This window comes from Pithys albifrons, chromosome 2 (genome assembly GCF_047495875.1).
Source record: "Pithys albifrons albifrons isolate INPA30051 chromosome 2, PitAlb_v1, whole genome shotgun sequence".
NCBI classification, from domain to species: Eukaryota; Metazoa; Chordata; class Aves; order Passeriformes; family Thamnophilidae; genus Pithys; species Pithys albifrons.
The window spans coordinates 92943408-93015496 of NC_092459.1; the positions used below are offsets into that span (position 1 = coordinate 92943408).

A 72089-nucleotide genomic window follows, 5' to 3' on the forward strand; every position below is an offset into this window, starting at 1 on the left:
TCAGCTGGCAACAAGGCCCACTTGTCTTCAGGCTTTGTCTCATGGCAATGAATGCTCACGGTGATATCACTAATTTCACAACAAATTTCTCCTAGATGTGATGTGAGTTGTAACCACCAGTTCCTGAAGTGGAATAAATGAGACCACAGCTTTCCACTTAAAAAGATGCACTGAAGTTAGGGAGAAAGCTTTAAAAAATGACCTGAGATAAAACAGTAGGCTGAAAAAAATAGAGAAAAATAGAGGGACACATTTCTATTTTGGTCTATGCAAAGACCAAAGCTTGCAGCATATGTCCCCTACATCACTCAGGATGTCCAGCCAGAGGTGATGTTGGTCAGTGCCTGGAGTGGCGGGACTTGACCAAACCAACAGAGACCGTGGGCAGCTCTTGCAGGTGCTCTGAGCCACAGACAGGCCAAGGCAATGTGGCACTGGACTGCACCAAACACTCAGCACAGCCCCTCACAGCACTCACTGCCTCACACAGCTCTCACTTCTCCAGATGAACTCAACATCCTGTTTAGCACTTCATTTTGTGCACAGCCAGTTGGTTTTTCACTGAGGAAATAAGCTCTCCCTGCTCAGTGTAACACGTACATAAATACGTATACACATACACACACGTGCACATGCGCACGTGATGCAGATATCAGTCATTCAAAGCCCTGTGGGTGTCTTCTTTCATATTTCTACCCTGTGGCTTGAGAAAGCCAGGAAATGTAAAAAACAGTCAAAAATTTAGGGGGAAAACCAGACATAAACACCTTTTCCACAGAAAACACGAAGCAGGTCCCAGGCTGACTGGCCTAGACTTGCCAACTTACTTTGTGTCTTGCTTCCTACTCCTACTCCTCCTCTGTGGCTTCTCAGAGGTTCCCATGCCATGGGTGCCAATCAGGCACTTCACTGAATCAGACCTACTGCTGCCAACGTCACTTTCTCCACATACAGAATTTTACCAGTGCTTATTACAGCTGTTAAATTCCCTTATTGTAGTATCACACCTCTCCTACTAAGATTTTAATAATTTCCACTGGAAAGCCTTACTCTCAGAATTATAAACCTGTCCGTATAAAGTTGATTACCACTGCAATTTAGAATCCAGCCTCTTGGCTCACAGCTATGTTTCTTTCTTGCTTACTGTTTTGCAAAAGCCGATGTAAATTGGTTTGGCAACTTTTTTAATTGTATGGATAATAAACAATTCCTAACTTGAGGCATTTTTTCTAGTGTGCAAAAAGTGATGGAGTGAAACTCTTTGAAGTTACCTGACTACAACATTAAAGAATTGTCCTGGACACTTTCTTTTTCTTTTAAAGGTTGGGGATTTTATGTAGGAATGCAACTAAACAATTTAAGTGTTCACATTGTTTTTAAATCCTGAGCATTTTCGGAAAAGTACAGTTCTTAATGGGAAGGAAATCACAGGAGGTTAAAGACTTTCAAAATACACACCAGCACCTCAGTGCCAACAACCCATATCACCTCAATGAACTGCGCAGTATGTGTTGGCATGATTTATGTAGCAATTTTAAAGGAATCTGTAGTGTTTGTTTATTACCACAGTATGATTGATGGGTTCCTAAGTGCATGGCGACACAATCAGCTGAGCTATTACAGCTGGGAGTTTGATAATTTGTGAGGTACAGCCATTACAACATGTCATTTCAGTCAATTGCCAGGAGCCATTAGGGTATCAGTGACCTCAGAGGAACTGTGGTGAGACAAGACTCGCTGCTGATGGTGTCACTGTCAGAACATCTCTCCTGCACAGTCACACTGGTGCCTGGTTTCCCTGGCTCTGCTACTCTCCTTCCCTGACCCTCCTGGGTAAAGAAAATACACCATTTAGCCCAGCAAGCATTTCCATCAGGTTCTGCTCTCATCACTGCCACTTCTAAATACTAAAAGACTGGTACTAGCAGAGTGCAAAGCAGAGTAGGAAAGGCTGCTCGACTGTTGTCTTCTAACTATTACTCATTTTGTGACAGGCAACCACGTAGACAAAGCCACCAAGTACCCCAAAAACAGACCCTTCACTGGGAGCCACCGGAACAACCTCTGTTCTTGCTAGAAAAAATATCCCAGGTCTCAGTTTACATACAATACATTATGTACAAGTCTTCACTAGATTTAGGCATTTATTTGAAACACACACAAAAAATCAAGAATAAAAGAAATTTTATTTATCTTTTACTTTTTTTTTTTACAAAAATAAACCATTTGAAAAACAAAAGCACATTTTTTCCTGACTGTACAAACTACAAAACAGTATGACATTGGTCACTTTAGCATTTACTTTATTGCTTTCACTGAAAGCAAATTCTCTAGACACACCATGCCTGTAAGACGCTTTTTATATATAATTAAGGCTAGCGTTGATTTGACATCATTAAGGTCATTTACTTCATTCACTCTAAGAATTAGCAAGCGATGCCTTAGAAAACCAAGGACCTGATGATAAAAAGTACGAATAACTGCAAGATAGTAATTCAATTAGTACTGTTCCACCAGCTGGACTACTTTGCCAGTCTGTCAAAGATGTGGCTTCCTGAACAATTCAAACTTGATTCAACAACAGTCTTAAGCACGGGCTTAATTGTAAGCATATGCTTAGGCCCATCCTGTAAAGCACTTGGGTAAGTCCCTACCCTTTCAGTGGGGACTATTCATATGCTTATGTGATTTGCTAGATCTACAAAATGGCTCTTTCAAATTAAAAATGAAACTTTATGATAACATTGGAACCAAAATGAAAATTAGTTTCAGTCTCACAAATCTAAACACAGCCAATTCCTTTCTTTTGACAAATATGCCGGCACTGCATATACGACAGGTTTAAACATAAATGCTGATTGTCCTCAGTAATGTTTGCTATCCAGCATACAAACTGACACGCTTCAGTTACTCTGTTGTGATTGTATGTGCCCAAATAAATATCAGCGTGGAGGATACAGACTATAGAAATTATCAACTTTCATCCCTGTACACACACGTATATTTCAGAAATGTTATGGTAACCTTGGTTGGAAAAGCCAGAGCTGCCAGGTGATTTAAAACCAAAATTATACTCTAACAGTGTATCATATCTTGTATTTTGCTTTTCCTTTTTCTCTTTTTTTTCTTTAATCACATGTTCAAAATGTTTTTTTATTGCACATTCATCCTGGTCATGCAGGTTTTATCTTTAAAGTTTCCTTTAGCACTCTATAGATTAGAATGAGTAGTAGTGCAATTATTTCTCCGGCCACAGCCATCTTCTACCTAACAGCTGCCTATATTTATACACAAACAGCTCTTATCACTCACATGTCAGACTGAGCCACTTTCGGTGTCAGTCTGTCACCTTCACATATGTTATCTTGTCAGGATCAGGCACAATATGATTTGAGGCCATCTTGAAGAAGACAAGCTGCCGACCTGCATTGAATAGGAAAGGGGTGAAAAGGAAAAAATACATAAAAGTGAGCAAAAGGTTGCCTGTGTCAAAATACTAACATTTTCAAATCCTACATCAATCCATGCACTCTTCAGGCATTGCAAGACTGAACTCTCTCTTAACTTCAGCTGCTATAAACCTAAAATACTTTTGTCTAAAATGACACCAAATTACCCCTGTTTTCAACATGTTTACTCTTACCTAATTATGGTCCAGATACAGCTGTGCACAGCTAACACAGTAAATGAAGGAAAGGTTTGAACACTTTAACATAAATTTCAATAATAAAAAAAAAGTATTTTAAGACTCTCCCACCATTAAAAGCAGGCTTGAGTTCAGGACTTAAATGAAGGACATTCATTTGATTGTACAAAAGCAGAATGGTATTTGCACACTTGAGTATTTACAAAACTGATTGGTGCAATCGATATTCAACATGATCTTCTCCAAAATAGCTCTTGCTGATTACTTTGTAGCTCGGGGCTTTAAACAACCTGGAACAAGGTTTCTGCTTCTCACACAAAAAGCAGCAGCAAGCGGTAACAGCTTGGGAAGTGTGAGGCACCTACCACACATACATCCACGGCTAGTGGAAACTAAACTTTTCTATTTGTGTGAGCCACAGCATTGTTTTTGTATCTCCCCACACTTACCAACCTAGCACCTTATTCACATCCCTGCCTCCCAATGAGCTCCTGCTGCCCCTCAGACCTGCATCATCATTGCCTTTCCCTGCAGCAAAGACTACAGAGGTACTTTACACATCTGTTCTATCTCTGCCTTCCCTCTATCTAAACTTCAGAAAAGCAAATGTTATTTGCTCCTAGCCTGTCCCTCTAGGGGACTCTCATAATGCTATTTTCTTTAAAAGTATCACATGGCACATGGGATGCCTCAATCACTGAGCAAATTTCTGAGCTGTAGGTTTCAGGGACTTAAAAGTGCTTATGCATTATGATCCATATGCCAAAGGGTAAGTAAGATTAGAAATATTGCTACCAAGTCCCATTTAATACTGTAACCTGAGACAGGAGCTTCTCTAAACTTCCTATGAATTTCCCTGTACCAGAATAATTACTTTTTTATTGTATTAATTAACCTTAATATTCTGACTACAGATAGTCTGACACAATGACCTAGTCGTCACTGGTTAGCCACAGCCAGGGTTAATATAAATCAGTTTTTTCCAAGTTCCACAGAAGTCTCTGTTCACACCTCTCAGAAACACAAAAAAATGCAAAAAACATAGCAGTAGGCTGCCTGAAACACTCTGAAAAGGATGAATTGTTCAAAGTTTCTACTCGCTGGTGACGCTTTCAGAGCCAGGGACCTGCTAGGCCTGGATGTAAGCCCAGCTGTAGTATTTCTGCTGCTCAACTAAGCACTAACTAAAGCAGCCAACTACACACAGGGTAGACCTTGACACTTGGAGGTTCAGACATGTTGTGATCGCAGATGCACAGACACAAAACTGTGTCTCAAGCCTAAATGACTTGCCACACTAAAGTCGGGCAGAGAAAGGACTTCAATCAGTTTTTCTAAGGCTGAGCCAGCATCAGCCACCCTTCCTCTCAAAGGCAGGGACATAGAAGCTGACCTGACCCCAGCAGAAAACAGCAATTGCAGGCAGGGAACAGCCATGTGTGTGTGTGTAGACAGCACAGCACAGTCAATAGGATGGTAACAGACCTCGTGTCCACAACTAGCCACTACAGGAGAAAAAACTCACACTGATTTCAGTGCAGGTTTTATCTTGGGAGATTATGAAAGAGCATGGATCTGGTCCTCTGTATTTCATAGGCAGAAAAATGTCTTTTTCGTCTACCTTTGTGGGCTTCAGGGCTGTGCAACTCTTGTGGGCACGCAGTGGAACCCTCAGCCACTCTGGAGCTGCAGCTACTGGAGATTTTTAGCAGAGACTTATAACATTTTTGTTTCTCAGATTGCTCTGGAGTTGCTTGAATAGGCATAGGCCTGATGCAGAAGACATGAGCCAGGGCCAATTTTAAGTTTGATGTCAACTGGTACCGACCACCTGCCTGCCTTCAGGGGAACCACACTGGGACTGCCAGGCCCACAGACCTTTTGGAAAATGTATTCCTCTCTTCAATAAGTGTATTCTGTTAGACAAGAAAATGAGTTCTGGTTGCAAATGGGATTTTCCACTGTAAGGTCTACTTCCACTTCCACTTGCACACTTACTTCTACTTTTTCTACTTCTATTTCCTCTTCTATTTTCTCTTCCACCTTGTTTTTTAAACACTTCTTTCTCACTGTCCCCTAGGTAAAGCTCTACTACTAGAAGCAGTGTTCCTACCAGCACCAAGGCATCTCTGACACAGCTGGGAAGTCCCACCTAGATGTACAGAACCTGTTTGGTTTTGTGTAACACTGCAACAACCATATGGATTAGAAAGATTTCTTGAAATCCGGATGTTAGACCATATCCTGCACATTTAACTTGGAAACAGGTCACAGGTTTTTTACTGCAGCTGTGTTTTAAAATAAAATTTCAGATCCTGTGGTTTGGTAACTTATGGACCATGGTCCTCATGCTGTAGCCCTCTAGTGCCAGCTCCCGTGAGCCTGTCTGTAGGTTTCTGCTCCTCTAACAGCTGGCAAAGGAAAACCTCACCAAAAATGAAACTGCCTCAGCTAAAGCTCCAGAAATGACCCTACCTTTAGATGCTGCCTGTGACTCCCACAGTCCAGCACAACACACTCCAAACTCTATTAAAAACACTTAAAGCAGACAGAATAGGTGACTCAGTTGTTGCTTTCTGCTCCACAGCATCCATGATTTACCTGTCCAAGTTGTTTGGTTAGTTAGGACAAAAGCTTTGCACTGGGAGTAGCTGTCACAGATCTCAATGGCTTCATTGACGTCAAACACGGAGAGGAGGCAGCCCTTATGATGGTAAGATGGCCAGCATCTGTAGTTCTCATCAGGAATAAAAGCTTCAGGCACCCGTCTGTACTCTGCAAATAACCAGAGCAAAGTTTTGAAAACTCCAGCAAACAACTTGGTTTTAATAGACAAGGTTTACTGTAACAACTTAGGAGCAGGATATATGATGCAAAAGCTGATGGGTTACACTGTACCAGCCCTGTTTTACTACCAAACATGTTTATAACTCTGCACCTTACTTTCCTTTTCCTTTCCTCCTTTCTCCTTCTCATCTTTTTCTCCAGAAAGTGTCTGTAAATAAACAGTCTGCACACAAAACCCTTTCTCCTTCGCAACAGAGTAGGCGAAGCTTCGGTTTTATTAGGAGTTTTACAGGAAGAATGTCCCATTGAATAAACAGCATCCACTTGAATGAACTGACTCACTGTCCTACTTCTCAACAGTGAGTGGGATTGTCGGGGTGAGACCTGCCCAGGCGTTCCCAGCCCTCCCTCTCCCTCAGAAGAGCATGCTATTTTTCTTCAGCTCCTTTAGAGTAGGAAGAAAAGACAGGCTTTTAATTAAGCAAACTTTTTTTGCTTGCTCAGATTAGGACAAAAGAGGAGTCGCTTGATGGGCCTCTGAAGAGAAGGGGAGGAAAAAAGTAGCAGGAGCATGTCAGCGCGGTCCTCGCCCAGCGCCTCCACGCTGCCCCGCCGACTGCTCCTCTCCCTTGGCTGCCGTTCAGTCTCACTTGCCTTTATGAGCTGCCTCTTGTTCTCTGTTCACAGCCCCTCTCACTTTCCCAGCCACTGATGGGGAATTCTCTAATGAATGCATCAGCAAATACAACTAATCATTCATAAACATTTCTACTTAGCATCCAGATGCACAAATTAATGGTTCCCTCCTGTCTCTCCCCTCCATGTCCTATCAAAACAAACTAAATACATTATATATTTCTTCTAGTTTTAGCTATTAAGGAAACCAGAGTCATGTACCCTGACTCACAGCCTATTCTTAAGTTACTTTGGTTCAGGCATTTTCTGCCTGACTTTGCTGATTCAGCCTGCTAATATTTCATGCAGCACATTGTACAAACAACACCAAGTCAAAAGTGAGTGTGTCTACTACTCCAAACTGTCAGTATTTCAACTGGGAAAAGAAGTACACATCCGCAAGTGCTCATTCACACCACACAGGCTGAACAGTGGGAAACAAATGTAGTAAATGCATTCTATTTTAAGCCTTGGCTCATTAGAAGTACCACAAGAAACATTCCTAACAAGACGGAAAATCGGAGCTGATCGTGTCCCAGTTAAATCAAAAGTTAAAAAACTTTCTTAATTCACAAAATGCAGATTCATGCACAAGAAGAGAAAAAAGATATCAAAATGTAGTTCCACATTACAAATGGTCAGTACTCCATCAAAAATATATATGCATTTCTTCTGAAGAAAAATCAGAGCATAAATCAAACTGCTATAGGTTGGATGGGTAAAGTCCCTTTTTTTCAAATTTCTGTATCAACTGCAAAGTAACAACAGTCAAATGTAACAGAATAATATTCTCTTATCTCCATATAGCAACTGCTGAGTGTTGATTCGTACCTCACAGTCAAGGTCAGTAAAATTATGTGCACACATTAAAAGCAGAAAAATCAATTCACTGTATTTAGCACTATATGTAACCATTTGTATTAGCATACATGCCATGTTGACCGGATATAAAATGTGATTTTTCACAACTCCTCTTTGCGCACAACATAAGTGTCACCTAACATTGCACTGCTCCAAGCCCTATACCACTGAGGACATTCACAGAATGATCATCCTTGCTGTGGCAGCAGAAGATGAGGCATTAGCCTGATTCTCTGCACTAGCAGAGAACATGTTTAGCCCTACCTGACAGCATTTTCAGAGTCTGACAGGCTCTGCTCTGGGGATGGGAAGGAGCTGCAGCATCCCTTAGCATGCCACCATGTCAATAAGCAGAGCCACCTCATGTCACATGAGGTATTTTTCTCCACCCAAGGGAGAAGCCCATCTGCAAGATCCTTATTTTGAATTATCATCTGACCTTAAATTCTTCTGAGTACAAATAATGTTCTTAATAGACCTACAGCACTTTCTTCTCACCACTGCTTCTGATACAGCTGTCAAGGGTTAGGCTCTTGGCTGATGCAAACAGACTTCAAAAGAGCAGCAATAATTTACATGACTTGAGGCTCTGTCAGAGGTAGGAGATAAAGTTCTCCCTTTCCATTGACTTTTCAAGGTGACCAGGCTGGTAAATCATCTGGGGAGCTTGGACATATTAACCAACAGAGTTGGGCCAGCAATAATGACAACAGTGATGGCAGGACCCTGGTTTGCAGGTGCAAGAGAGGATGGAAACAGCCATGCCAGTACTGAGGATGGTCTCACCACGCAGCAGAGTCCCTACTCTCCTTACTCCTCCCTGCCAGTCTGTATGTGAGGGAAAGCCACAACCATCTCCAACAACTCATGGGAACAGGGTAGCAGAACAGGTACACAGCAGCATGACCCACAGTGCACAGAGCATTTTCCTTTGGCTGTGAGATCATCAAGCAGCAGTCAGGTGAAAATGCAGCCACTGGAGTCCAAGTGAAAGCACTCAGTCCTATGGGCTCCACCAAGGCAGCTTTTAGCAGGCCCTCAAACTAGCACAGACCACTGAATGCCTACAGACTGGGGTTCTGAGTCTCCTGCCTATACTGCCTGCAGGGAGGCAAGCAGGATGCAGTGAAGGGGAAAGGCAGGAAGGCAGCTCCTCTCCTCACTTCCATGGCAGACAGCAGCGAGCATCCCGATGGGAAAGTAGTCACAAGGAGCAGAGAGCAGGACAAATGATGGCCATGCACCCTGGTTCATGCTCCCAAACCAGCCAGGCACTCCCAATGCCCTCGAAAGCCAATACAGGATCTCCTATTAATCTATTACAGTCAGAACTGATCAGAAAATTCATTGCAACACCAGCCAAGGGCTGGTCTGTGAAAACTGCATTTCTCTTCAAAACGCACTCTTTCTCAAAGAGAGCAAGGTAGCTGCCTTGCCCATTTACACAGTGGACCTCTGAAATCTCTTGCTTGCACAGTGACAATTTAGGAAGCTGAACCTTTAGCTCTTATGTGTATGAGTTATAAAGAAAGTCACTTGTCTCACATGAAGTAGAAGTACCCTCCTGAAGGATGCTCCTCCCTTGAGATGTGCCCCAGCAATAACATTAGCTCGAGCCCTCCGGAGAGCTGGGCTTCCCCTACACCTTTAAATTATCATCCTGGACACTGTAGTGCAGTTACCTGAGCGATGAAGCAATACTCCAATGGTTTAAAGACAGCTCCAGCTCAGGTTTTTGTCCTGTCAAGACCCGAAACTTGCTTAAATAGAGTCCTTGGAATTTGAAGGCTCACGGCAGTAAATCACATCATAAAAAGGTCAAAGTTCTGGTCGATTTCCAGACTAATGGTGTTTAAAACCAATAAATGCTTGTCTAATACTATAAATGCAGCCATAAATTTACACTCTTGCATACATACACATAGATTGACACAGACTACATAAAGTCTATCAAGGTAATAGCAAGGAATAGATCAGAGAAATGCAAGGTGTTCCTACTTGTATCACAACAGAAGAAGAATCCTTTCCTCCATCTACTAATTTTGTGAGGATTGAAGCAAACAAATGCAATGCAGTAAGCTTGATGTCTCTTACAATGGATATACTCCAGCTTAACATATGGGAACTAATACAGAAGCTCACAGATACACAAATAAATCCTACTGCAAAACATTTTTCTAACCTGTAAACATTTTTAACCTTTAAAATATCTTGCTATGCTGAATCTGAGCAATCCTCAAAAGTTTTGTTTTGTGATATTTTTCATAGTTTTAAAATATTTTTAAAAATTTGTTGTGATCAATCAAAACACTGCTATAATCAGGCCAAAATCTTCTTAGATGGCCACAGTGATACTCAAACCAAGCTCACTTCTTGTGACAAGTAAGAGAGGCATCTTTAAAAGCAATTTGCAGCATCACTAACCAGTGCAACAGCAGTAAAAGAAAGCCAATGCTTTAAATTCTGATTCTAAATATTTTCCCAAGAAAAATTACCTGCATTGTTCCAAAGCCGACTACAATCTATAAACACACTCGTTTTCACTGTACTAGACTGAATCACATAAAGATCTCCGCAAGTATATAATAAACTATGTGAAACCGCCTGTGGTTTCCCCCTTTTAGCCTGTCTGAATCACCCTAAATCTGACTTTAATCAGTCCTAATGACCGTTTATTTCAGCCACAGCAGCCAGATTGCATTTTTACTACCAACTACAGCTACTTGTTGGAGATTTGCCCAGTTTTCTTTTCTAGTTATCACCTGCCAATACACTGTGGGTCAGTGATATAGACATAGCAATGTTCATCCTTGAGAGAGAAATCACATTACTCCTTTTTCTCCCTCCTTTTTTCCTCTACTCTCAAAACTCTGGCAGTTGACTTTGGAATTGCCTTTAATTGCTTTGCTTACATGTAAGCAGAAAGATCTTGCCAATATCAGCAAAAAGGTACTGAGCAATGTTTTGCTCCACAAACAGTCCTCTCCGATTCTCAGGGAGCTTATGGAGAACAGAATCACATCCTAAACAGACAATAATATACTCATGTTTTCAGTAGGCTTCATTTTATGCTGAAATTTTCCTCATGTTTTAAAACCTCAGTTTTAAACTTGCTTCTGAACACAAGCTGTACAAAGCCCCATGCACAGTTTGCTATGGAAAGCTATTTTTTGGTATGTCTGAGAAAACGAGATGGTAGGCGTATCCCATGTGTCTCTGCTTTCAATCATTTCTGACGCATCCCAACTGTTTGGAAAGACAGGCTGGGCAGCCAGGACATGGGTTTACTGTCAGACTGGGAGATAGCCCTGTTTCTCTGGTGAGTATTTCCATCCTTTGGCTGTTTCCCGCATGCAAGCTGGAAGCGAAGTGAGGCTTGTCTGTTTTTAAGCATTTCTATTGTGCTTACAGTAGAGCCATATTTAAATCAGTATGCAGGCTGTCACTGAAACACAAATAAATAAGGAGAAGAACTACATGTTCTCCTACATTTTATTCCTGTTAACATGACACAGCTGGAGCACTTTTTCTGCTTCATGCCCCACATCCCAGGGCCGCTCACGGGGCTGAGGAGCTGCTCTGTACTTACAGCCACCTCTGTGGCACACACTGATTTACTGAATGCAGGTAGCCCAAAATGGTCCTACCAATGCTTATATGCTGTATCTGGCCCAACTAGTCAAAAAATGATGCTTGATGGTAGACAAGCCTAAAGTTGTCTACGGTCATGTGTGCATGGTAATTAAGCTCAAAAGCAGATGCCTAAGGGATTTATAAAAGATAGTCAGCCTTTAGAGTTCTGTATAGGAACTGAGGACCTCAGCAGAATGCATTCTGCTGGAGAAGTTTGGCAACAGCAGAACATGCTGCTCAGCAAACAGGGCAAATGATTTGCATGATGGTGGAGATGGATGTGAGTAACACAGCCCCATTGTACTGCCAGTGCCATATGGGTGCAAAGGGACCTGCCCCTGTATTCTTCTGTGTGCTGGAATTGCCCAGCTCTTGATGTGAAAGAAGGCAGGGTTCAAGACAGGGTGTAGAGAGAGACTTTCAGCCTGTGCGTGCAACCCTGTGGACCTTTACCCTTCAGCTTTGAGGTCTCTGGGAAAGGAACACCAAAGGCACAAGTGCCAGATAAAGCAGGAATCTGGGCTGCAAGGACTGGGCTGCTGCAAGTTCCCAGCTGAGCCTTCAAGCACCATCAGCAGCATATTTCTAGCCTTCACATTGCCGCCTGCGATAGGATATACAAACTGCCTCCAACAATATTCCAGCAGCCTTGCAAAATTTCTCTCTCTCACACAGACGTGCAGAGACACACATCCTCCCCAATTTCAATAATTCTTGGGTGGATTTACAATTTCCTAAGCAGGTTGCTATAGTGACCCTGCAGAATATTTTTTTCAAAACACTGTTGTACTGTAAATATTTACATACAGCAAAATCCTGCCAAATTATCTTGAGACAAAGGAAAACAGTGTCTTTGCTTTATGTCCAGACTTCCAGCTTTTCTAGCTTTAAGAATGTACTTTCAGCTAACAACAGCAGCTAATTACGCCTTTCTGTGTGCTTGCACACCCCCAGACCTAATAATGGGTCATCTATTAGCTTTAATGAATAACAAAGCTATCCAATTTACTAGTGTTAGCTGATTTCATGCATTTCTGAGTAAATTCTTAGTTAACTGAAGGGCTGGGGCTTAGCTCAAGAGCCAGATACTCAGTTGATACAAATCACTGTCACTTGATTGAAGTAATAAAAATGTTGATCCTGGGGCATGACTTTACTGATGAACATCAGTATGTTTTTTATAGCCTTCTTAATCTCAATAATTAATGGAATGATTTAATCATTTTTAGATAACATATGTCCGAAGAAATACATTGTTCCTGTTTTAATTCACATTCTTCTGGATTCCAGCAAGAGAGGCCAACAGTCATCGGAATATAAAAGTATTTGTTCATGGTGTTTTTTTAAACACTGCAATGTTCCTACATCAACATTAACAGTAGTGTGATTTATGATTGCAGAACACATACATAGCTATCAAATGTCTCCCACACCTCTACTCTAAGATACTAAACCAAAGTCCAGAGCATAATATAATTTACAGCACTATAAAATCTTTACAACAGAAGCACAGTGAAAGCTTAATATCCAAGACCTTCTGTAATATGACTATGTCATCTTATTAAACTTTATGGGAACACTAGGGCTGACAAGAACTTTCTTCGTGTCGCTTCCCTACGGTTTATCAATATCACCTTTCCCACTTTATGGTGTTCACAGAAGGAGGTCTTTCTTTCAAAAATGTAAGTTCAGATAGATAACACACTGTCTCCTCAAAGTTTATGGTTTAGTTACAGCCTTAGATCCCTTGCCCAAGATCATAATCTCCTCTTTTCTAGTATGAATGTACAATGCTCTATCCAAGTCAATGCATAATTCCAAGCATTTAGACCTAAGACAATTCTGAAGCACCATTACCTGAACCCTCTGTAGAGTTTCTTTTCAAAAACAAAACAAACCCTTGCAATTCTTGGATCTGAATTCTCTTCCAGTTCTGTTTTTAGGATTCCAAAATAGATTATACACCAGAAAGGTCTTAATTTGTCACAAACTTTTAGATGCCAGGAGACTGGCAACTCTTGTCATTTCTACTATTTGTGAGAGCCAAAATCCTTGAGATTTCCATCGTCTGGAGCAAAATTGATGCAAAATTGTGCCTCCTCGATTTTGGCACACTGGCATATGAGTGACCTGCTCTGAGAACCAAATGATCATCTCTAGTTTTATCTTAACTTAGCACTGGGTTGAAACACACATTCCTTGAGCTTTCATTATGCTGAGAGCAATGTGGAAAACATTTTATAAAATCCTGAAATCTTAACTTTTTTTCCAAATTGGGCCAAAGCAGGACCTCGGCTGACAGCTTGGGAAAGTATCACAGTTGTTCTCTTTCATCGCTGTCTACCCCTCAACTACTCACCAAGATTTAAACAAAATATTCAATCTGCTCAGCTGTTCAGCCTTGGCTTTGGTGGTCAGGATGTCACCTCAACTAGGAGGGTCCTGCCAGTGGAAGAGGTTGATTGCTTGAACTGCTTCTCATTCACAGGCTATTCCATTATCTCTGGATAATTTCTAATGAATAATTTCTTATTCCATAATCTCTAGATTGAAAATATTACAAATTAATTCCAGCATATTACCAGTCAAGTATCAGTTGAAGAAAGAGCATGTTTGAGATAAAAATTATACAAACGGGTATGTAGGCGTATTTTAACCCTCATGATTTGACTTCTTCATACTTTTCTGACAAACAAAGGGAGCCTTAAAATAGAAATAAATTACAACACCTCTTCTGTTTGGTTAAAGCAGCCTTAGAACAAACAAGAAACAGGTCTGCACATCTTAAATGCGTGCTGGCTGAGAACACATCTCTTTTAAGCATAATTTCCAGTAGAATACCCGATTCCTCAGGCTTGCTATTGGTTGAGAACATTTTTCTATCAAGAAATTCAATATTACACTCAAGGTATTAAATGTAAATTAGCCAAATATGTCACATAAATAATCTATGAATTTTCAGTATCTTTGGTCACATTGTACAGTGCCTAAGACTATGAGCAGTGTCAAACAAATAAAAAGGGCTCCTGCAGAGCACAGTACCACTAACCATGTACACAGGTAGCAGATTCTGTGTTGTATTATCCAGGACTCTACAGAAATAAACTAACAGAAAAATGTGTAATTATTACAGTAGCCAAATATACATGTAGCTCTGCTCCGTATCAGTAGAAACCTGCATTGTTACATTTACTAACAGTGTCCAAAGTTTCTCTCCTGGAGATTCTTTATTACCATGACAGACGTCTAAAATTCAAAACTTCATCTTGTCCTGATACAGCAGTTAGATCTGGAATCAACCAGCACCATACAACAACTTCAGCCCTCCTGGCACTTCTTCAACAAAGGACGTGTTTGTACTATTGATTGTACTGCTGAAAATAATTTTGCTGTGTTGACAGCCATCACTCAGCACAGACTGTGATGAAAAGCTGAAAATTAGAAAGTTAAATGAACACCTGCAAAAATTTTCCTGTCAATTTTACAACAAAATAAATACTTAATTATTCTGGAAAGTGGGTCAAATTCATCCCTGGTATCATGGTCCTTTGAGGTTAACAGTGCTATGACCAGAATGAATTTGGCTCCTGTATCTCTTTCACTGAGTAAATGCTTCACTGAACTTTTCAAACCCCTTGTGCCAACATTCATCTTCATTTAGAACCCATCTTTCCCCCTTTACTGAGCTTTTGCAGCAAAGCCATAATTTTCCTATCAACCTGTAGTCAATTATGTTGACAGTTTGACATGAATATTGTATGTACACAAAAATAATTTGCAAAACAGATTTTACAATTGATGAACTTAAGAGACATTTTCAGCACATATAATTTTCTTTCACATGTTCACGTCTGCAGCTATCCTAGGAAGAATATGCATCGCTTTGTATCACAGCTTGACTAGCTGCAGAGATTTTATGAAAAAGATACTATTATGCAACTTGGTTTTCATCTTGTCCTTTTTTTTTCTTTTTTGTTCTATTGCAGAAACTGATGGACACACTATTTTTCTCTTGCAAAGGAAGTAAAAATTTTATTCTTCCAATCTACAAGTGTTTATGTTACAAGAAATTCCTTTAAGTCCCAGGAAATCCATGGAGGGTTATGGTATCTTGACTAGATTCTCCACAATATATGTTTAGGCAGGCTCTGATACTCCCAACAGCAGCGTGTAGATGTGATGAAACACATTTGCCATAAATCTATCATGGACAGCTATGCTCCCTTTGGACTTCCTTGTTCCCATTGCAGCCAGCTCACACCTATGGATGTCCAGCTGCATCATTTAGTCAGAAAGGTTTGAGAAAGTTCCCAGGAAGCAAAATGCAGAAAAAATCATGAATTCAAGGACCACTGAGCCCTATTTACTGCACATTTGCCCTTTCAAACCTCAAAACAAAGACAAAGTCTTGATTTTAAGATTCAAGAAAGACCACTTTACCAGCTGTCGGCATCCGGGTTCTGTTCTGTAGGTACTCTCCACTCTTATACAGATTCAAAACTCTCTCCAGCTGAGCAGCTGTCTCATCTACTCCCCAATGAAGTTCTCCTTCAGAAGTATAGAAAAAGAATGAGTTAGATGAGGAGTATCTCACATAAGAAAAAATAAGGTTGCATTTGAATAAAGCCCTAAGCATCAGAGCCCTGTCATGTTCTGCTTCATGTCAGTGTTGTGATGTGGACTTGAAATCCCTGAGTTACCACAAACCACACCTGACATGACCCCGGCATGTCAGCGGCTGGCTCATCCTTCTGGGAACTCCAGGCCTGTGAGCAGAAAACACTGAGGTGAGCTCCCCACAAGGGATGAACTTCAGCCAACACAGGGAACCCAAAGCTTTGTTTGTTAATTAGCTACAGCCCAGCATCATTAATTTCCCCTTCGGATGCACGCTGAAAAAAAGCTCAAATCAGATTTACAGACACATGCAAATATTCTTGTCTCAAAGGCACTACCTTAGTAATCAGTAAAGATCTATGTCACTTGCCTCTGGCTTCTCAGGTGTAAACCACCACTAGCATCACTGGCAGTGAGGAAGTATCCTGGGTTTTATTATTAAAATTTCCCTTTTCAGGGACAGAAGCTCTTCCAGATCTCACAAGGAATTACATTCTGATGCAGTTCACCCCAGTGCTGAGGTGTCAGGATGAAGCAAATACCTCTCTGTGAACCCGGGGTAAAATCTCAAAATGGGATTTCTCTGGTGTATGGGACCATTCTTGCCTTCTCTGTACAGAAGCATTTTTATCGTGGATAGAAAAACAATCTGGTTCTACTGCAGTGAGCATAAACATAGTACCCTCCCCATCTTAAACAGGAGTCACACTAAAAAAAGGAAGTACTTGGCATTGTGTGTTCATTGTGATTACCTGTTGCATTGACTATCTTATCCAGTAATGGTCTCAGTGAGGATGGAGCACTGTGTGGAAGAAGATAGGTAAAAAAAAACCTGCAACAGAAAAGTAACCCATATTGAAATTTTCTTTTTAAAGAATTTGAAAATGTCTAGTAACTCCTGCATATCGCAATGAATAAAATTCCTATTGTTTATATGCCACTGACCTATTCAGGAAATATAATCATATTCTATAGTCAAATAAATACATAGCTGAGACTATTCACACAGCTGTCTGGCACACCTATACTAAGCTGTTATACACAAGGCTGCCTTGTACCTACATGTAAATGTTCCATTAATACAGCAATTTGCTGTGAAGCCTCATGGATTGTGAATATTTCCAAAGTTATCTATACTTTAACAACCTAAAAGGATGCCATCAACCCCAGAAGTCTTGGGTTTGTTGGTTTTCTTTTTCAAACCTTGAAAGTGCCTAAATCAAATTTCTATTAATTTCAAATAAATTACTATTATTTTCTTTTCTACAGTTTTCTTAGACTTTAATTTCCAGGATAAAGCCCTCTTCTTTTTTTTAACGCCATTGGAATAGAGGATGTTCTCTCTATTCTCATCATTTTGCTATATTCGAGATGCATTCATGTAAGTATTCACTGACAAGTACAATCACAGAATCACACACACAGAATCACAGAATGGGTAAGGTTGGAAAGCACCACTGCAGGTCAGCTAGTCCAGCTTCCTCACTTATGTAGGGTTCTTTGGAGCACATTACGTAGGATTGTGCCAGATGGCTTTTGAATATCTCCAGAAAAGAGACTTCATAACTGCACTTTAGTATTTTTTAATTACAAAAGAAAAAACAATATGCCTTTACTATTACTTGAAGTACATTTAATTTTCATATTCTTCCTTTAAAGTTCTGTTACTCTGCCAATATTACTGCCTATTGCAACACACTCACTACCATAGAAACCTAAGATGGAAATGGACAGCTTATGATCAACAATATAAACAGAACTATTGGACATTAGCTAAAGAAAAGAACAGGAACACAACTGGGAAACTTCCCTGCTTCACATCTAACTTGCGAAGTAAACACTTTTTCATATATGGAGACCCTACTGTCAAAACACCCCTGAAAACCCCAGGGACTCATACTCAGGGAGATCAGCAGACACCTTACATTAGCACAGATTAAACAATTAAAGTTACTGATTTGAAAAATTGATCATAGATGCAGGTATTATTGAGCTGACATTCTACTTACAAAATGAATATTTCCTTAAAATTGTAAATCCCTCTTTCATCCCTTACAAAATAGTATTTTTGATTTCCTCAGTGGGATTATCCCTTTGCAAATTTTCTTAATAGTGAGTATGAAGCAGACAATATAAATACATACATAAATCTGAAGAGCAGCGCAACATTTGTGATGAATAATACGTCTGGTAAATTTTACCTTACTGTTTTTGCTTAGAGATTATCCCTAAAGCAGACTCCAACTGAGTGGGAATAGTTCTTTGCAAAAATTCAGTAGCTGTTGATTACGTTGCTAAATGCTGGCTGCAAGCAAGTAATGAAGGTTATTGTTTTTCCATGGCTACAGTAATATATACGACTTGTTCTAATGCAAACACCCATATGTGAAATTCTGACATGTATAGACACTGGCGTCTACACAACTTAATTGCAGGAACATTTGTTATTCATTGATTCCAGGGCCAGTGGCATCCCTTGTGATCTGTATAACACACACTGTCAGATCCTTTTACATTTGTTCCTACAAATTGTTTCTTTTTGAGAACTATCTGATCTTAATTTAAGAATTTTCAGTGATGGAGAATTTCTCTCAGCCATTGGTTAATAGTTGAAAATATTAATTATGCTTACTTTCAAAATTGTTCAGTGCTTTGAAAACTGTTCCTCCAAACATTTGGTGGAAAACCCACAGAGACACATTTGTGACAGGAAGTAACCATCTGAAAGTCAAGATGGGCCAGTTCTTGCATAGCAGAGGTTTTTCCCTAATGTTTTCTCTCCTTTAATTATTTACCTCATAAAGAAACCAGCTAGATAGAGTAAGTATGCATTCAAGGCTAGGGCATGCTATGTTTTAAAATTACAAGGTGCTTATGCACTGTTTGACGTATTGCTGCTTCTCCCTAACAGCACCAGCAATCCTTTATTGAAGGCAACCTCTAAGCCTAGAGCAACAGAGTACATCCATGAAAATAAGAAATTTAGTAGCCTATTCCTAATGAAGTGAGGATGTCATCTTCTGAGACAAGTGCATAGGGTTTGTTCTTATGCCCTAGCATGGGTGGTCACAGCCTACCATAACATGAATCCACTGTTAAACAAAACCCCACTGTCTCTATTGAATTAAGCTAAAGCAGGAGCTGAAAACACTGGGGCACTGTGTGTGCAATATATGCTGGTGAGTGGTTCAAAGGCATTACTAAAAACTGTAATAGAAAAAGACCACTTCCCTCAGCATGACCAGCAACCTGCCGCAAGCCCACCACACCACAGACATATCCCCACTTACGACCGAAATGGATGGGTGCCTACTAAAGGTTTCTTAGCCAGACGAGTAAAACAGTCTTAACCGAAAGCTAGCAAGCTAAGCAAGATCTTTAAGCCAAGCAAATGGAAATGGAAAATTCTGCAGGACACACTAAATACTGTGCTGCACAACTGCAGATGGCTGTCATGTGGCGCAGCCCATTTCAGTGTGGTCAACTAATGCAACACATATGCTGGCAAGCGCCTTGGGACCAAAGCAGAAGGCTCTCTTTGGAGCAGCCTCTCCTCACTGTGGTCTGGCAGGCAGTGAATGGCATGATATTTGAAAGGGAAGTCTAAGAAATGAGCACACCATTATGGCTGTGCTCTGAGATCTCCATCCCCCTATCTGGATCAGAAAAGATCCGGCAGTGCCCATCAGATGGAGTGGCAGCAGCAGCAGGAGCAGAGCACTGAGAATCACTGGAATGCCAGTGACACTGCTCCCCCACCATCCTGCACAGCCCTCAAAAGGCAGCGATGGCCAAGGGGGGAGAGCCAAGACCACAAACACAAAGCTACTGCCCAGAAGGACTTAGTTGTAAATTTGGAGGCACCTTTAAAGTCAAATTTCAAAGATGGATGCATCAGCTAAACACTTTCTTCAGCATGGCTAACTGGTCCAGCGTGATCCATCACTTACATGTCCCCCATTGTGAGTGTGACACTGAGAGCGAGTACCCCAGCACCTGCCCAAAGAGACATGGGGCTGGGAGGGGAGGCTGAAAACACCAGCCCTTGTTTTAAAAGGTTGGGGGCTTACACCCCAGATTGTCAGCAAGTGAGGGTGGTTTCAGCAGCCCCATGGCTGCACTAAGGCTGTTTTCATCCTACCATGGTAGGCTCTGGCACATGGAGGAGCACTGAGACAGAGTGCAGGATGCAAATGGAGCTGTAACTCTGCCAACCCTTTATGCAGCTGGTTGCGGAAAGCACGTGATGACCCTTCTTAACTAACACCAAAAAAGAGGTGACAGAATCATCTCACCACAGAGTTTGTGGGTCCTCAGTTTCACAAGGGCTTCTGCTTCACTTCTGTGAAAATCTCTACTTTTGTGAAAAATTCAGTCTAATTCTGTGTTGGCTGAAAGCCACTGAGTGGTGAATCACACTCAGAGTATGCAAAACTTTTCAAAAGTTATAAATGCTACATGTTTTCACAAATGAAACAATTACTCACAGCTTCACTTACTCTTGGGTGTAGTTCCTGAGACAGTATGTGCTCACTGATGTGAATAACTATAAAAGATACCAGAGCTTTAGGCCTACTCTTCATTCTCTATAACCTAATCCAATAATGTACCTGTAGGCATTGTAGAGATTCCTCTTTTCATTCATATTCTGACACCGTCCCTCAACCGAACAGGGCAGGGTGAAGTTTCTCGCAGGAAATTCCATGAAGCAGTCACTGTTACTGGTGCAAGAGCTCTCCTCAATGCTGGCATCATCCAGATCTGTCACCTTCAGTTCCCCATCCACGATCACAAACTGCCGAGGACGAAAATCCAGTAATGTCACAGAGCCGAGAGGAGAGTGAGCCAAGTAATGCAGAAGCCGAACTAAGCTGAGACATATCTGTAACACAAAAGCATGGATACCTTGCATTATTTTCTCAGTGGAAAGTATATAATGAAACCACTTTAGCTGAAGATATGTTCATAAATATATGACTTAATATAAGCATTATAACTTATCCTCAAAACTGAATGTTGCAACCAACTTATTTTTCACAGGATTAACATAGCTGATTGTAAAACCCTGAGAGACTTGAAACAAAAATAAGTTTCTTTACCAGTGCTTTCCCACGTTATTCTTGAAGCAGGGCTCATTGTTGCTATTCTTACTTTTAACAGAAAAAAAGCACTAAGTTTTAATAACACATTACACACAGGCCTTGACCACACAGTCTGATCCTGCTCTTTTACAAACTCCAGGTCTGGAAATTTTGGCTGGACCGCCCTGCACCCGTGCCTGGAGCCCCAACTGCAGACGCTCTCTGAATTACCTTTGTAGTGATCCTGCCTTTTGACTGCTTTTATGATATTTTTCCACTGGTTCCTCTGATGTTTGCTTTTTTCCAGGGGAGAGGGAAGCAAATTGCCAGAAAAGGCAGAATTGCCAGAAACAGGAGCTCCACAGCTCCTCCGTAACTCTTCGCCATGCATCAGAATAGAGCACATAGGTCTGTCTGCCTTGGTGGACCCTCATGCACCACTTCAAGGCTGTGGTGGCAGCTCTGTGCTGATGCTTCACTTTTCAATTCAAGGTTTGTAACTCGAGTAACTGTTATTAGACAGCAAACTCGATGAACACTGAACTCGGCCCCCTTACCAGAGAACTGTTTTCAATTGACACATTCCTTTAGAATCCACTATGTAACCTATTAATGCAAATGCCACATTAATATGAACCCAGTTAAATACTGGAATTTTTATGTATTAAATTAATAACAGGTCTTACTCAGTCTAGCAAGTTTTTTACTATTTATACATAATCTTTGTTTTCTGTTAAAATACAATGCTAAGGGCCCGTGCACTAATGTAGTCAAATCCAAATTTAATCTTGGGGCATAAATGATGCACTCGGGGGAACACCTAAACACATCATTGATAAGAAAGCTGAGCACATCTGAAACTATCCCTCACAGTCACTTCTGGGACATTAGGACTATCTCATGCTTCTACATAGTCATTCTCCTGGCTGACCAGATGAGAACATTTTTCTCCTACTTCCAGCACACCACAGTTCACATGGAGATACTTGCAAGTGTAGATAGGCCTAGTTATGGAATGCCAAACTTGACCACTCTTTTTTCCCCATGGAAGGACATAGGACTCATGCATGTGTCATTCTGAAATACACTGTACAGTAAAAGCACATCCATCCCAAACTAGCCTGTAATATACCTATCTTAAATTGCCAACAAACCCAGAATTTGTCCTGAATAAAAACACAGGCGGTTATCTGAAATTATTGCCTTTTCTTAAATGCCAAAAAGCCCCTGCTCCTGCACCAGCAATCTCTCTGCCCAATCCTGACAGGCTGTGCCATGCAGACCTGCTACCCAGCTGCAACTGCAAATGCCCCTGTACAAAAATTTTAAGCACACAGAAGGTGGCTTTGCTCTGTAACACACCTCTGGCTTACTCAGCTTACTGCTGAGTTCCTCAACACAAGGAAATTACTATTTGTAGGAATAATGTCATGATTTATGCAGCCATTTTCAGAACTGGACCACAAACAAGTCTCTCAGATCAAGAAGACACAAGTTTATTTCCTTCCTCTTTATGTTAGTTGCATCCTAGACAAACTGATGAGCATAACTTCATTACAGTGGTCCCAGGAAGGTTTCATCTGTAATTCTACCTCTGTGAATCAGCTCAACACCTTCAGCTAATTCTCCTTCATCTCCCTTTGCAATTGCTCACTTGGAAATACTCACGTTGCAAGGAAACTTCTCTGTTTATTATCCATAATCTAACATATCTCTTGGTCATTTACTTTGTACGTAATTGCTGTCACAGTCCACTGTTTGCAATCCCTGGATGAGACAAGACAGGTGGTGCTATATTTTGGGAGCCCTAACGAGTACCTCTACCGCATATCAAGACTGCACTTCTTTCAGGAAAAGAGAGCTGAAGCTTTGCACTTGCTCCAGCTATATTAGTAAAATTCTGCCAGGGAACATTCCTGGCCATAGAAACATAATCCCACATGCACACTGGCTAGCATGGTCTCTGGTTCAGGTCTGATCGGGACAAAGGCTGTTCTCCCACACTGTCCCCAGACACAATCCAGAAGGCAGCATGGCCCAAGGACCGTTTCTGACAGGCATCCTGCTTGCAACCTTCAGAGAGTGCAAGAACTCAATAGCACATACATGGGCTGCACCTTGCTGTTTTGACTCTTGAGATCAGTCAGGCGCACTTTTAATTTTCTGGCATAGATGCAGACAAGCAATCCAAAGTGTTTTCGATGAAGACTGCTGCTGCCTTTCAACATCCTAGGGAGTTAACTTCAGACAACAACACATCCCAATATACAACAAGTAAGACAGCTCTGTCCTGATCAAAGCATTGCTGCAGTCTGGCTTCATTTTGGACAAATTAAGTGCGACCTTCATGCTCCTGGTAAATTGCCAATGCGGTGGACAAACTGAGTTTGAGATTTGTGTGCATTCATTTTACTCTTCCTCCAGTAAAAATTAACAGAGCAGGAAGCAGTAGAAAACAATTATAAAACAAACTTATGATAAGGATCAGAAGAGAAATGTAACATCCTTCTATTGTTTAAATCCCAGTTGCAGAGCACAATGCTCAATGCCAAAAAGCCTGGGCCCCAAGCTTTAACAAGTAAGAAATGTTTGAAGCTATCATGTAAAAACCATGTAACTGATTACAATTAGATATCATCAACAGACAAAATAGTACAGTATCTTAAACACTGCAGAAAGGGAGTGCCAAATACTGTTTCTAAACCAAGATGCAATCATATGCAAAACAAACATTTAATAAATGTGAATTGCACTGAATAGTGTATAACCCCTGCTTCATAATATTATTTTGTATTCCTCGCTCTCTTAAAAGTCCTTATAAAACAGTTGTTACTTACCCGAAATCTGTCCTCCCAGGAAGTCTGTAAAAGCTGAATCATCTCTAAAGGTGAGCCCAGTTCAGTGATGGTTGTCAGTGTGTCTGGGATGTCGTTGCTATCTTGGTAGCAATAGCCATAGAGCTGAAAGCAATCACAACCAGGCAGTATTAGTGCAATGTATCTCAGCATACGGATTCCCAAGGGAGCCTTTGAGCAGATTATCTGGCACAACTTGTGACCCTGCAGGAAGCTCATGCTGGAGCAGTGCATGAAGAACTGTAAGCTTTGGGAAGGACTCAAAATGTTCATGGAGGACCGTTTCCCATGGGAGGGATCCCACACTGGAGCAGCAGAAGAGTGTGAGAAGTCCTCTCCCTGAGGACGAAAGAGCTGCAGAGACAACATATGATGAACTGACCAAAACACCCTTACCCCATCTCCCTGCACTGCTCAGGAAAAAAGGTAGGGTGCTGATCAGAAGTGGAATCCAGGAAGGCAAGGGAGAAGTAGGGGAGGAAGGTATTTTTAAGATTTGGATTTGTCTTTCATTATCCTGCTCTGATTTGATTGGTGGTAAACTAAATTAATTTTTCCCCAAGTTGAGTCTGTTTTGCCCATGACGGTAATTGCTGAGTGATGTCTCCCTGTCCTTATTTCAGCCCACAAGTCTTTCTTGTATTTTGTCTACTCTCTCCAGCTGAAGAAAAGAGTGAGACTGCAGCATTGGTGGATATCTTGCATCCAGACAGGGTCAACCCACTACAGACGTATAAGAAAAATAGCAGTAATTTAAAATATCCATGAATGCACAAACAGAAATCTATCTGAGGAAAGTTAGTTTGGCCTATGCTATACCTGACTAAGACTGCTTTTATGCTTAAAAGACATCATAAAATGGCTTTTAATGACATTTCCCATATGACTACTGTTTGTGCACTGAGTGGTAATGTATATTTGAATGGCACACCACATTGAAAAGCAATTGAAATGCCAAAACTTATCTTTTCCCAGTCAGAAATTGCCTCTCACTATACCTGATGGACTTCTGTGTACAGTATGCAGGGCAAATACTCCAAAATATCTGTCAGTAGCTTCTATAATTTAAAAACATTTAAATGGCAATTTCAGACATGCCCCAGTTTCTTTTATTTGCTTTCTGAGGACATTTGAATGATTTTCACTTGTACAAATACTTGCAACAAGAATATTTAAAGACTTCGGAGAAGAGATGTCTCGCTTTATATGGAGTGGGACAATGTCTGAAGGCTTTTATGAACTCCCTGCCAAACCCTGACAGAGACACTGTTAAATGAGCGTGATAAGGATCTGATCACAACTTTCCAGCCTGAACAGCTTGCACATGAAATAAAACTAAATGTAATCTCTGCCCCCAGTCAAATAAAACACAGTAAAAGGGTCTGTGTGAAAATGTAGCATTAAAAAATGCCCTGTTGCTATTCCTCTACTGCCTTGTCTTGCGTAATTTGATTTTTCAAACCTGTTTTAGTTAAAAAGCTCCTCTGTGCTGAAGGGACTCAGTCATGGCTCTGCAGAAGAAGTCAGGTTCATGCAGACCAGAATAGAAACCAACCCTAAATCATCAGGGAAGCAGAGCCAGACTAGTGAGTGGCATCGCTGGAGGGAGCAGGCTGAGGCTGCACACAGCCGCTGCGAGCAGATTCCAGTATCAAGCACATTCTTACGGCTTGTGACCTTCCCAGGCAGAAAAGCAAAGACCAGGCTAAAGTCAGCAAATACAGGATTTGTTATGAACCATGCTGCTAGTTTTGACTGTTGCTGTCTACATTTAAAGGAAAAAGGAGTGCCAAAAAATGTAAAAGAAGTAAACAATTTTTCTTTTTGGTGTAAAAATGGCACTGTATTTCAAAACAGCTGCTTAAACATGGACATTAACCTAAACAAAAAAAAAAAGGAGCTAGAAGATTTTATTTTAAAACATGCCAAAAAGAGAATTTGTGACAGATGCCAACATGAACATTTGAAGTATGAAAACAGACCTTTGTCTTTACTGCCACAACCATGACAAAGATATCAACAGTAATAATTTCTTAATTTAGAGCCATTTGGACAAGACTTGGGTTTGTTCCTTATCATATGTGACACCACATCTGCAGCTTAATGACAGCTTAATGGAGTTAAATCTTTGTCTGCTACAAACTGCCTTGGAGGATCACATGAGCACAATTGTTTAAGCCTTCCAAGCAAACAAAAAATGAAATTAAATGAAAATATTTAATACAATATATATTATTTTCCCCAGGACGAGTTGGATTCTTCAGCCCTTACTATTTCACATCTCTCTTGTGTGTGGGCAGACTAAGGAAGCATGATGAATTTCAGTAGGTTTGAAAACACTCACTTCTAAATGTCAAAATCTAGCATCTGTTTCAGTATCATCTGCAGAGTTCAGCTCTTGTCTTTAGCACAGTAATACCATCCACTGGGAAAAAGAGCCACCAGGGAAATTAGCAAGCAATCCAGACTGGGAAATGACAGTATCGCAGTAACGGTTGGTTCAAAGTTACACTGAATACAAAAGTCGTATCAATTTTCATGAGACATTCTCAACATTTGTGAAAACAATTTGGGAAATAGAAATACAGAACACAAACAAAAATTATACATTTCTTTTTATTATAAAAACATAAGACATATACGTTTCTACACACAAAATATTGAGAAATTAGTCTTACTATCTAATTATGTGCCTGTTAACACATAAGTAGAAATTACAGTACCTATTTGTGTCTATTTTATCTCAATCCATAAATGTCAATAGTAACAATAATGATTTAAGTTTGTGCTCAGAGAACTGGAACATTGCTCGTTAGTAAATCTTTCATTTTAGTGTCCAATTTGTACCTTGGTGAAAGTCTTCACTGACCAAGTATCTGAGTACTTGGTGTGTACTTTACTATACTAAGACCCATTTAATCATTTCGGTCACCATGGATGGAAGCTTAAATGATCTGATCCAGTTTTGGTTTCATATTAAATTGCTCTTTATTATCTCAAGAAAATTTTCTTGCACAAGTACTGCTGAACTTAATCAGCCTTACAAGCTGAAAAACACAGTACTGAGCAAGTTAGTATAGGTCTAACAAAAAATACATAATCTAACCTGAGCTCTTTATTGCTTTTACTTAAGTGAAACCTCTCCAGATGCAGTGTTATTACATAATTATATAGCGTTATAAAAGCACAGAAGTCTGAGATACAAAAGATTTATTGGGATGCATTTATATTTTTCTAAATGAACTCCGGAAACTAAATGCAAAAATGCACATGTAATTACATGGCCATATTTGAATGTGCAATTACTATGATTACAAACTGGGCAAGTCCCAACAGCCAGTTAAACATCTAAAATGGTTACATTCATCCCCTCCTGATGAACCACCATCCAGCATACAGATGTTACAAAATACAGAATATATATAAATGTAAAATATTTACAGACAGTAATAGTCAGGCCTTTCGTTTAAGAAGATGACTTACACAACACCAGAAACAAGTACAGAGGTACTACCCAAAACACTTTTTTTTAACTTCCTTTTGGTTTTGTCCAATCCTTTTTAAGGTCAGAAATGAGACAGAATGGTTTGTATTCCCAGACAGTGAAGTAAGAAACAGATAGCTGGTGCATAAAATAACAAGAAAAATAACCACACGGGGAAACTGAGTATAGCGGGAAGCAAAAGATGAGCCAAAATATCTTCTCTATCTGAAATTCTATTAGGTTGGACATCAATCTCAGCGTCACAAAGCTACACTTCAGACATATTCAAGAGTGATGGTTTTTCATACACTTTTTCAACATGGTTCCAATTAAATGAATGGAAAGAAATACAATCTCACATCTTTTTGCTATCTCAAGCCACTGCATTTAAATGCCATCCCAATATATTTTTGTGTAGAATCTAATAGCAAACAGTCACGATACTGGGACGCCTTTCTGTCTGTTTAGAAAAACGTATGCCAGATATGTTGACCTGTTCTCACATCATGTGCTGTTATTCATTTCGAGTAGCCCTGTTTACTGAATTATTCCCTCACTATTTGGATTTTCTCAGTTGTAAAGCCTCAGTCCTGCATTAGTCTTTCTGCACCCAAAACTCCCACTGACTCCCAACAGTTTTTAGGCATGCTGGGCACACAGGGTCAGCCCCTGTGAAACTTGTATTGCATTGTAGGAGCTTATGTCCCTACAGCTGGTCAGTTCACTTCCCTTTACAATTCCCTTTTACTACAAATTATGGGGACAGAGGTGCCCCTTTCAGAGGGGCTGGGGTAGTAGGGGAGGGCAAAAGCAGAGGTCATGCTCTACACAAAAGCCAACATGCTTACTGAATAAAAACACAAAATAAAGAAGCTTATTAAGCTGTCATCAGCAGGGTAAGTCTGTGCAAACAACAAGCCCTCCTGCACTGGCGTAAGCACCCTGGCCAGACTTTCAGAAAAATAAATGTCAAGCCACAACCACCGCCAAAGTGTTACATTTCATTTATGGAGGTTGCTCAGTTGGGAACAGTAGGACCCACCTTTTCCAGTGGGGATCTCCAGCCACTTTCCCCAGCTGGGGCTCTGCCGCCTTAGCTTGGCTCTGCTGCCAAGCTGTGACAGGATCACTGCCCCAGCTGCTGGAGGGCAAAATGCCCCTGGTACAGATCATGCCATTTCCCTTAAAGTTACAGAACATTGTGAATATTTTTCTTTCTCTCAGATAAACTGTAAATTTACCCTTCCATGAGTCCAGGAAGGAGACTGTGAAGTATACCACTACCATCTGTAACATAAGTGACAGGCTCAACTGCATTACACTGGAAGTAATTTTCAGAAACCTAACTTTAATCTCTTTTAATTTGGACTTGCCTGCACAGACTACACTGGCCCAACTGCTGCTCACAATAGAAAAGCGCATTAAATAAAATGCCACTTGTATGAAGAGCAACAGTAGTCAACACTTGACAAAACCTTTCTTTTCAAAAAAAGATGGACACAGGGTTACTTAATCAAAACTGTTTGTGTCGAGATTGTATTTTGAACCGCTTTGGAGCCCAGGGGAAATACAAAGCTCCCACCAGCCCTGGTAGCCTTTTGATGAGCCATTTGCTTGAGCTGCTATGTTTCAAAACCAGAACAGCAGATTTTACAAGCTAGTTTATTGCTAAGTGAATGTACTATTTTTCTGCAACTGGTCCTTGGATTCACCTTTCATGCCTGGAGCACTCAGACAGTCCCTGCAAGAGCAGATATCCCCAGCACTGTCTGATACAGCTATGATTTACTAATATATCACTTGAGACATTTGTGTCACTCTAAGACCTACTAATAACTTGTGTTTTAAATATTTCCCTTCATTGCTGATGGCATATACACATATAAATATTCATACATATATATGCTGTTACGTATCTATGTATGTATTTGTGTATATATGACATATATGTATACCTGTTTTTTGATATCTAATGTATATACATTATATTTGCACCTACATTTTAGTATGTTTTATATATATTTTTAAATATATATTAAAATACTTTTATATATTGCCACAGCTACTAAGCCCAAAAGCATCTGCAAACCTGTAATGTGCATCTCCCTGGAAAAAGGATGAGTACCCACAAATGCCTGTATTTAATAAAGACCAATCCAATGTCAACTTTCCTGCTGTAGAATATGGCACACAAGAAGTAAATTGATTTTCCCCCATTGAAATCTAGCAATCAAGCCCTGCAAAGTGCTGAGTTTCACTGTAGAAAGATTTTCATACAGGGCAGCTCCAGTACCACGCAGAACCTTTTAAGAGCTGGGCCCAAACTGTGTGCTGACAGCTGTGAGGCAGGATTTCCTCTGCTGCTGGATACTGGAACTGAGAGCAAGCAGTGGGTAATTCAAATATTAAACTCTAAATTCATATCTCTGTCTAGGCTTTTATTTATAAATGTATTATTATGATTAGCACTAAACTCCAGAAGAACTAGAAGGCACAAGAACTCACACCTGGCACTTGTAGTGAACCTCTTACTAAACATTTTCATTAACAGAAAAAATGGAATTAGTACTTAGAAATAGAATCGTATGTGTATCAACCATATCTGTCAGTATATCCGTAGAGGTCCAGAGATATCTCTATATATTTTATATACCTATGTGTGTATATACATATCCATACATACTTGCTGCTCTGACACATATTATGTTGCCCATAATCTTATGATTTAGTAACATTATCTCCCCTTTACTCTCCCTGCTTTCCTCATACTTTGAAGTAGAAAATTCTTCTACTAAAAACATTTATAGGACTTTGAATTTGCATTGCACTGCACAAGCTCAAGGCCCAACCCTGCAAATATTTAGTCACACAAGCAGCCTACTCTTGTAAAGCCTTCCAGTGAAGACAAATAGATCACTCATACAACCACAAATGCAATGGAAAAAGGCTGATATCACTGGAGGTATAGTTCATTATCTTGTAAATAGCCAGATCAGAAGGTCCCCTGACCTCCATCGACAGCCATTGCATTCAGTTTCACTGCACCACAAGTTTAACCCTTTGTCATGACGTGATTTTACGTTACAAAACTGTCAAATAACTCCTGCGCATCATATGTTCAGAAAAGCTTCTCTTGAATTCATTATTATAAATCCATCTGTGTAATTCTGCTTAGTTATCCAAGTGATATAATTTTGTACTTTATCATGGCAAGCTTTAAAGTAAGCTCAGTCTCCCTCAGCTACATAGTCCCAGAAAAAGGCGTGTCTTTTCAAACTAAGTTGTTCCACATTTGGTCTAAAACAATATAAAACCCCCATGTTTGGTGTCTATTGCTTAAGCTGAGCAGTTCAGCTGAGTATGATAAAAAATAACAACTCCACATTTGGTCTAAAACAATATAAAACCCCCATGTTTGGTGTCTATTGCTTAAGCTGAGCAGTTCAGCTGAGTATGATAAAAAATAACAACTCCACATTTGGTCTAAAACAATATAAAACCCCCATGTTTGGTGTCTATTGCTTAAGCTGAGCAGTTCAGCTGAGTATGATAAAAAATAACAACTCCTTCAAAATTAGTCTAGAGTCAATATTAGTATTAGCACAGTGCCTGTGAGAACGAGTTCTTGGTAAGTTTTTCATAGCCATCACAGAAATGAAAAATGGCAATAGAAGCTAGATGCCAGGAGGCATCTACCTGAACCATCAGATAGTTGTGTTGGCACAAAAATCCACAAAAAAGGATCTTAAAACCAGCTTGCATATTTTAGACAGACACTTTACAAACCAGGGCTGCAACACTTCCAAGTATGGCCCCAGCAGACAGCTGTATCCACCAATGCTCTCTGTGTCCAAGCAGCAAGCAGAAGGCCAGAAGAGCAGAGCTACGTCAGCATTGGTATACCCTTCCAGTGGTCACCTCCTGCCTTCCTGGCCAACCACCACAGACCTGACTGCCCTTTCCAAATATGGCTGCAATTAGAAGACAGTGCATATACAAAAGGGCCACAATAATCCAATTCAAGGACAGGACAGGATAGGGTATTTCAGTTGGTCAGTGGGAAGGGACATGCAACGATCAGCTAGTCCAACTTCCTGATAACTTCAGGTCTGACCAAAACTTAAAGCAAGTTATTAAGGGCACTGTCCAAATGCCTCTTAAACACTGATGGGCTTGGAGCATTGACCACCTCTCTAGGAAGTCTGTTCCAGTGTTAGACAATCTGTTCTAATGTCAAGTCTCAACCTTCCCTGGTGCAGTTTTGAACAACTCCTACGTGTCTTACCACTGGATTCCAGGGAGAAGAGACTTACCTAGCTACCCCACACTGGGCAGGGTGCAGGGGAGGGTGGGCAAGCAGCAGAGAGGAAAAGAATAAGTTATAGAAACCATGTGCTTCCTCTTACAACTCTGTCCTGGTCATAACTAATTCCAGGCCAGGATATTGACAGGGTGGAAAGGCCTTGTTCATTCACTGTTGCTCCCATGAAAAAAGACAAACAGCAAGGGAGAACTTGATCATACCCACAGCATCCTGTGGTGAACAGCGATCTCTCCAAGCCACTGAATAGAAGCAGTACTGGGCTCTCCTCAAAAAAAATGGATGAGGTTGCAAGTCATCAGCTCCCATAAAGGAGGCAGAAATTCAAACCAGAGTCTTCTGGAATGATTTACGTGGCACATAAAACTGAGAAGCAACCATAGAAATCATTCAACAAATGACTGGGATTAGTTTTATGAATGCTACTTTCAAAAGCAGGGACAATGTAGCACTTTTAACTTATGTGATGGCACGTGCCTTATGGAAAGCTTTTCCTGCCAGCAGCTTGGCAAGTTGAACACCCTCTGCCATCCCAATCAATTCAATGGGAAAAAATGTTATTTGTTGACTTCAGCACCAAGATGTGCAGCTTGCCTTCCAGGGACACGAACAGTTAAGAGTCGATTTGCAATTCTATCAGCCCCATGCTTCCAGCAGCTCTGGAGTTCTTGTTAACAGATCCTTTCTTCACTCTTAAAAGTGCAGGATAACATCTGGGCCTTTAGGGAAGCAGTCTCGCAATAAAGAAGCACTTTGTGTAATTTTTCTTTCCTCGCCAAACCGCATCTGTCTGCTCTAGCTGCCCTTCTCCACTCCACCCGAGCTCCTTGGGGCTGTGGGGACATCTGTTAGCAGCTACGGGCTGTCTCCACCGAGCCATCAGTAGGTGGCACTGCCTGCTTTTTTCTCTCCACCCACATGAATGTCCAGTCCCAACACCTGATATCAAACCACCACTACCAGTTTTGCAGGATGCCCAAGAGATTTAGATGCCTCATCTCCTTCAAGGTGCACCTACAGCAATGTAAAGCAATAGACTGACTGGGACAAAGAAGCAGCTTCATCACTGCTTACTGGACAGCAAGCAGTGGTGGCAGCAATTTCCAGAGGTGGCCAGCAAGAAATGCAAACCTCTCCTGCCACTGACAAGACTGTCTGAGACCTGAAGTTCCTCTGATCAAAATGCCATTTAAACAGACAGTTCCAGCCTGGTCTTGCACCATGTGGTGACCTCATTCATCTTTAGTCAACCTGTCCCAGGAGAAACTCAACTGAACTACTTTAGAAAAGCATTAGAAAGCATTCCCAGTCTAAAACGACTCTCCAACTTGCAGCAATGCCCTCCTGATGACTGTATGTGGTGTGCATGGTCAGATCCCAACCTGAAAGGTTAATTCTCAGGAGGCACTTGGTTTTGAAAGGTTTGATACCCAAGAGCTGGGAACCTCTGCTGTCCCACCCAAAATTCAGAATCACAAATTCTCCATATACACATCCATCAGCTGGTATCAGCAATTACAACACTTTTTTTAGGCCAGCAGTTCCCAAAGTTGTGATGATCAAAGTCTAGCCAGACACAGATCAAGACTTACTGCTGGGAACCCTGCACCACTGCCACCACAAAAGGGATTCAATGCCCACCCACTGGTAACAGGGAAGAGGTCCTTGAGTAGCTGCTTCCCCTACAGCATGATCTTGCCTTCTCTCCACCTTCTGTGAAAACAGCTGTGGATTCCTGCAAGGATGGTGAAGGATCAGACCTTCAAGAGTCCATACACTTCCTATGCAAATGTGTTTGCACTGGAAATTAATTGTGTATTGACTTTCTTCATACTTGGAAACATTGTCTACTTCCACCTGGAACAAGCAAGCTGGATGCAAAGCTTTATTATTTTAATTCTCACATTAAAATTGAAACTGCCCTATTCTGTTGGCTATGCATATGTATAGGAAAACCATCAGGGTAAAAATGTTTGTTAATTATCACATGTAAAGAAAAGAAAATCTTGTTTAAAAATAGGTATTTAAAAATACCAATTGGCTAGCACATCTTAAGTCTATTTGTCAGCAGCAAGTGCTGTATTATTTGCAGTACCAGTTTAATCAATTAATTTTCTAAGAGACAAAATATTCTCATTGCAATCATGACCATTTTTAAAAAATCAGTTATAAATACAATAGAACTAACTGAACCCTTTCACACGGAAACTGCTTTGGATACTTGGATGGTGACTCTTAGTCCGGACGCCGTCTTAAAATTTCCTCTGCACGTTCTAACTTTTCACTAAAGCTAAATACACCAAGTGAACTGGCCTTGTCTGGGCAGCCAGCAAACCACTGGTGCTGTTAGCAGCTAGTGTCTTCCGTCAGCCGCAGACAAAGCCAAACCTGTTCCTTTTGTGTGTATTTTTAAGAAAGCGGTAGCTCCTTCTTAAACGAATCATTGTGAACTCACACTGGAAGTGCTGATAAATAGCTGTCACAGAAATAAGCTTCGACTCTTCCAAACATCTGCAGTTTCAGAATTTCCCTCCCCTTCTCTTCAGCAATGCAAACGAAGAAAGAAGGGCAACACCCTTAATTCTGATATTCCAAGGCTATAATTACATTATTACAGTAAATCAAATATTGCCTTTGTGTCACTACAATTGTGCTCGTTGTTTGAAATTAACTGCAAATGGTTTGATTTTTTTTCTTCCTCATATATGGGCAGGGAAGAATTAAAGCACACTAAATCATCTTCCCCACTAAAATGCACGGAAAGCCAGGATTTAGAGACCAGCATCTGAACTCGACAAGAAAAGAAACCACAGCATGGAGGAAAAGGAAGAAATCGGGCACCGCATTTGACACAGAGCGACTGCAAAGCAATTAGCGGGCCACTAAATCCTCTGTTACAATAAATCAGTGACCCAGTTCCCCCTCCTCCCCAGTGCCCTTCATTATAAAATCAACTTTAATGAACTACCCCTCTCTTGTCCACTCCAAAGCAAATATATTTCCACTGCAGCCTGCACCTGCCCTTCCCAGCCCCTGCCGCCCCAGGGAGCCTCCCAGACTGCGCGGGCAAGGGGGACGACGGCCCAGCGCTGGCCCTTCGACAAGTGATGAGCAGAGCACAGAAATAAAAACAGGAAGGCAGGCTGCTCTTTCCTCAGCATTGCCTAATGTGAAACCACTCTCCCTCTTGTTGGTTTTCCGCGTTTCTTTTGCTAGACTTGATTCACATCTGCCAGGGCTGACACATCTGGCTCCTTCCCCAGGCGAAGGGCACAGTGGGTATGTCAGCATGTTATGTGAAGGCACTGGTACTTTCTGGAAAGAGCTCTTTTCCCTTCCATCATATATTGTACAATAATCAAGTCTTTTAAAAAGGATGGCAAAAAAAAAAAAAAAGTTGATTTTGACAAGAGACAGGCCCGAATGAGAACTGCTGAGACAGTAAAGAACAAGCCTGTTATCTTACAAACTACACTTCAGGCTGTCAGCTGCCAAAGATTTACAGGAAAATCCCCTTTCCTAGGACTGAACCGACACAAAACTTCATATCCAGCAAAAGAAACTCACGAAGGCGCTCACCCCGACTAGCCTCTGACCGGGGCCGGGGATGCTCTGGAGAAGTAAGAAGCGTTCCAGCCTAAGGCAGGGCGGCTGCCGGCCGCCTGCGTGGATGAGTCCCCGGGGCCGCTCCCTTCCACGCCCGCAGCGTGGGGAGGCGGAGAAAGACTTGCCTCAAGCAGCCGCGGTTCGCCTCCAGCCCCAGGCGGGGACTGCGGAGACCCGCCGGCTGCAGCCGGAGGGGCAACCGCGAGGGAGCCGCCGCCATGCCCAAACCCTCCCGGTTCCCCCCGCCTGCCCCAGCTGGGGCTGCTGCGGGCTGCCCGCCAGCCTTGCCCTCCCTCGGCGCGGCAGACTAGCAGGAGGGTGGCATGTCCTTCCTGCTATTTATAGCAGCCGACACGTATTTGGGTATGCCGCGAGTCGCCCGGGAGGGGTGGAAAGGAGCAAAAACGAGGCAAGAAGCAAAAGCAGCAAAGCTGCCGGCTCTTGCTGGCCCAATAGATGTGGTGTCGTGCCCTTGGCATCCGTAGCCACTGAGGTCCTCCTGCTCCAATGGGAGCTGAAGCGCCTGTCAAAAGCCAGACGAGGGGAGGAGATGCTGGCTTTTGAACTGATTTCATCTGCTTCGGCAGCAAACCCTGGACAGAGAATCTTAAGCCCTGGGTCAGCTTCCGCTGAAAACAAGTTACAAATCCGTCATGAGGTCGTCCGATCCTGTCCCCTTTAACATTTTAACAAAAGCCATAATCAGTACATTTCATGTTCATCGGCGCCCATTTTCTGCATCAGCTATAAGACTCCTGAATGACACCAGGGACTGCTCCTGACTCGCGGCGCTGCCCCGACAGTTGCCAGATAAAGCCTGTCAGGTCGATTTTTACGGTCTCCTTCCAAGGTAATGCCTTATCACACCTTTAGCCCTCAGACCACAGCAATCCGTCCCTGTGCGCCTCTAGAACGCGGTGTGTTGAACAAGGGGGGATGATGTCTGGAGGCTCTCGGGAGTCTCCCGCTCCCAGCCTGGCAACGTCCCTGGGGCTGATGCCGCTGGAGGACAGGCAAAAGAAAACACAACGACAAAATCAGAAGGAAACTGAAAATATGTTTCTGATTTAAGAGTAATCTATTTTTAAATTGGGTGGCATGTAAAAATGAAGCCCTAATTAACAGACGGGATTTTTGTCCATGAGAGCATTTTCCCAGCACAGAGGCTGGGCGTGTTTCTCTCACCACTTGTGGAAGAGCCTGCTCATTCTCCAGCTGCTCCTGGCTCCAGCCTCCTCGCCACCAGACACCTCGCATCTCACCTTCGCTTCCCCCTCCAGAGTCCACCTGACATTCCAGAATGGAGGAGTGAATTACTGCGGCTCCTCCAAGGTTTGCTGTGAGGAGAGTGGGGCTGTGGGCAGCTCTGACACCGCTGTTGGAAGATTCACCCTGCCTGCACTTGGAGGGCACAGACAACACCCCCCCTTCCATTTTGTGAGGGGGCTGGCTCCAAATTAACGTCAAATTAATCCTTCCAGAGAAGAAAACTACACATGAGTAACACGGAAAAGAAACACTAGTGCCAACTAAAATGACTCGAAACTTTAAAACACACGCTTCGAGTTCAACCGGGTCAACTCGCTTACACTGAGCAAAAAGGGGAGGGGGGGGGGGGGCGGGCAGGATCCTCTCAGAGCTTACAACTGTAGGGTGTGTTTCCTGCTATCAATACAACCAGTAGCGATGGCTACACCTAAGCAAGGTTTTTACATAAAGAGAATTCATTATAGTGTAAGAGAAGCAACTAACACGCTCCCTAGGAGCACAAGTTTTTGTGGTTCACAAGATGTTCTCCCTATGCATTATAGGTAGACCTGGTACCACAGAGGAAAGAATATGGACCTAGGAAGGAAGGAAGGCTGGTTAATACCTATTTTCTTAGCATGGATAAATAACGACCAGCCTTTCTTTGAACAGTATATGAAACTCGAGAGCTTTGATCGCTGAGATCCGAAGTTCTCGTGGGGGAGCTGGTACTCCTGCTGCAGCTGCTGAAGAAGAAACACAAAACTCCTTTACCCGATTCAGTTCAAAAAGCACCTACTGTGAGACCGTCTGGTCTAACGTTCATTTTTTATTCTACTGCAATGCTCATGCTATGCGAAACGCAATAGGAATTTCCATACCAGCATTTACATCCAAATGAACCCGCTGAGATTCATGCTGATGTGTAACAGTCCTACAATACAGCCCCTTCTGGCAAGTGCGGCGGTGCTGGCGCACCGGCCAGCAGGACTCACACCCGGCCTGTCCCGGATGAGCACCCCGTGGGCTGCCCCGTGTGCCAGGGCTGCGTGGATCCCGCAGGCGCCGCTGCCGAGGCAGCGCCCGCCGGGAGCTCCAGAAGAGGCTGCCAGGGGTGACCCTGCCGCCGCCTTCTCTCCGAGGGTCTCCGGAGCCTGTGCAGCACTTGCATTCAAGCTGGTCTTTATTTCCCGCATTTGGGGAGTACTGCGAGTTCTTCCTCAGACTTCTCCCTCTCCCCCTTCCCCAACCTCAGGATTCATTTTGCTTACAATGAAGAGGGATCAGAGATCGCGCCGCAGGGCCAGCCACCGCGGGGGAGATGCCGGGCGGCACGGGCAACGCGCTGCATCCCGCACCATTCCCCAGCCGTGACCCCGGACCCGCCCAGGGCGATTCACTTGTCGACGGGGGGTGAGCACCGCTGCTGCAAGAGGAAAGCACCCATCGAAGCGCCTCCCGCCTTCTCCGCGGATGTGTGATGAGGAGAGAAGGCGCGGAGCCGCCGTACCAGCGATAGGGACATCTGTTTCGGCGACTGCCAGCCCCCACCGTGCCTCTCGACGGGGGTGCGGCTCCCCACGGAACAGGGTGTGTGTGCACATATATACACACAGAGTGTATGTGCAAATTCTCGGGAGCTCCCCGGCAAGGTCCCGACCCTCTCCCCGAGCACGCCGGGAGTGGTGGCGGTGGCTTCGACAGGTTGTCCGCGGTCGGACTACGAAAACGACGGAAAAGCGGCGCGACCCACCCGCCCCGGCGGTGCTCCGAGCCCGCCCGCGCCCGGCCCGCGTACCTGCAGGACGTTGGCGTGGCGCAGCCGCTGCAGCAGGATCATCTCCTTGATGATCTTGTAGGCGGCCAGGCGGTAGCAGTCCCCCAGGGCGGAGAACTGCCGCACGCAGTGGGCGATGTCGTGCCCGCCGAAGTCCACAGCTTTCAGGGCCACGGCCAGCGTGCGGTTGAGGACCGCCTTGTAGACCGCCTTGGTGTACCCCGAGCCCAGGTACTGCACGCCGCTGACATCGCGGATGTCGCGGCAGCCCAGCAGCGGCGGCTCCAGCGAGAGCTCGGCCGAGGCGCCTGTCCAAGGCCCCGCCGCCGCCGCTCGGCCCCGCGGCCCCGGTGGCCGCGGCTGCTCCGCCGAGGTGCGCGGCGGCGCCAGGTCCATCAGGCGCCGCTCCCGCGGCCGCAGCGGCCGCCGCCCCGCCGCCGCCGCCGCCGCCCGGTGCTGCCGGTAGCGCAGCACCTCCTCGTAGCGCTCGCGGATCTGCCGCACCAGGGCGGCCTGGCCGCCGCCGATCTCCTCCTCCGGCGGGTACAGGGGGGCGCCGGGCGGGGAGGGGGGCACCTCATCGCGGGGCGGCGGCGGGTGTTCGGAGCCGGGGATGAAGAGGAGGTTGAGCAGGGTGCCCAGGAGGAAGGCGAAGCAGCAGCCAGCCGCCACCGCCGTCTTCCTGCGCCTCATCGCCACTTCACTGACGGCTTGTCCAGCCTTTCGGACTTCTCTCGCCCCTTTCCCGGGAACCAGCTCCGAGGCTTTTTTCCCCTTTCTTTTTCTACCCTCCTATTTTTTTTCCTCCTGGTTATGCCGGCGGCAGAGCGGCCCCGGGCGCTCAGCCGGAGTTCAGCCCCTTACGACGCGCCCGCATGACACTTGCCTCCCTGCTTTTAAGGCTCTGAAGCACTTATTATTAGCGGGACCCGGGGAGGGCGGGGGGGATCCCCGTCCCGCTGTCCCCGCCGACGCGCGTTGATTGACAGCCCGGCCCTTCCCGCGGCCCGGCCGAGCAGCAGGGGGGCCTGGGAAACGTAGTCCCCCGGAGAAGCCCCGCCGGCCGCTGGCGAGCCCGGGAGCCGGGACTACATCTCCCAGGCTCGGCCGAGCCCCCCGGCGGGGAAGGCGCGAGAGGGGCGGGGCAGGCGGGTGGACCCCCCCACGTCGGGCGCTACGGCTGGGGGCTGCTGGGCAGGGCGGGCCCGGGGCGCTGCCGCTGGGCGGGGTGGGACCTGCGTAGCTGTCGTGGTGCCTACGCGTGTCCGCCCAGCGTGGGGAAAGTCTCGCCGGCAGCGGTTTGTGCGGGATGCCCATGCCCTCCCCCTAGACAGCCACGGGGTGTGTGGAGTGTGTTGTACAAGCGTTCACATAGCCACAGAGCCACATAAAGGCGGTCGATACATTTTTCCCACCTAAATAAAGCAAAAGGAGGCGGCTGCAGGCAGGCGCTGTGGGTTCGTCATTCGCAGTGAAAATTGCATCGGCCCCCTCCAGCCGCGGCACAGCGCGGGCGCTGGGGAGAGGAGAGAGGAGCTGGGGGGTGCGTGTCACCCATTGGAAAGTACAGCCACAAATCACGGGCTCGGCATGGGGTAGCCGCTGCCCTGTTGGAAATGTGAATTGCAGGGGTGAGCGCTAATGACATGGTTATCCATCAAGCCCACATTACGACGCTGTTAGCAACTAATTAACAAATACAATCAACCCGCGAAACTTCCACAAAGGAGAGACCATCAACAAGAGAAAAGACGTAAAGAGTCAGGCGAGGCAAAGTTCACCACAATGGAAACGGGGAATCATTTCCAATAAGGGAAAGGGACGAGACATTTCGGTAATACACATCGGACAGACAGAAAAAAAAAAAAGGAAAAAAAACCCCAGCGGCGGCTCGCGGGAACCAGCGAGCTGAGATCGCCAATGCTTCCTCTAGCGCCGACAGAAAACGGAGCTCAGGGAAACTCAGCTCCCGCTGCCGGCGCTCAGACCCGCGGGGATGCGCCCAGTGACCTGAGGCAACGGCGAGACGGGAGGAGGCGGGCGGCAGCTTTGGCTGGTGTGAAGACCGACCATCTCTCCCAGCAGTCTCGAAGCCTTTCTGTCGCTGATTCCCGAGAGTCCTCCTCAGGCACCGGCAGCACGGCCCACCTGCGGCCCCGCGCACGCAGTGGTCAGTGGCAGGGACTGCTACCGGACCGGGTGCCCCATCCCCGCGGGGCTCCCAAGCCTGGCAATAACCACTGCAGAAAAGTAACGGGAGGGCGCGTGATCACCAATTAAAATAAAAATAACAACTGGGGGGGCTGTTTGTACCCGGCGGGGCACTGGGCGCCCAGCCCAGGCTCCGCGGACGCTCCACTCCCGCGCACCCCACCGCACCGCACCGCACCACTCGCTCCGCCCGCCGGGGCGGTGCCACCTGCCCTGCCCGCGGGTGCGGAGACCACGGGCCGAGGGGAGATACACTGCGGCTGTTGGGGAGCCGGCGTTTTATGCTGGCTGTATCCCATGGGGAGGTTTCATTTTCTTTTTTTTACCCCTTTTTTTGGAGGAGGGAAGAGTGTGTCTTGGGTTTTCGTACTTCTGGGGAATTTTGGGGGGGGGGGTATTTTGTTATGTTGATTATTTGGGGGGATTTGTTAGTGTGTTTTGTTTTCCTGTAATCGTTTCTGTTCTTACGTAGTGGGAGCAGCGTTTCGCCTTTCAGCCATGCCAAGTAAGCTTGGTTGCTGACTTCCCGAGCCAGCTCGTTCCCGCTGCGGTCAGTGGGATTTCACAGGTTTAGGGGAGGACGGGTTGCAAGCTGGGATTTTTTTTTCCAAAGTAAGCGAGATCATAACGGTATGAAATTAGTTTCTAAAGGTGTGATACCTGCAGCCCTTCGTGTTTTGAGTGAGATCCCTTCAATCCCCGCAGACGACGGGAGGCTCGCGTTGCCTTCCCACGGTGGATGTGGGAGATCTGAATGTGCCGGACCTCCCCCGCTGCGAAGCCCTTCCTCCCCCGGCCCCTGGCAGGGCAAAGGCCTCTTGAAGAGACACCGTGCACTATCACCCAGCCGATCATCCTAAACCGTGCGTTGTAGGTCAAGCCATTGCGGCGGGGCCACAGCTGCGCTCTTACCGCGGCGCGCAGAAGGCGCGCAGCCGCCGCGCAACGCGCCGTGCTGCAGTTCCTCGTGCACTTGAAACTTACACGCACGGCTGAATTTACGGCTTGGTTGATATGAGCCAACACTTTCTATTATTGCACAGATAGAGTCAGAACACAGTCGGCGCGGTTGTGCAAGCCGACAGAGGAGGCGGCATTGGAATCATTACCAGCAAGTGGTTTGAGCTCAGCGGAATATTGCTTACAGGCCAAATCGGGGACGACCCGAGGCCAGCGGCCTCATGGAGGGGGTAGCCGGCTTCTCTGAGGGGCCGAGCGCTCCACGAAAGCGCAGCGTGGCCCCGGAGAGGCAGCCCCGTGGGAGCGGCTGGGCCAGCGCAGACGGGAGATCCTGCTCTGCCAGGTATCTCGCATGGCACCCGCACCCCTGGGTGTTCGGAGGAAGTGCGCATCTCCCCGAGGCGGGAGTTGTGCCGGCTTTTTCTGCAGGACAGGAGGGAGAGGGTCCGCAGTGACATGGGGGTCCACTCGCGAGCGTTCCCAGGCGCCGCAGAGGCTGCGCGCCCGCGGAGGTTGCGCGCCCACCGTCTTTGCGCAGTTTACAGGAACACAACCAGACTGCAAAACAGATGCTCCGTAACAACAGGCCACCTGTTTTTCACATCATGCTCCATTCTCAAAGCCGGTTTTCTTCATTATATGCTTCCCGACAGATACCATGAAATACATCACTCATTTAGATATGGAAGCTAGCCTCTGGAGGATGACTTGCGCGAAACACTTTGATGTTGAGAGACAGATTTCAAAAGACAGAAAGCCCTTTCGATGTTTCTAATTACCCCGAGCCTGGGGCCTGCCACTGATTAGGACCACGGTGCCGGGGTGATGCCGAGGCAGGCGGTCCGCGGCGGCGCAGCCCGGCTCGGCTCGGCTGGGCAAGGAGGAACAGTCCGCCTCCTCAATCCGCCCTGCTAGGGAAGACGATGCAGAAAAATCAGAGCTACCGGCTGAAGCCAACAGCGAGCCTCGTGCTGGCGTGAGAAGGGGGCAGCAGCCTTTGCTGCACCCCAGCGCCTCCCAGCCGCGGGAGGAGGTTTGGGAGCAGGCGGTATGTGCTCCCGCAGCCAAGGCTCTTCTGCGAGAGGCTGCGCTGAAAGCATTACAGCCCTTGCTAACACTTCTGCTCACATGCGAGCCTTTTATCTCGGCAGCGCAGTTGGAAAAGCTGAATCACCGCGGAGAGAGTGAGGACTGAAGGGTATTTTTTCATATGCAACAAGCTGCTCTTTATTTGATCTTCACAGCCCCTATTTCTATCAATATTCCTATTGATCCTGAGGGATCAAACACAGAAAAATTAAAACCATGCTACCATGCTATGTAAGATTAAGATCGTGTGCAATACATTGAGTGCTCCTTGGGGAAATAATTTTGTTGCTTCAGGAGCCATGGCCATCCTGGAGGAAAAGCTTGTGGTTCAGGAACAGGCAATGGGAACGATGTCAGAAGTTAGCCTCCAAACCTAGCCAGAAGCAATCTCAAGCGCCCATGCTCCTGTCCCCACTCTGCGCTCCCAGCCTACGTGGGCATCACTAGGGTATGGAGGCAATGAAATTTGCTAAGCTAAGCTCCACTGTCCTTGGTTTACGTTTACAAACACGCATCTTCAAGCGAGTTCCAGTGTTGGTCTCAAGGGATTTTGATGGCAGGCCCCAAAAAAGAAGTACTACATTTTCAAGAATCAGTAACTTCAAGATCTCACTTAAATAACACAACTGGAAACTGGGAGGTAGAATTATTCAGAGCTTCTGCTGAGGAACTTTGTTCTTCCAGAAATGTCCTATGCTCACATGATTTCCCTTTGACAATGAAGGAGTTAATTTTTGAAAAAATTACTTGGCAACCTTTTGAATTCCTGGCCACTTGTTCTGGCTGCTGTGGAAGGAGAGCTTTCATGGAAAGTCTAGCCCCAGACATGAGGCCAGAAGACCCTTGCAAACAGAGTCCATGTCCTGCATGCCTTTTTGCTGAAGGATCCTCCATGCCCAACTTCTCCATTATTCCCTGCTTTGCCAAGAATTGTCAGCTTTCAGCACAGGGTGGAAAGCTTCTCTTTCCTCAGCAATGTGGGGCCAGCACTGAACCCTTGCCCATGTAAATTTTGTAGCCTTTTGTAAGTTTTCTTACATGGCAAAATCTTGATAGTGCTTTTTACTTTAAGCAGCATCTTTTTTTCTGATGTTCTTTCTTTCTTTTCTCTCAGGAAACTCACTCCCTTATATATTTGAAGCAAGCTGAGATGCAGCCAATTGTATTAGTTCTGGCTGGAGCAAAACTGCATAATGAAACCCTGGATGTGTGGTATGAGTTCAAAATAAGTGGCCACTAGCAGAGCCAGCAAAAACCTACGAGCTCAGATAGCCTGCAAAAAGGGGAAAGCTTGGACTTTACCTGCAGTGCTATGCATATTTCCAGAGGGAAAAATGAACTTTGGGTTTTAGAGAGCTTGGGAAGAGACACTAGGGTACTGAGCCTTTTTCATTACATTTGTGAATTGTGATGATTCTTGCATTTTTCGTGAATACAGCATCTGTAAGTGGGAGAAAGTGTTTTATCTCCTAACCTGTTATTGTCAAAGCACAGCAGTTCAGTTTTTATGTGCCAGATGTCAGTGTGCCCTGATTCTTCAGGCAGTTGGGATTAAAGCTTCCCTGTATCAGAGAGGTGTTATAAGGATAACTCCGTTAATGTATGTGGAAATCTGGTGCTGCAGCGATAAAGACTCTGTAAATATTTACACAGACAGACAAGCTCATGCAAATTTTACATTATTAGCTTAACTTCATTACCAGGAAGTAGTTGAGAAAGTCAGCAGTATATTACATTCCCCTTTTTTTCTTTTAATTAAACATTGACAACACATCTGGTCCCGCTTCAAGCCACAACATTCAGAGGGTCACTCTTAGATATTTTACAATCTGCAGGGAAATATCAAGTCTCAAGTAAAGGAAAAAAGTAGCATAACTGCTGCAAGAATAAATCTTGCCAGTCAGACCTTTTACACTTTTAAGAGTTAATAAAATAGTGAGTAAAGAACAACCAGAGAAAATAATTTATTTGGACATTCAAAAGCCTTTTGATAAACACCCATGCAAGAAACTGTTAAGGAAACTTGGTAACCACGAAGTGAGAGGTAAAGTCCTGTCATGGATTAAAATCTGGTTATAAATGGGTGTGGAATAAATAGCCAATTCTAGTAAGGAAAGAGATTAATAATGAGGTGCCCTAGAGAGCAGGACTCAGACCAATATTGTTTAATGCTTTATTAATAACCTGGGGGTGAATAGTGAAGTGGCAAAAGTTGATGTCAATAGAAAAGTACTTAGCTTAGGTCAAGAGCAGCTCCAGAAGAATTTAATAAAATGGCAGGACCATACGCATAAGTATGAGGGCAGCCTGGAAAGTGCCTTCAAAACCTACAGCAGCAGTTCTGTTCTTCCTGGCATGTGGCCTGTCCCATGTATCTGCAAAAGTGAGGGTAGGTAAGCAGAGGACAGGCAGATGTTTCTAAGCATCTCAACTACATTTTCACTCCTTCCAGTTACTGCCCAGCTCCCCTAGTTCGTTATGCCAAGAGGACAGACTGAGCACCCACATGGCAGGCCCCTCTACCATTCTCCTCCACAAGGTCCTTTAGTAATTGTTTATAAAAGCCAGTGTGGGTTCCCATGGCTGAACCTCCCCAGAGGACATGCCAAAAGCTCTAGAGGTCACCTCTCAAAGCCATTTCAAAAATTAAGTGTTTGGGCTGATGAGCATGATATGACAGCTTGCCTCAAATCCATTTGGTCTAAGGACGTAAGCTCCTGAGTGCTGCCTGGCACCTGGAAAAACAAAACCTGCTACCATAGGTGGATTGCAAATATTTTTATGAACATAGTAGTCCCATCATCTAGTACATAAGGGGATAAAGCCACAGATAGCCTGAACTTACTGCCACTGACTTTCTGGGCAAGTTGTTTAGGTGAGCGTTTTACTCCCTCTTTTTCTTCCCACTGATTTCACTCGAGGTGTGGCTGCATCTTTCTCAACTGTGTTGACATGAACTGTGGTAGCATGACCTGGCACAGGCAGCCTGAATTACCTTGCAAGCTCAGTATTTGAGCCTAGTACACACACAAATGTGCTTACCAGCACTCTGGATGACATTTGACCGTATCTTTGTGTAGTCTTGTTGCTACCAGTCCTCAGTTCTAACTGTTCTGTCTTCTCCGCAGTGCCACCCAAACACAGTGCAGACTTTTAAAGGTAATGACATTCATGGAAATTCAAATGGTTGTTTTTCACAGGGATTTGTTTTGTTTTTACCCAGTGGATCATTTCCAAGGATACTATTCTGGAAAAGAAAGCAACTCATAAAGAAAGATTTTTTAAAAATCCTCTTGATATGACTTGTAAAGTATTTTGAAGTACCAGCGATAAAAGAAATTGTTTTTAAATCCCCTCTTTCATCTGATGATTTATATTACATTAGAAATGCCCTGTGTCCCCAGCATTGGGACCCTAGAGAAGTAGGTGGAGCATTAGTGCTGCTCACAGAGGGCTCTGTTCCCAAAGAAGACTGGAGGCATCACATTCCAAGTGGGAAGTGAGAAGTCCACATGCACATGGGAAGTGATTTATCCCTGATACTGCAGCACTCAAGAGACAACCCTGGGCTCCCATCTCTCAGTGAAACACACTGCCTTCTCCCCACATTTGTAGTCCAACCCAAGCTCTTCATAGCTTCTAGGCACTCTTGGTATTCTTACTTTTACTTCTTTTTTTCCATAGTCTGAAATGAAGAATCATGCACACATTCACAAAACATCCATCCTAATAAACAGTAACCTAATACTTCAACGCAGGGGGATGGGCTCATGGTGTGAATAGGCCTTGTTTGTGGAGCTTTATGAATTAACATAAAAGAAGGACCTGCTTGGATGTGAAGGAGCAGTTTCAGTAGTGCTGGTCTAATCACCCAGCATGTGGAACCAGGGATTCTGACAAGGAACAGGCTGGAAAGGAGTGGTTTTAGAGGCCAGGAGTGCATCCTGTCTTTGCTGCTGAGCCTGAGCCATGATTCTCTCTGGCCATGGTTAATGCAGTAATTACAGGAAGCAAAATGCTCAGGCAACATCATGGTAATACTTGCAGTAAGTATAATACTACATGAGGATAATGTGCAGTCATGCAAATGTGAAGGTCACTACATGTCTTGGGATTGATGGTTTAAAATTGGTACATTTCACTGTTAGCACCATCACTTTTCTCCATCCAAAGAAAAGCTTTGGGAGGTTGTTCTGGGAATCAGGACAGTCAGAGTCTAGAGCAACCCATGGTCCTGGGCAGTGCAGCATTAAAGCAAGAAAGACTATGTGACTTCAAACCACTGAGGCAAAGCCTTATCATTCCTTGGAAGCACCTGCACTTTGCCTGCCTCACTGCCCTAGAGTGGGACGATTGTCTCCACTGTGTCTTTACAGTTCCTTAGGCTCCACTTGAAGTCTGCTTGTCCTTCCCATCTTCACCACTTAGCCTGCTACTCCCAGCACACCCCATCTTTCCTCTATGCAGCCAGCCCCTCCAGTCATCACTTCTGATTCTTCCTCCTGCCAGCACAGAAAGTGGCAGTCTCTCAGTCATGTCATCCTCTACGTCTTCCTCATCCTTTACTCTTTTGCAAACTGCAATACAGTGACCAAATCACTTCTACCAGGGCAATGCTCGTTCCTCTCCTCCTTATTCCCAGAACAATAAGCAAAGACTGGCATTTTGTTAATCCAGGCATAATTAATCACTACCAGTGTTTTCATTTTAATTCCTCTGTTTCTCTAATCTTGAAGAGCTTTCAGAACTCTGAGATTGTAGAAGATGCAGATGTAGATATTTTGCCAGGCCATAAAATCCTTTGCAGCAGTAGTAGTTTTTTAGAGGCCTTAAACAATTTCGGATTAAAATCAAGACAGAAATAGAAAGGCCAGACTAGAGAGGTACAGAAGAAAGTTGTCTGAATCTTAGTTGTTCCAGCAGCATAGAAAAATGGAAAGGAGCAGGAGTAGAGTATTTTGTACTCAGAAGATTATTTCTTGATATCTACCAGTTCACGAAGACATGGCAAAGAGGAAGACCTGGATCTGTAATTTGTTCCTGTGCCTTTGGTATCTAGCTCCAAGGGTGCTGGCAGACAGGATAGTTGCAGTAGTTGTTCTTAGAGATGGGAATGTGGTACTTTCTATGAGAGAATTCAAGACTGCATCCAGGAAATATGTCAGGTCACTTTACAGCCTTCATTTGAATAGACAACGTTTGATTTTTTTTGCAGAGTCTCTTTTAAAAAAAAAAGGCACATGAAAATGTCAGAGAATTTCCTCTTTCCCTTTCCCACCCAAATACAAAATCAAATAAAAGCAAACACATGGGACACAAATACAAGAGCAGCCCCCTCTGCACATATTCACTGTGATACACAGGCTATTTCCAGATGTATGGATTAGACTTCATCCAACTACTGCTTAAAGCTCGGCCTTAGCATATATATTGACCAAATTGGAAACTTCTGGGGCAACTAATGCACTTTGTGGTCAGACTCCTGCCTTCAGCCATGATATTAGTCACTGCATCTGTTGTGTGACTCTTTTGCCATCTCTTCTTTCCAGCTAGACCATTTTCAAGCCTGGTATAATTTTAAAGGTCTTGGAGTGTAATTAAAAGTGAAAAATAAATAATGTGATTTTATTGTCTTTTGCCTGAATATTTTTAAATCAACTGTTGATATAGTAGGAGACTACATAATGGGATTCCCTCCACCATGATGGGAGGGACACTTCCTCCACTCATAATGGGCTGAGTATTAAAAACTACTATAGAAGTTATTCTGTACTCTGGTAGTTGTTTCAGCTGCTACATAAAAGCATTGAGTCAGTCCTTGGTTAGGGGATGAACAGAAGAAACAGAGACACACATTTCCAGCAGCTGGGGCACATTTAACAACACAAAACGTGGATTTAAAGCCCACTCTGCTGATTTCAACCTTAGGAAAGTAAATACACTGACTCAGAGATGTGGGGGAGATGCCTGGTGGGTTTCTGCAAGGCCAGCAGAGCCCTGAAGATGGCTGCAGAGTCAGGCCCTCCAGGGTCGCTCACACCTGCACAGCTCAGCACATGGCCCGCAGGAACAGAAGCACTCTGCTACCTTGACTGGAGCAGACCTGCCAACTGGGCTTGGGCACCCCTGTGTTAATGGCTGATTTCTGAGGATTTTTCAGGTTACATACTGTTATTCAGGGAAGAAATAAAACAACCCCCCCAAAAAAGCCCCATTAAAATTGTTTTAGTCCTCAAATCTAGGTTAATTCTGGGGCCACCTTTGAATCTAACAATGTCATATTAATCTCAACTGTTTTGACAGAAATGCTGAGAATTTTATATTCTTTGAGCACCTCAATGGATTGAAAATATTCCTGAGAGATTATTAGGCTCTCAGCTACTGCTCCAATTCACAGAAATTAAACCTTCCATCATCTGGTTTTTATATTTGGAAAATGTCAGCTATACTTCCTATCACGTATATTGTTGCTTCAATGCACTGAGCCTTCTGTGAATTTTAAAACACATAACTCAGCTCTCAAGCATTTCTTTTGTAAATATTGATAATGGTTTCAAGTTCTTTATTAAATAACTTTTTAATGAGTTTGAGGACAAAGAACTATTTTTTCACAGTCTCACTAAGATAAGAATCATAACATATCTTTCTGTACCATGGAACACATGGTTCTCAATACCTCATTGTGCAGCATAGGCTTTCCTCACTTTAAAAAAGTTTACTTAAACAAAAAAAGCCCCACAATTATGAGAAATAAAATCTAAGCAGGCCATACTAAAATGTCTAAAATCACATGCAAATGTTATGTGACAGCTTTGCAGGTCAGTGTGTGCTGACATTTGGAGCAGCATTAGAAAACTCCCTTTTAATCCAACAGCAAGAAGAGCTACAAAATGCCACCATCACTGCTTAATGCAGTTCAATGTATAGACTCTTCTGCCTCAGCATTATTTATTGCTTCTGTTTTTACCAGAAAGAATCCCTGTGTATATGCTTAAGATCGAAGACAATAAAATATTATGGCAAGGTTCACCAGGAGAAATTTCCAGGGAGAAGTTTTTTATCAGTTTACAGTCATGGTCAAAGTCCTGCAGGAGAACTCCTCTTTGGAGCAGTCTGTAAACAATTTACATGGGAAGGTAGGAGGAAGTCTTTAGGGTGCCTTGGAAAATATTAAGTTATAGAAGTTCTGACCTCTGTCTTCCAGATCTGGCCCAGAGGACTGATGTTTACTAGCAAGTATGTAGCTCTGTAGGAAACTGCATACTGTCAGTGAAAGTAGGGTTATTTTTTTAATGCATTTCAATTAGAAGTTGGACTGGGTAGCAGCATACTAAATCAAATATGCTGTACAACTAATTTTCTCTATAAAAAGCCAAATGTTTACCTTTGAACTTAAAAATGTTGCCTTCAGGCAAATAGTGTTCCAGCCAGCTGTAGTTTAAACTCATGATGCAGGTTCTGTAGTTTGCGTCTTCATTCAACACTCAAAATCATTCATGTTTGCTAAGTGGATTTAAAAGCCAGCAAAGAACAGATTACTGGTCCCCTGACATTAGCCTTTCTTCTCACACATTCCCTTGAAGACTTTCGAGTCTAATAATAACATTTTCCTGTGCTGATCCCATTGACAGCTTGAAACCTTAATGACGATCTACTTGAAATGTTAATACTTAGTTTTATTTCCATGTTTATTCAAGGGAATTTGTATTGAATCATTAAGCTGTGACTAAAAACAGAGGTCAAGAGACAAACAAGAAAGTTTAGGTGACTTTCAGTGGTGTTTTAGGCCCAGCCCATGGCTGGACACATTGCCAAAACTGTGCTTTCCCAGCAGGCTAAGAGAAACATCTCAGGTGCTCCAGTTTCCACCTGAGCAATTGTTCTTGTTAAAATGAAATACAGAGTATTGGCACTAATGGTTGGAGGGGTTGGTTGTTTTTTTTTCTGCAGTCAGGATGGCAACAAAGCCACAGAACATCTGTATTAAACATGAAACCAAAAGATAAGGGCTGGAAAAGAAGCTGTGGTTGATTACTGGCTAGCAGGTTCTTATTTGCATCTATTATTTTAATGATGCTGAGACATGGCTGTAATGTTTAGGACATGTTAGGGCACCAAGTGCATTCCAGGGGTATCTTTTCAGCCAGTTCCAGTTATGAAGTATGTATTACTGAGTTGTGAATTAGAAGAAGCGTTCAATCTTCCATCTTTGTCGTTGTGCCAACACACAGGAAATTACTTTGTCCTAAAAGCTGAGCACCTGCAACTCTCATTAAGATCCATCTAATGTCACCCATTTCTTTTCAGACTCCAAAAAGGGCCTCTTACAATCTACCTGCTTCAAATTCCCCAAGGATTTATTGGCTCAGAACACAGATTACCTGCCTTGGTATCAGGGATTTCCTTTCTTTTGAACAGGAACATAAAAACACAAAAAAAGCCTAAACTCAAGTGATGTGAAAATATTGTCTTTGATTCCAACCCATACATTCAAAGTTACAGCTGAATGTCTGACTTTAACTCGAAATGTGATGCCCTGACTGTGTATATGATCTTGTGGCATATAAAATGTTTGGAAGCCTTTGAAAAAACGGAAATATTCTTGGCTTTGGTTGCACTTTTATTATTATGCTTTCTTTAAAGCATTTATCATTGGCTCAATAGATTTTTACATTTATCAAGCTTGAGTAGCAAGTTTCAGTACTTATGAAATCTGTGTTGTTACTGATTGTAATGGTAGCACACAGTCGAGTCTGTTGTGCACTTTACACGTGTTATGTCTGTAGGTGAGTGTATCCACATACATCAATGGTAGAGTCCAAAAGCTTGATCCAAATCTTCCTGCGACATACAGCATGGAAGTTTATTTCAGTGATATGCAGGATTAAAAGTCTGAAACACCAAGCTGTCCTTTCTTTAGAGCTTAGCAGTAAATTAGAGACACCTGCAACTTTACACTGACCTGAAATTGCCCAACTTTTGCCCTTTTAAGTTCAGACAAAGCTGTAAAATTTAATGTATGCATGCACTTACTGCATTAAAATTAATGGTTTCATTTACAGACTGATTACTGACCATTACCTTAAAAATGAAATTAGTTCTCCTAGAAGTTGACGAAGTACCCTTAGCAGTGAATACTGCTTTTTAGACAATGAAAATTTCATGTTCAACATGCTCTAATGCCTTAGTGATTTCAGGGGGTTTTGCTAGGTTTTGACAAGAAATAATCTCTGAGCTCCATTCAACAGCTCACTCAAGTCAGAGTTAAAAGGGAAAATATATCAGTCGTCCTGAAAGGTTTAAATGTAATCCCTTTTAATGAATATTTTTTCCACTGCTCTATGTTTACTTATAATCCTGTCAGAAGTCTTCTGTAAGAACACCTAAGCAACTTCATACATGGCTTATTTTAAGGAAGAGATCATACAGACATCGGGCATGTTCAGCAATGTTCTCCCAGGGGTGACTTTTGTATTTTCAGAGTAAAACTTTAAGCACATAATTAATTAGCAGTCAGAGCTGGCTGAATGTGAATGGAAGTGAAGAGCTTGCAATCAGATCAAATTAATGCAGTCATGGAGTTTGAAGTGCCTGCAAGCTTATGGTTCCATTCAGCCAGATGCTGTGTGACTCAGGAAGGATACAGTCTCTGTCCCACAAGTCTGTTATTGAATAGAAACCCTTTGCCATTCTGTGAAGCAATCTTCAAGCATTTTAACAATCTAAAAGCTGATGTTATTACCCATACAAATACTGAGCAGTGGTTCACTCTTCAATCAGTTGACTTGAAAGGCATGGAATTCCTCCAAGGCTGGAGTGCAAATTAAGAGTTATGAATGCGTTCTCAGATAAGACTTTAGTAAATGGGAATTGGTATCTGAACTAGGAGTTGACTGGAAAACACAGTGTCAAATAACCTTGGACTGTGATTTCACTGGGACCTCATAAGCTCTGAAACCAAAGCTAGTTCCACTGAATGCCGTGTGTGCTCACAGTCCTAGCTGGCAAAGTATTACCTTCACAGCTAGTCATGGTGGGCAGTTAAAGTATGATGTCAATGTGTTTGTGTGGGGATTGTTCATTATACTTGCAGCTCTTTCTAATATCTTTGCTCAGTTTTGCAGTCATTACATCTGAACAGATGAGCAAAATTGTGAAGTGTAAGTTGTGTATCCAACTTTGCAGATACATCAAGAATATCAGGGCTTTCCCTGTGCATCTTCTCTCTATCACTGACAGACATACATGCAGGGTACATACTTACCAGTCAACATTTAGCAGCTTTTGCAAGTTTAGCAGTCAACATCTGGACAGCTGGATGAATCAAGCTCAAGATTTGGATTACAGGTTTTTTTCACAAGGTGTGCAATTGTCCTGTCAAATAAAGCTCTTAAGCCCCATAAGGAGCTTTAGAGTGTGCAATTACTTTAAATGACAACCATTTAAAGGACACTGAAAGCCTCACAAAATTTTACAGCTCTTGTGGCAAGACCTTCTGGCTCTTAACTGCCAAATCCAATCCAACGGTAACCATTTGTCTCATGAGGAGAAAAAACACCCTGATGGATGTTTCTAATCTTACATGTAATTCAGCAATTGAAGATCTATAGATGCAAGAGTAGAGGTATTTTTCTTTAGTTCCTGCTATTAGTTACCTGTCAGGGGTGGGGGGAGACGAGTTGTGTAGGTAACCTAATGTTCCCCTTATTTTCTTTCTGAGTGTGAGCTCTGCTGTGCTGCCAGGGAACAGAAGCATCTTTATGTTATGTTGCAAGAACAAAGGACATATACCTGAACCTAATCACCATACGTAAGAAAGGCAGCATTGTAGCTAAGACCCAGAGGGAAGAAGTCCTTTTGTAAGCTGTTTTCTTGTGGAAGAGATTAAAAAATAATGCTGTTGAGCAGCTAATGCCATATTTACTTTCCTGTTTTTATTTTAACACAGACTGTCTTACGTAAAAGGAGACTCCAACACACTCCCGCAGCACTTCTTGCCTGAGGCAATGAACATAGCAATTTCATCTATCAGTTACACCAAACCACAGCACGCTTTTCTAAGCTTAGCTTGTTATTGTCTTTCAGTCTGCAGAATAACTCAGGGCAACGGAACAGTTACTGGCACTATAAATGTTTTCAGACACTGAAACTAGTAATATGCAACCTTATTTGAATTAAATTACCTCTTTAAGAGAGTCTGAAACCGGATGACTTCATATACTTCATTATGTTTAAGAAGGCAGTTTAGTGCGGGAAGTTAAAACCCATTAAATTGCTCTGTAGTTTTCTTGGCTGTGGTTATTTTTCTTAAGTGAAAGTAATTAAACATAAATATTTACTAATATCCCAGACTGTGAAACTCTATAGCCAGTGAGAGGAACAAGGAGAACCGACGCAGTGTTGGCTTCCATGTTAATACACCACACTGGCTGAAACATGCTTGCTGGCTTCTCCACAAACAGTGCTGGCCAATGTGCAGCTCTGATGGGGAAATCGGAAGCGGAGCAGTTGATTTTATTTTAAAAAGAGAAGGAAACCGCTACTCAGATGTGATCTCTTTTTTATATGCAGGATTAATGCAATGGGGTGTAAGACATCACAAATAAATTAGCATTTTCTCTGCTGATTCTGGATGAAGACTTTTTGATTAAAAAATCTTTTGATGTCAATGGAAAAAACCCCACCAAGTTGCATAGGTCCCACATCAAGGCAGCAAGTTCATCAGCACTGTGAATGAATACAGGTCAGCCTAGTCACTGAGGCAGCAATGCCTTCTCCTGCCCAGGTAACCCACCTCACTGCTGTTCACCCCACCAGCACAAGTGTTGGTGTGGCCACACAGAGAAACAACACCTGAAAATACCAACCAGGGTTGGTGCCACCAGCTTAGCCTAAAGTTTCTGTAAGCCAAAAGCTCCCCCTTGCCAGACTACTCTCAAGCTGGTGAGATGACAGACACTGGTAGAGGCAGCAAACTCTGTTAGTCTGAATAATATAAACTCCTAATATGTGTGTTCTTAAGGGACCTATCAGGACACCAGCAAATGTGTGCCCAGTGTCAATCTCAGGGTTAATACTCTGTCTGAGACCTCTTCAGATCTGATTTTCAGAGACAGTCGTATGTGACTTAGCCTTGAAATAGTACTCTCTTCTCTCTTTTACACCGCATCTAAAACTAAAGGGCCTCTTCTAACTTTTTAGGACTCCAGGGTAGCATAATTAAGAGTTAAATTATTTCCATGCTGTGGTACTTATACTGGAAGTTGATCTATAGACAGATTTTGCCCTTTCTACTCAGGCTGGGTCCACTTCATGCTTATAGTATGACCTCTCTTCCCCAGCATCCGATAAAATAATTCTTATAAAAGACCCAAGTCCTCCTACACTATCAGAAAAGTACAAATATACTTAGCTTGAAGAAGATATCAATTGCTGGCCCAGGGGCACTACTCCCAAAGTAAGGTACCATGCACTGTGAAAAAGAGTAATAAAACCTTAAAGCAGATGGTGATTAGGGTCAGCCATATGCCTCGTCCTCTGCCTTCTTATACATGCTGCTTTCTGTCACATGCGGGATGCAAGGGCAGTCAGTACCTCACAGCATCAGGCTGAGGGAGCATGGCCTTTGCAGAGCAGCATGTGCAGGAGGGCTTCCCAGTCTCAAGGGTGGGTGCTGCACTCTCTGCCCCCAGCACAGCACCTCCATCACACAAGTTGTACTGGGACACCCCAGGACCATGGTGGCGTCCATTAACTGAGGGCACAGTCAAGCAATGTTATTAAAAATATCATGAAGTTTTAAACCTAAGCAACTCAGCTAGAACAGGTGTTTAGGCAGTGGAAAGCTTGAATTACATGAATGGGGAGGTTTATTAGCAAACTCTTAGGCTGAGCATCCCAGAGATCTTGTTGCTGCATGTTTAATAATGCTGGTGCAGCTGTGCCTTTCAAGGTCAGAAAGCAACGCTGAATTGTTGCATTTCTGTTTGCAATCCACATCCACCCAGAACAGGCTGTGGAAGGTTTGCTTGACAGGGTGTTCGGTGTGCAGGCAGAGAAGATTAGACCAAGAGTAATTAATTTGTGGATTTTTTTGTCCTGTGAAGTAACAGCCCTGTAAACTATCTCCCCTGTCCAGCAAGCAGATGTCATGTGAAGTGACACAGCACTCTTTTCTTCTCCCCACTGACCCCTCAGAAGACACTGTGAGGGTTCAAGTCACCCCTGGACCAGCACTTCTTTACATCCCCTGCCAAGCAGGGTGACAGTTCACACAAAGTATGTTCTTAAAGCACATGATGTATTTCAGTCATGGTTAAGTCCAAAACCTTCTGCCAAGAACAAGCTTGTTAAAAGCTGCTTTAGTCAGGAAGATGAAATACTGAGCTGCCTGCCTTTACAAGACAATCGCTCATACAAGCTGAAATTCAGACATTTTTCTTGGAGTAAGCTGGCTGGATCACTTCAGTCTTTTGGGTGTATAAAGCTCAAAGAAACTGCAAAAACAATTAAAACAATGAGTTCTATATGTGGCTGGGAAGCAATGTGCATGTTCTGCTGGAAGAGGTTACCCTACATGTACTCCCAGCTCTGCCCTGCTGGCCGGGCACCTGCAGATCCAGGCCTTCCTCCTCCTTGTGCTGAAATGCTGTGGCCTTGGCACCTGATGGGCAGAGCCTCATTTAACACAGGGCCCCTGTGCTCCTTGGCAGCACTGTAGCAGTGGGCTAATGTTTCTGCCAATAAAGACCAATGGTAAAATGACATTTGCTAAGGCTGTTGGGTATACAGGAAGAAAGCCAATTAAAACTGTATTTATTGAATGAACCAGCCCTTATTGAATTTTTAAGTCAGTCAGACAGAGTGTCCTTCAGCCATATTACCCCGGGCTGAATTTTTGTCAGGTTTTTGTCACCAATTCACCAGCATTTGATCAAATTGACACATGAAAGGCAAATTACCAATAATAATTCAGGTCCCAAAGTAATAATGCAGTAAATGGCATGTTTCTGTCTGAGATACTACTAAATAAATACCAAGAATCAAGATTAGAACTTTGAAATCTGGAAGGCAGCTTTCAAATAGTCTGAGAACATAGTCAGATACTGGAAGGCAGTGCTACAGAAAGGGATCTGGGGGTCCTAGTCAATGGCCAGTTGAATATGTGCCCTAGCAGCCACGAGGGCCAACCGTGTCCTGGGGACATCTGGCACAGCATCACCAGCAGGTCGAGGGAGGAGATTGTGCCTCCCTGCTCTGCACTGGGGTGGCCTCACCTTGAATATTGTGTGCAGTTTTGGCCACTGCAGTATAAGACATTAAGCTATTAGAGAGTGTCCAGAGGAGGGCAACAAAGACAGTGAAGGGCCTTGAGGGGAAGCTGCATGAGGAGCAGCTGAGGGCACTTGGTCTGTTCAGCCTGGAGAAGAGGAGGCTAAGGGGAGATCTCATTGCAGGTACAACTTCCTCATAAGGGGAAGAGGAGGGACAGGCACTGATCTCTTATCTGTGGTGACCAGTGACAGGACTCAAGGGAATGGCCTGAAGTTGTGTCAGGGGTAGTTTAGGCTGGATATTGGAAAAAGGTGCTTCACCCAGAGGGTGGTTGGGCACTGGAACAGGCTCTCCAGGGAGGTGGTCACAGCACCAGGCCTGAGAGAGTTCAAGAAGCGTTTGGACAATACTCTTGGGCACATGGTGTGCCTCTTTAGGATGGTCCTGTTCTGGGCCAGGAGGTGGACTCCGTGGTTTTTGTGGGTCCCTTCCAGTTCAGCATATTCTGTGGTATTCTGTGATTCTGTTATCTTCTTTCTGCCTTGGCACACAGAAGACTCCTGGAGTCCAAGGGGCTTCATAGTAAGGTTGGAAAAAACCTCAAAGATCATGTCCAACCATTAACAACAGCACTGCCAAGTCCACCACTAAATTGTATCCATAAGTGCCACATGTATGTGTCTTTTAAATCCCTCCGTGACGGTGACTCCACCACTTACCTGGGCAGCCTGTTCCAATCATTGAAAACCCATTCCGTGAAGAAAGCTTCTCTAACCTAAACCTCTGTGGCACAGCTTGAGGCCGTTTCCTCTCATCCTGTCACTGTTACCTGGGAGAGGAGACAGACCCCCCACGTTGCTACAACCAAGTGCAGTATTGCTGAGCAGATCCTGCCTGGCTGGGTGCTGGATCGCTGGTGGCCCTGAGAGCTGGGGCCCAGCACAGCACATATGCTTTGCCATGGCACTGCTGGACATAACAGAGATAAAATCTCTGCTAGGTTTGGGAAAACATGCATGGTTTTATGTCCCATGCAAATCTGGCTCACAGTGTAATCTAACGGAGTGAACGGCTTTTTTTGCTTGTTTTCTCATCCAAAGGGTCTAAGAAACCCTCACTAGCCGTTGTAGCGAATATGATACCAGCAAATGTGATAATTTCTGTACCTTCAGGGATTCTTCTACAACTTCATCCTTTTTTTCTAATTGCTGTGGGTATTTCAGTCCACAGTATAATTCAACCAAGCAAATCAAGGAGAAAGATGAAAAGAATAGAAGTTTCTTTTCATTGCATTTAATTGGGAGTTTCCCCACAACCTGTGTGGTAGTAGTAGGCTTAGAGTCTTATTTGTACAGTAATGCTTGATTTACTTGTTTCTCCCCTTCTTTCTTTCTCTTCCCATGGTGGCACATTATTGTTTCAAACCACTGATCTTTGCTGTGGTCTCTTGTTTCCCACAACTTGCATTGCTGGGATGTTTACTTTCTGGATTTAATTCTAATTTAGCTACTACACTAATCCTTAAATAAATCTTTTTCAGTTCAGCTCTTTCCCCTAGCCCTATATACCAATGTTTACACTAATTTAAATAGGCAGGATATTAGATTAAAGTTAATTGAGGGAGTCAACATACTAATCCAGTTTCTACAGGTTTACACTCCTGAAGAAAATATTAACAGCAGCCATACAAATTTCCCTTTCTCATAGTCAGAATCAGGAAGAATATATTTGGAGGGTAGGCCACTATTAAGTTTTGGAAACCCATGTCATTTGTATGGTAACTTTCTCAAATCATGAAACATAACGTAAGACATGAATTCTCTTGCTTTTCCATTCCAAGACTCAGGAAAGCTGTCTGAACACAGCTGAAGAAACTACAGGTTTCCATGAGAGCAAATCACAGTATATTATAAAAGTGTAACAATCCATGTAGTGCAAACAATTTGTACTACAAACAATTTGTAGTACAAACAATTTGAATTAAATGCTTTGTATGTTATGGTTCTTAAAGAGACAAGACTGAATTTTTAAAATGGCTAATCTAGTAGTTCAGTTTCGCCAGCTCCCAAGTTATTTAAACAAAAATCTATTGGTGCAAATTTTCACCTATTATTATGCACAAATATAATATTAATTATGTAAGCATTTTACTAAAAGCTAATACAGTAATACTTAAATAATAAAAACATCCTCAAATTAATATAGGGGGAAAAAAAACCCAAACCAAACCAGCAACAAACATCACCACCCAAACATTTGAAAAAATTCTGTTCCACAGACTTTTTTGTCTGAAGATTATTTGTGTTCTGTGTGGGCTGGAAGTTCTAGCTATTTTCTTGCATTGTGAGGGAATGGAAGGCTATGATTGAAACATTTTTGTTGGTTGGTATTTTTTTGTGATTTTAACACTGTCACTGAGGCAACAATTTCCAGTAACAATTTCATTATGTTCTATATTGCACAGGTGGATAAGAAAGTGAGTTTACTGCAGCTACGTATTTCATTTCTGAGTTTAAGAATTACAAAAATGCCTAGAAATGGAGAGAGTGCAGAGCTACACATAAAATACAAATCAACACATGAGAAATTACTCCTTTTGAAAAACCAAAATCCACTTTTGAATATGAGAGCCTGGAGTTCCCAGAGCTGAAAGCCACATGGGGTCACGTCCTTCTCCATTTAAACTGCAACTACCTACCTCTATTTCATATCTCCCTGTAACGAGTTGGATGCTGACTTATACAAATTAATAATGTGACTGAAGGTGAAAGTTGGTGGTCGATGTCAGGAAATCAGATTCTGAGCTCCTATCAATTGCTTGCCCATAGCCCAGGCACTTATTTATGTAATAAATTCACTCACTGTACTACGTCAAATCCTGTTAAACCCTGAACGCTCTGGGGCAGAAGTTGTAGCTTTTCCCTGCCAGGTAGGTGTTTACGAGCCTGGTAGCACCAGAAGCGTTTCTGGAGGCCACAAACATAATTTAGCTGCAGTAATGTGAAATTACTGAGCCTGTCTCGTGCCGACATGTGTTACACGCAATTGTAAAAAGGAAAAAAAGTTTAACAGCTTAGCCACAAAGGAATGTTTATATCTGATTACACTAACTGCTAATTTAATGGTAGTTAATCAGTGGCATGTAATACAAGCCAAGCAGCCCAATGGATTTATTGATGAATGGCTTTTAAAGTTGTTGGAAAACCAGTGCAGCAGTTACATTATACAAGCAGGCACAGAGCCCTATCAAACAGTAATGCCTTTGCTAAAGGCAAAGCTCTACTTCAGCCTACGGTGCTTCAAATCCCAGGTTACTCCGAACTCACACTGAACCAATGGGTCAGCATGGGAGCTCGGGTTCAGTCTTGCATAGCACAGAGGAGATCCCCTCAATACCAGTAAGAGCCATGTTGCTGGGATAGGCTCTGAATTTCTGGGGGAAAGCTCCATGAGCCGGTGTGCTGCTCCTGCCTGCCTTCCACGACTGAAACAAAAATTACCATGAACAAGAAGTCATCAGGGCTGCAACTTTAAACTTAAATACTGGAGTGGGATTTTTATTCTTGCTTTTTCAAGTGTGCCTGTGCTGCTGCACACAGGTATAGGTCTATAAGCTGCAAGGAGCACATCTCTTTCCCCCTGAAGTCCACAGGGGCTGAGAGATGAATGCAGCTCCCAGTGCGAATGCAGCACTGACAGCTGCATGACAGCATCACCTCCCAGTGTGTGAGCCTGCCTGTTCCTGACTGGGGGAGGGCTCAGTTAGGGGCAAGGGAAAGAAAGGTACAGCTGCCTTATCCCCTCTGGCAAGTATTGATTTGCCTGGATGCACATTCTTCACCTCTTCAAACCTGACCCGTACAGCTGCCATGTACTATGCAGCTTGTTTTCCTTAGCATGAAATATGAGCAAAGGGAGTCTGTGAAACAGCGCTGGAAGCAGATTCTCGCGGAGTGCATCGATGCCTAAGATTAAAAGCAGAGAAAAGCTTTTTAAGGAAGATCAGACCAAACCTTTTACTCACAGAGGCTTCTCTTAGTGGCTGCTGCTCCCTGCTCCTCTCAGTGTGCTGCAGCTTTCAGCTATCCATCCTCAGCCTCCTGACCCTTCAGCCAGCTGAAATCATTGTGAGTTTTTACTTCTGACTTGGTTGGGATGAGGCCAGCTGCCAAGTGAGAAGCATCTGTAAAGGAGTAAAAAAGTTGGAAATTATGTCAGTTATTTATTAATCGGAGACAGTTTACTGAATGCTGCCAAAAATTTAAGAGCTTCTGTTTCTTTGCGAGCCTCGGTTCCTTATTGTGTAACTGTCAGGAATACATCCAGCATTACCTTCTTCATGAAAAATTTTCTCTTATTTAACTGGAAGATTTCAAAGACACAAGATAGTGAGTTTTCAAATTATTAGCAATGGCCACAAGAACAGTAGGTAAAGAAAGAACATTTTATTTAGTGTGACCTCCCAAATGAGGTGCCTTGTGATCCAGCAAGCAACTGAGTGTTGGAGAAAGGCACACTTGAAACTTAAAACCCCATCAAAACCTTGATGTTGTATTAAATTCATCCTGATGATACTATTGCACAGAAAGCATAAGAAGTAGCATGGCAATAATTTCGCATTCAGAATCAAGTGCAAGCCAACCCTGAGAGGAGGCAGTCCATTAAATCATCTCTCAGCTCAAGGGCAAGCATGGGGAGCCCCAACAGGCTTCCAGTACCTAATGGAAGTGATGCTAAACCAGTTGCACTCTCCTGGAACTATTTATTCATTAGTAAAATCTACTATTAACATTATAACTCATGCAAATTCTGCATGCATCCTCACAAAATTCAATTGCTACTACCCTACTTGGTAACCCTAGTAAGGCTGATGCATATAGGCACATGGATACTTTTAAAGGACTGGGAGACATGGAAGTGAAATCTTCTTCCTTCTTAGTCACTGAGAAGTCAGCTATTTAATCCAGCTATACATCTAGGCTTCCTCTGTAATTAATAATCCACAGATGAGGTGGGATGAAACACTGTTCAGATGCTTTTGGCTCATTTCTGGATCTAGTTGGAAGTGTCATCCATGATAGACGCTTCTACTCGTCACCAGCTGTTAAGGCCATATTGCTGACTAGCTTCAGTTTACTTAGCTGACTAGCAGTAGGTGAATCCATCTCATGTTGGGTGGATATTACTCAACTTCTGCCCTTTCTCATTGAGTTCTTCCCAAGGGCCACATCTGGGAAAGCACACAGGCCCAGAAACAAAATAAAGTCAAAATGCATGTGGAGTTAAATGAGAACAAAACTGCTGAGGTGTGCAAAGAAATGTACAGATCTGAAGGTTTAGGCATTAATTTGCCTTCTCCAGAAATAAAGAGATATTTCTGATCTCCCAGTATCCACGCTCACTCAGCACAGAGTTAAGGTCCCCAGCAGCATCTGCACAGTCAGCACCTTTCTTAACAGATTTGCTGGGACCAGGAAGATAAGCAAGTTCAGGGCAGACTTTCCCTTTAGTTTTCCCTGGAACTGGCAGCATATTCCTGGGAAAGTGAAGAATCAGAGGAGGAATGCCATGGTGGTCAAAGAGGAGCTGGTGCTCAAGACAGAGAAACATTGAAGAATTTAGGTTGGAAAAGACCTTTATGATCATCAAGTTCAGCATCCTTCATTTTGGGGTGAATCACATAGGGATGGACCTAAGCAGTTCCAATGAGCAGAGCACTGCCAAGAACAGCAGGACAGAAACCTACCTTCTCCCACAGCCTTCCAGAACCCACTGATCTGTAGCCAAGAAGTTACTTGGTAGCTTTGCAAATGTTTATCAGTTACGTCAAGGATACAAAGAGTATTGCTCATATGGGATAGAAGAACCAAGCTCTGTACATAGCTCTGACAGAGCAACACATGAAGATGTTTAGAAGAGAAACACTTAAATTAAACATAAAAGTCTTTGCATTTGTGGAGCTGGAACCATCTACATGGTGAGCTAAGCACACTGCAAACCTGTGTGTGCAACTGCAGTAAGTGCTTACAAATAAGCCTTTTGTGCCCTGTAGTGTGCCCCTGTAGTTGGAGACAAACATCAGCTGGGATCATTCACTTTTTTCATGGCTCTTCCCCATCATTTGCCGTCCTTGTTGTCCTTGGCTAATTCCCCCTGCTGTATAATTAAAAAGTGATGGTGCTGCTCACTTCTCAGGTAAGAAGGATTACTCCATATATAGGAGGGTTTATTTGTTGATTTCCAGAGCCAAATTTTTATTTTTTTTCCAGCTCTGCACATATAAAAGAGCAGCAGTGCTAGACACAGACTGTGCTGTGGAATTTGTTGCTGCTCCGGTATAAACAGCCTGTCCTGTGTGTTGACCTAATGTAAACAGCCAGTAGCCTATATAAACAGCCAGCAGTTGAGCTCAGGCTAAGTGAAACCCCAAAGTATGTTTGAGCAGCAAGAAATCAAATATCAATACATGTATTTCCATATATTGTAAGCTGCTGTTTCTCTGCTTGCCAGAAAGAATTTTCTTTTTTGAAAATTTCTTGAAAGTTTGGCATCACACAGTTTGTTTCTCTAAAAATCATGGTTGCTGGGGGACATTGTTGCTGTCCCACAACCTACCCTGCACCCTTGATTGATCATCTCCCAAAATTGGGCTGCCAGGGAATGGAGGAGCACAGCAGCATAGGACAAAGAAGCCTCAGAGGGAGCAGATTCAGCCCCAACATCCCAAAGGAAATTCTGCAAGTTTCAAAACTTCCCCGTGGAAAAAATTAAGTCAAACTTATTTGTTAGGCCACATTTGCATATATCACTACCCATCTAGTCATCTTCAAGAACTACACTGTCCTGAAAAGTTGTCTCATTTCTAAGAAAACTCTTTATTCAGAGTAGAAGTCTATTAGAAACAAGCATTCATTCTGAATTATGCCCCCCATCCCCCATAATTTTTTCCTCCTCATTTAAGTGGTAGCTCTCTCTTTGAAAATCCCAACCGTTCTTACAGTATTATACAAAATATTCTTTAAAATTCAGTTCAGAGATGAAATTAAATCTTTACCGTAGATTTGACCACATGGCTATTTTGCTGATTTACTCAGAGGGAAATACTGAACCGAGCTAAAATCAAATGAAAATTATGAAAGAGAAGGGACAGGATACAAAGGGCAAACAGATAGAAAAGAGAGCTAAAAGGGGGACCCTTGTATAGTCATATTTAGTAACAGCAGGGGAATAAACTAAATAGATGCAGTTATTTCAGGTGACTGAGAGAAACTACAGAAAGAAACCAAGCCTTTTATCTTGAAATAATCCATCTGACTTCAGCCCACCTTGGGAGATAGCTGTTTGCTCTCCAAGGAGAAAGGAACCAGATGGTTCTCATATTTCTAATGGCTGCATATCTACATGAAAAACATCATCTTAGAGCTTAGCAGTAACTGCTGGAAGCTTCATTGGTGCATGTGAGGGGGCAAATGATTAAGAGAACATCAACAATTTCTTGTCCTTTCTCTTTTTTTCCTGTGATTTTTCACAGAATCACAGAACATTGTGAGCTGGAAGGGACCCACCAGGACTATTGAGTCCAACTCTTGAGTGAATGGCCTGTATGGGGATCAAAACCACAACCTTGTTATTATTAGCACCATGCTACAACCAGATGGCTTCTGAATGAGGCATGGCTTGAAGTTGTGCCAGGGAAGGTTTAGGTTGGATATTAGAAAAAGGTTCTTCACCCAGAGGGTGGTTGAGTGCTGGAAAAGGCTCCCCGGGGAGGTGGCCACAACAATAAGCCTGATAGATTTCAAGAAGCATTTGGATAAAACCCTCAGGCACATGGTGTGACTCTTGGGGATGGTCCTGTGCCAGGCCAGGAGCTGGACTCAGTGGTCCTTGTGGGTCCCTTCCATCTCGGCATGTTCTGTGATACTCTGTGAACATGACTGTACTTCCATCTTTTCCTGCTGTATTCAAAGGTTAAGAATACATAGATTTAAAAAGAGCTCTTGTTCTACAAGTTTACTACAAGGGTGCAAGTTAAAAACATGTCTAGGCAGAGACTTGTAAGCCAAATTAAACCTCTTAATTTACTGCAATATACATGCATTTTTTGTAAGTATGCCTTTCTGAGATACAGAAAAAAATTCTCTGTAAGTAAATTTTGGTTTTGTTGTTTGTTTATTTGTTTTTCTCCCTCCCCTAAACCAGTCTAGATGGGAAACACCCTTCCAGCAAGGGCTACACTTCAGACACCTAGGCTGGATCTGAACCATCATGGATTGGATAGTGAACTCTGGTGCGATGTCATTCATCACTTTTCACTAACTGGATTCATTCCAAATGTACAGAGATGGTCCAAATAGAAGCTGTCTGCTGTAACCATGCCTCTTGCAAGACTTTTGACTTTTTGCATCCATAACAAGAGTAAAAGTCAAACAGAACTCAGCCTGAGGTGAACCCTGCTGGGCCATAATGCATTTCTGTACTGCTGAACCATGTAATGAATCCCAGGGTTGGTGCTAATGCAAAACTAGTGGTGATGTGCTAAATGGTTTAACTGCTCATAAAATGGTGGCTAGTCACCTGTCCAGTTTTTGGGGGCAGAGGAAGTTTAACAGTAGCAATAAAATCATACTATATTAAGTTACAGTGGCTAGCTCTAAACAAAAGGGAAAAATAAAATTAAAAGGTAATTAAAATTGTTATGTTACAAATAAAGTGCCGGAACAGAAAGCAGGCTGAAATCATCTTCTTGCTCTTCTGAAGAACACAGGTTCTCATTTAGAAGGTTTCACAGCAAATATGAGAATTCACACTATTTTAAATCTACCTTCAGCTCTGTTTAACTATTTATGGGAATTATTTAGAGTGAATGTTGACAATCCACTTACCCTGAAGCCTATCAAGGTAGCTGCATAGTTCAACCTTGCTTGAGGTAGTAACTATTTTCATTACAAAAATGGGATTTGTCTCAAATTGCTGTGATGTGTGAAATTAATGCTCTAGGTGGCTTTGGGGAGTAAAAACCGGTGTTCATCCTACTTTATTTACATTTTTACAAAATGGAACAATATTGTACTCTTAAAATAAACTTACTGGGATATCAAATAACAGAAGGAAAAAAGAAAGATGCTTTAGCAAATATGAAACATCATGGGCAGAATGGTTACTGCCAGACCAAACTTACAAATAAACTAAATTCCAATCTTGAGGACTGTTTGAAAAATTAACATAGAAACATTATTACTCTATATTATAGACTATCCAGCACTTCATCTATCACCACCTAGCAAATGCATTCCCCCAGGTACTTAGAAAAAGAGAGCTGGCTATATTTATGAGATTCTGTGGTCTCCTGTATCACTCTATGTGTCCCAGCTTACACTTATATTGTAAAAATTGTCAAATAGTGAACTGCAAGATCATCAGTTATTAAGAGAACTTCATATAATTTTATTGTTTAATCCTTCACCCCTTCCCATATTTCTTAAACTGCAGGTGAAGACCATCAATAGAGTCAAAGGTACCCATAAACCTTCAGAAGCATCTTATAGTTTATGTAAGGCTATACATTTCTAAAAGTATTAGTTCTAAATAAGATACTTCATTATAATGAAAATTAGGGAGAAAAAGAATTAATTTATATAAACTTTCACTGTCAACAGTTCAGTTCCTTAACAACAGAAAAGTTAAAATTCAGGTATTGCTGGAAATACTTATACTAACTAACCAGGGCATAACTGCTTGTCTTTAACCACTAGTAAATCCCAGCTCATTAAGGACTCTGCAGAGAGTGTATCAATTCATATCTGTTAATTGCAGCTGTTTCCTATTTCCTCCACTAAAGACAGCAAGTTACCGGCTGACAGTAATGATAAGGCTTCTCTGAGTAGAGGTCTGCTCCCAAAAAGTATTTAGAAAAGCTCTTCAGTGACATCACTCTGAAACAAATCTCAATATCTGTATGAGGTTTTTTCAGTAATAATATTATCCAGTGTATGTATATATATATATATAACTATATTTTATATATATAAATATATATATGTAAAGACTATTCTTTCTCCTTACAAAATTTAGTCACATTAACTCACATGACATTTGACTAGATCTTTGTGAAGGACTAGAAATCTCAAATAAGACCTCTCAAACTTGGCAGAGAGCAAGCAAATGATGGCATTTCTCTGTTCTTCTTTTACAGGTCACTGTGGCCACTGTCATTGCTATGCCATGGCTGTCCTTCCTCACAGGTAATATGTGACTCTCTGCAGCTGCTCTAAGGAGGAGGCAGTCCAGTGCCAGCCCAGGCAGCATCCTGGGCACTAACATCCCAAGACAGCACTACAAATAATTACTTGCAAGCACAACAGAGCTACTTAAAGTTGGTTTTATCATATTCTTCACTTTATGGCAAGGAGGGTTTTTTAACCTGGAATTTCCAAATATAGTTTTCAGCAGAATCTTAAATTTTAAATAAGTAGATACAGAAGTGATATAAATACAGATTGTTTAAGTTGTAGAAATACAGATTTCAGCCAAGCGCAACAGTCTTCAAGGTTTCCCATGGACAATTGAAATCCTTTTAAAGGTCTCACATGAGGAAGGCCACAGCTAAATATATGTTGTATTAAAGTAAATTGTGCAACTGAAAAAGTTTAAGTGATCAGCCTGGAATTATCCACTTTTAGTACTTACATGTTATAGAAAGCCAATGTGACACTCCTTACAAATTTTAAGCCAGTGTTAGTCTCTGGAGACTATTTCAGCCTGCTGTGAAGCTTCCTAACACATGCAGGTATCTTCCCACACAGCCCAACAGCTGTGAGATTTGGGGACCCAAGATGTATCTTGCTCTCATGGAACAGGAGTTTGACCCCAAACCTCTTTACAGCACACGTGTGGCCAGCTGAGCCCCTGACCAAAAAATTAGGACAAACAAGAAACTACCAGGTGTAAAGGTAATCTTTCTACTGGGTTTTTGATTTTGTACATGGGTTACTAACTTTCAGTGCTCACTTCAGGAAGATCAGTATTTTGGCAGAAGCAAACAGAGACTCTAAGACATCAGAGAAGCAAACTGTCCAAGCTGCATTGTGGAATGGGGCTGTGGTAGGTCTCAAGTGTCCTCAGGATCTGACAACATATGCACCATCCTAGTCATACTCATTGATTTAATAAATTCAAAAATTAAAACTACTACAATGATTTAGGAATGCATTCCACTAGAGACATAGGGCTTGAAGATTTTCATCTCCCTCTTTAGGAATCAGCTTTGTGTTCTACTGTGTTTGTAATTCCAACAGTTTTAGTGTGATGGACTGACATGCAGCAGAATGTAATGTAAAAGGAGAGACTAAGTAGTGTGTGAAATTGGGAATAACTGAAATTATAACTTGACTAGAAAAGCAAAACTTTCATAATTAAACTCATTTCAGTATGATGTATATTTTTGATTTGCACAGACAGCTCTGTGAGCATACATCTGGGTAATACCAAACTACTGGCCAGAAAACATGTCAAATGCTTATATTTTTAGCCTTTCCTTAGTTCCCTTGTTATGCATATCATTTCAAGGCAATTGATTTGCCAGTTGCCATAAACCCTGTTTAAATATTGTCCATGTCTAACAATATTACCAAAGGGAAGCTGAGCACTGAAAACCACCCTGGCCCAGTGTGACCTTTTCCCTCTGGAGAGGCTGTAAAATGCGGCTCTCATGGCAGCAGCACCTGGCTCTGTAGTGGACTTTGCAGAACAGTTTTATTTTTAACAGTCGAAACAATTCATATCTGATCATGTATGTATTGTTTCAGAGGTTTCAATGACAGATCCAAACCTTGAAACTCTATCCTTAACATGATGCTAATCATATGGCAAAGGAGTAGAGACTCTTGTTTATTATTAATAGCAGCCCATATAAACACAAGCCCAGTCCAGTCAGAGATGCTGCTCCCCACCCAGCGTTGCTGTAGATTACATTTGCCGGCTGCTTTTTACATTACCATTATTCACAGTTCTTCATTTTTCTTGGTTGTGAGTGATAGACAGAAATGGACAATGCACAAGTGTGGATTTTAAAACATGTGGGAAGAATAGAAATTATATATCTATGGATACTCCCTCAGAGGTCTCAGCTCTAATACAATGAAAGAGGCACTCCAAGCAGCATGTCCTTTCTGTCAAGAAGGCTGAGGGAGGCAGAGATAGAGCACCAAGTTTACACTCTTGGAGTCTCAGCAGATTTTCTCTTGGCAGACACTTAGGGCATTAATACAAGTCTGGCCAATGTTATCAGCCTGGATGTGTCTTCTGCCTTCAGTGCATGGAATAAAACATATATTTTGATCTAAAAATATATATGTGTATGTGTTTATACATACATGTACATATGATTAATCCATGGTTTTCCTTCTATATAAGATACTAGTTTTCAAGCCTGAGCTTGACCCTTTCTACTAGGCACTCTACTTCATCCTCAGAGGAGCCCAAGCTTTCCTTTGAAACTTTTTTCTTCAAAGGATGGCATCTGAACATGTACATATTTATGTCTCTCAATATGTATATATATTTATATGTCTATCTCCACATATATATTTTTATTATTATATAAATGGTCTTAAGTACTGTCAGCTCTTTAGCTGATGTGCACCACCAACAGAGGCAGTGGAAATAAATTCATATCTCATAAGGATCAGACCAGTATATGTAGCTACAAATTCATCTTACTGAATTTTACTTTTATAGGCCATCTATCACCTAATGATGATATATATGAGTAGATACAAAGCTTTTAGATAATAAGGTTAAGCTACTGCACTGAGGAATGCAGTATAAATCTAGATGGGTAGAAAAAACATAATCAGATTAGTGATGTTTTAGAGCTTGCAGAAGACAGAAAGATATACATCAGTAACTTCTAAAAAAAGCTGTCCAAAGTTCCATGTTCAAAAACTGGCACTCTTGCTCAATTGCCTGTCTTTCTTCAGCCTTTATATTTATAGATGTTATTGTTGTATTTGCCTTCATACTTTTAAGAATATCCTTTAAGAGGTCAGTGTGATCATATGATATTAATACAGTATGTTTAAAAACATTTTATATTCTTCTATTCATAGGAATAGGTTATTCTGATGGATAATCATTTCAAGCAAAGCAGGTAAATTAGAGTTTGCAGATCTGGCAAGATGTGTCAGAAAATTGGATGTTTGAGGAGACAGGCCCAATGGAGATTTTTTACCTTCAAATTCCTTTTATTTATAGCCTGTGATTTGATTACACTGTTGGATACCAATTATTCCCAAATTTAATGAGCTGTGTAATTTCCCATAAAACATGTAGAATATGTTAGTAAAGGAAACTATAATTGGTGGGAAAAGGTTGGAGTTTTTTCCTTTTCCCCCCTAAAATAAATAAAAGGAGATTATTTCAAAGCACTTTTTGGAAATAATGCATAGTTAATAATTAACTATTCAAAACTGCTCAGCATGAGATGGATTCTCATAGGAATGGTAGAGCGAGGAGGAAATAATCCTCAAAGTTCAATAGAAAGTGAATTATATCTATATCCAGCAAAAGTTGTAACTGTGGATCTGAAGACTCCCAGGAAGAGTGGGAAGGTGTGTGGAAATGCTTTCCCCTTTCTCCCATGACCTTTCAGGCAGCAGGTTTCTAACAGCTGCAGCTTTTTCCTCCCTCTGAAAAGGATCTACCATTTTCCCTACTTGACAGATCCAGACTGGAGTCCATCTGCTTGCTGCAAGACATGCTTTTGTTGTACCCAAGGTGAAATAAAATGCATCTGGGACTGTTTCCCCAGATTTCCTCCTGCCATGGGGCAGCTCTGCACCTGCTGCCTGGAGCTGAGGAGGGTGTACCATGAGAAGTGCCTGCACCCTGGCCTAGCAGTGCTGGAAACAGACCACCTGACATTTGTTCAGAACACCTTACTCTGTATCTGGATATTTTTAAGGTAGTAAATTCTACCCATCATTGCTGCAGAGACAAATCACCAGCTTTCTTCTCCAGATAACTTATGGGGAGAAGCTTGAGCTGAAGATGCTCAGATGAACAGGATGCCTGGGTTGGAGAAAAGATAGTTTTCCCCATTCAAATGGCACAGACCAAAATATTCTTTCAAACACTTCATTATTCCTATTAAGGTAACATTTTGATTTGAAACATCTGCAGGTTCTTGAGACCTGACTGAACCTGACATTTTCAACCTTTGGCAACTGTATTACGCCTGGCACGCATTTGTGCATATGTGTGCCTTGGGGGAAAGGCAAGGAAGGACTAAAGGCATTCTGGTAGAATGGGATTCCTCTCCAAATTCCTTCTGGGTAGAGAGTCCCAGTTCTTCTGTTTGTGACAGTCCTGATGCCCACACAGAGTAGGACTCAGTTCACAGCAAGTTTGAAGAACCCATGTCATACCTACGAAAGGATTTCCATAGAGATAACTTTTGCCATTTCACCCACAAGAAGCTACTACATTCCTTTACTCCTTCTAGGTGACGGATCCAGGCTGAAACCCATCTGGCTGCTGCAAACCCAGATTCCTGCATTTCCTTCCCAAACAAAACAGGTAGTTTATCTACCAGCATCCCTGTTCTTTTTCCAAGATTGTGGAGATTTTGATTACAATTGGAAGAAAAAAAAACAAAAGAACAAAAACCAGAAAAAAACTCCAGACCCAAAACAATGAAACAACAACCCAAAATCCTATTAATTGACAGCAAAAAAAAATTCCTAACCTGATGATCATTTAAAGCACCTACAAAATAAAGGCATTTCTGAATAACTAACTAGACTCTTCTCTGGTCAGCACAAAGGGAGGCCTACTGCTAGGTATTTGTATAGAAATCTTTGAAGAAGAACAGATATATTCTCAACAAAATAAAATGTTGTCAGCTCTTTAAGCTTTAGTGAGAACTGAAAATGTCAAGCTTATACCTGTTAGGCATCACTTAAA

The 72089-nt window shown here is 42.7% G+C and overlaps 1 protein-coding gene across 1 annotated transcript; it reads right to left on the minus strand.

Moving 5' to 3' along the window:
* Positions 1–2167: 2167 nt before the first annotated feature.
* Positions 2168–39472, minus strand: PKDCC (protein kinase domain containing, cytoplasmic). Its single transcript, XM_071548041.1, has 7 exons — positions 38613–39472; positions 24138–24260; positions 20830–21101; positions 16972–17051; positions 16043–16150; positions 6248–6421; positions 2168–3423 (listed from the first exon to the last, which is right to left on the minus strand). Exons 1-7 carry the CDS (start codon positions 39282–39284, stop codon positions 3338–3340), a joined length of 1515 nt encoding a protein of 504 aa, XP_071404142.1. The 5' UTR covers positions 39285–39472; the 3' UTR covers positions 2168–3337.
* Positions 39473–72089: the final 32617 nt, after the last annotated feature.

Coding starts and splice junctions, on each gene's coding strand:
- PKDCC (XM_071548041.1), bottom strand. CDS start 39,284: ATGAGGCGCAGGAAGACGGCGGTGGCGGCTGGCTGCTGCTTCGCCTTC. Junction 24,261..38,612: donor GCCACGCCAACGTCCTGCAG/GTACGCGGGCCG, acceptor GATTGCTTTCAG/CTCTATGGCTATTGCTACCA. Junction 3,424..6,247: donor TAACCAAACAACTTGGACAG/GTAAATCATGGA, acceptor TATTCAATGCAG/GTCGGCAGCTTGTCTTCTTC.